The following is a 72,089-nucleotide window of genomic DNA, read 5'->3' on the forward strand; positions in this document are numbered from 1 at the left end:
GCGTAGCCTGCCTAAGAAGGAGCTGGCATGCAGGAGATGCTGCTGCTGCTGCTGCTGCGGAAGGTGATGCATCTACCCAGTGGGCTGTCACAGTCATATAGTCCTTAGTTTGCCCTGATCCACTTGTCCACATGTCTGTAGTTAAGTGTACAGTGGGTACAGCCGCATTTTTCAGGGCACTGAGGACACTTTTTCTGACCTCACTGTACATCGCGGGTATCGCCTGCCTAGTGAAGTGGAATCTAGACGGGATTTGGTACCGGGGACACAATACCTGCATCAACCGTTTAAATCCCACTCCATTGATGGCGGACACCGGACGCACGTCTAACACCAACATAGCTGTCAAGGCCGCAGTTATCCGCTTTGCCATAGGATGACTGCTGTCGTATTTCATCCTCATGGAAAATGACTGTTGGACGGTCAATTGCTTAGTGAAAGACGTAGCGGTCTTACGACTTCCCCTCTGGGATGATGACTGACTTCCCCTCTGGGATGATGACTGACTTCCAGGAGCAGCAGCAGCAGCGGCAGTAGTAGTAGGCGTAGTGCTGCAGGATCCTCCGGAGGAATCTATGGAGTCATTCATGCAGGTGAGATGGACTGCAGGACTCCCCCCTATCCGGATCGAGGAGGAATTTGTCGAGGAGGGAGTTGGTGGTGTGCTTTTCAGGCATTTGGCTCCAAAAGGAGGACCAAGTGATTTAGGTGTCGCTGGACTGCTAGCCGCACTTTCTGGACTAAACACTGAACCATGACGCGTCTTTAGGTGACGTTGAAGGGAGGTTGTCCCTAGGTGGGCAAGATCCTTACCCCTGCTTATTGGAGTTTTACATAAGCTACAAATGGCAATACTTTTGTTGTCCGGATGTGGATAAAAAAAATTCCAGACCGCAGAGGTGGATTTATTGGTCCTTTGTCCAGGCATGACGATGGACTTTTTCATCCCATGGACAACAACTTTTTCCCCCAAAGGTGCCTCATTCCCCCCTGGTGGGTCATTTAAGCAAACCAAGTCTCCATCCTCCTCGACAACTTCCTCCTTAGTGCCAGCTACATCAATATCCTCCTCCTGGTGTACAACATCACCTTCACTGATAAAATCTGGAACTAGACTGTGGGTGATCCTTCCAGCATATGCAGAGGGCGTACTGCAAATGGTGGAAGGAGCCACCTCTTCACGTACAGTGATGGGAAGGTCCGGCATCACAACCACCGCCACCCTCGAACTCTCCGTGGGGATTTGGGATATGTCTTTAGAAGGATGAGTTTTTTCCAGATTTATTTTCTGAATTTTGTTCTGTTTTTTTTTCTTAAATTTTTTCAGACTTTTTTGAGTCGGTGTCAGCCTAACTCTCTTTGATTTCCTATTGGGCGGGGAGAGCGGAGGAGGAGGACTTTCCTTGTCATCTGAAGCTGCACCACTAGTCATGAAGTTAGGCCATGGCCTTAGCCGTTCCTTGCCACTCCGTGTCGTAAATGGCATATTGCCAAGTTTAAGTTTCTCTTCCAACGATTTACATTTCATATTTTTATTCCTTTTACGGAAGTTTGGTTTCAATTGTACATGCCCTCTGCTTTCACACTGGGCATCGGCCGTGGCAGACGACGTTGTTGGCATTTCATCGTCTATGTCATGACTAGTGGCAGCAGCTTCAGAACTATGAGGAAGTGCATCTTCATCTTTCCTTTGTTTGTTAACCTCCATATTTTGGATCTCCATTATTATTGTGGAGTTATGTCACAGAACAGAACCACTGGAGTGCAATTATATATATGTCAGTGAGTATGCACCAGCAGGCAGTTATACAGATACAGCAGTATTAGGCAGTGAGCCACACACCAGACAGGTACGGCAGTATTAGGCAGAGAGCCCCAGACCAGACAGGTAGATAATGGTATACGGCAGTATTTAGGCAGTGAGCCCCAGACCAGAGGGTAGATACGGCAGTATTGGGCAGTGAGCCACACACCAGACAGGTACGGCAGTATTAGGCAGGGAGCCCCAGACCAGACAGGTAGATAATGATATACGGCAGTATTTAGGCAGTGAGCCCCAGACCAGAGGGTAGATACGGCAGTATTGGGCAGTGAGCCACACACCACACAGGTACGGCAGTATTAGGCAGAGAGCCCCAGACCAGACGGTACATACGGCAGTATAGCCAGTGAGCCCCAGACCACAAAGGTAGAGATATACGGCAGTATTTAATTATTTATTAGGCAGGCAGTATTTAATTATTTATTAGCCAGTGAGCCCCAGACCAGACGGTACATACGGCAGTATAGCCAGTGAGCCCCAGACCACAAAGGTAGAGATATACGGCAGTATTTAATTATTTATTAGCCAGTGAGCCCCAGACCAGACGGTACATACGGCAGTATAGCCAGTGAGCCCCAGACCACAAAGGTAGAGATATACGGCAGTATTTAATTATTTATTAGCCAGTGAGCCCCAGACCAGACGGTACATACGGCAGTATAGCCAGTGAGCCCCAGACCACAAAGGTAGAGATATACGGCAGTATTTAATTATTTATTAGCCAGTGAGCCCCAGACCAGACGGTACATACGGCAGTATAGCCAGTGAGCCCCAGACCACAAAGGTAGAGATATACGGCAGTATAATTATTTATTAGCCAGTGAGCCCCAGACCAGACGGTACATACGGCAGTATAGCCAGTGAGCCCCAGACCACAAAGGTAGAGATATACGGCAGTATTTAATTATTTATTAGCCAGTGAGCCCCAGACCAGACGGTACATACGGCAGTATAGCCAGTGAGCCCCAGACCACAAAGGTAAAGATATACGGCAGTATTTAATTATTTATTAGCCAGTGAGCCCCAGACCAGACGGTACATACGGCAGTATAGCCAGTGAGCCCTAGACCACAAAGGTAGAGATATACGGCAGTATTTAATTATTTATTAGGCAGGCAGTATTTAATTATTTATTAGCCAGTGAGCCCCAGACCAGACGGTACATACGGCAGTATAGCCAGTGAGCCCCAGACCACAAAGGTAGAGATATACGGCAGTATTTAATTATTTATTAGGCAGGCAGTATTTAATTATTTATTAGCCAGTGAGCCCCAGACCAGACGGTACATACGGCAGTATAGCCAGTGAGCCCCAGACCACAAAGGTAGAGATATACGGCAGTATTTAATTATTTATTAGCCAGTGAGCCCCAGACCAGACGGTACATACGGCAGTATAGCCAGTGAGCCCCAGACCACAAAGGTAGAGATATACGGCAGTATTTAATTATTTATTAGCCAGTGAGCCCCAGACCAGACGGTACATACGGCAGTATAGCCAGTGAGCCCCAGACCACAAAGGTAGAGATATACGGCAGTATTTAATTATTTATTAGCCAGTGAGCCCCAGACCAGACGGTACATACGGCAGTATAGCCAGTGAGCCCCAGACCACAAAGGTAGAGATATACGGCAGTATTTAATTATTTATTAGCCAGTGAGCCCCAGACCAGACGGTACATACGGCAGTATAGCCAGTGAGCCCCAGACCACAAAGGTAGAGATATACGGCAGTATTTAATTATTTATTAGGCAGGCAGTATTTAATTATTTATTAGCCAGTGAGCCCCAGACCAGACGGTACATACGGCAGTATAGCCAGTGAGCCCCAGACCACAAAGGTAGAGATATACGGCAGTATTTAATTATTTATTAGCCAGTGAGCCCCAGACCAGACGGTACATACGGCAGTATAGCCAGTGAGCCCCAGACCACAAAGGTAGAGATATACGGCAGTATTTAATTATTTATTAGGCAGGCAGTATTTAATTATTTATTAGCCAGTGAGCCCCAGACCAGACGGTACATACGGCAGTATAGCCAGTGAGCCCCAGACCACAAAGGTAGAGATATACGGCAGTATTTAATTATTTATTAGCCAGTGAGCCCCAGACCAGACGGTACATACGGCAGTATAGCCAGTAAGCCCCAGACCACAAAGGTAGAGATATACGGCAGTATTTAATTATTTATTAGCCAGTGAGCCCCAGACCAGACGGTACATACGGCAGTATAGCCAGTGAGCCCCAGACCACAAAGGTAGAGATATACGGCAGTATTTAATTATTTATTAGGCAGGCAGTATTTAATTATTTATTAGCCAGTGAGCCCCAGACCAGACGGTACATACGGCAGTATAGCCAGTGAGCCCCAGACCACAAAGGTAGAGATATACGGCAATATTTAATTATTTATTAGGCAGGCAGTATTTAATTATTTATTAGCCAGTGAGCCCCAGACCCGACGGTACATACGGCAGTATAGCCAGTGAGCCCCAGACCACAAAGGTAGAGATATACGGCAGTATTTAATTATTTATTAGCCAGTGAGCCCCAGACCAGACGGTACATACGGCAGTATAGCCAGTGAGCCCCAGACCACAAAGGTAGATATATACGGCAGTATTTAATTATTTATTAGGCAGGCAGTATTTAATTATTTATTAGCCAGTGAGCCCCAGACCAGACGGTACATACGGCAGTATAGCCAGTGAGCCCCAGACCACAGACCGCCAGACTGGCAGATTCAGTGCAGGCAGCAGTGCAGCACCAGTGGACTATATATATTTATATTTAATATAATTAATAATTATATATATAATAATTTAATGGCACAGCACAGCACCAGATGTATGCCCCAGCACAGAGGTGACAGTAGTACTACAGGCAGGTACACAGTTAGACTGTTCTTCTAAGCAGAGGAGAACATAGTATAGTACACAGCAGCACTGAGGGAGACAGCCCTAGCAAATAAAATAATTAATTACAGCACAGCTCACCAGAGGTAGACCGCACAGAGGAGACAGTAGTACTACAAGTACACAGTTAGACTGTTGTCCTAAGCTGAGAACAGAGTACACAGCAGCACTGAGGGAGACAGCACCAGCAAATAAAATAATCAATTACAGGCAGCACAGCACACCAGAGGTAGACCGCACAGAGGAGACAGTAGTACTACAAGTACACAGTTAGACTACTACACAGCAGCACTGAGAGACAGCACCAGCGATTGCAAAAGCTCAAGGTCAAGCTCAAGTTTAAGCCCCAGCAGCAGCACCAACACACCCTCTCCCAACCCACTACTTGACTGGGGTGAAGATGGCGGGGCGCGGCAGCTGCTTATAAAGCCTCGCGAAATCCGACGCCGGGAGATGACGTTCTAATCACGCGGACGGACCGAGTCAGGCGGGAATCTCCGAGCGCTGCTCGGAATCGGGCTCGGAATGATGACGTCCGTGGGGGCTCGGATCTCTGAAATCCGAGCCCGCACATCTCTACATTTATGTCCTGTACTTTGCTTATTTGTTTATCATTGGGAGCTGCGGATCCCTTGTGGCACCTTAAAAATTAAGGATAATAATAATAATAATAATAATAATAATAATAATAATAATAATAATAATAATAATAATAATAATAAAATTTGTTCACAAATATCTGGTTTTAGAATGTCTATGGGAGGTGGGAGGATTTTTTGGTGTTTTGCACTGGCAGCCAAATTGTCCCTGGATATCTGAGAGTGAGATGTATAAAATCTTGTAAAGAGAACAACTAAGACGTTGCCCATAACAACCAATCAAGATATAAATGTATGATAAATGACAGCTAGAATCTGATTAATTGTTATAGGCAATGTCAGCACCTGTCCTCATTGGAAGGTACTGTACAATACACTTTCTCTTGCCACCTTAAAACCAACCAATATTGGAAGAACTACAGTACCTGAGTGACTGATTTAACCCTTTGAGTGCCACGTGAATTTGTCAAAATTGGTGTGAAAATTGGCAAGCAAACATTTGTATTCACCATAATGACCTGTAATGTTTACCTTATATAGGAAATATAACCTTTTTTGACAAAATATTTTTTATTTGAATTTATATAACAAATGTGAGCGACGCCGGCTTTTTTTTAGCCCATATTTTGCACATCTTTTACAGAGATGTTGGCACTCAAAGGGTTAAGAGGAGCATTCATGTGGGACATACACTGCTGTTCCGATATATTCGACATCAGCGCAGTCGTGACTCTGAATTGCATTAATTTCTAAAAAATAATAAAAAAGCATGAAACTAAATATTATAATAAAGAAAACTGAAGGCTGATTAAGCCATGAGGTAACATAAACTACTGAAGGAATCCGAGATGCCTGCACTTTAAGTTGTTGTTTGCTAGGGGCTATGATGCTGCAGCTATAGCCAATTAGGGAGCAGGGGAGGAGTTCCTACAGTTAGGAATAGCCAGTTAGTCAGGTGATCTGCCTCTCTGGCCAGTTTTCCACAGGAGAAGGTTGGTTTTGAACTCCCCTCCTGCAATACCCCTTTTTCTACTGTTTTCACCACTTTACCTCACTGTCATTTCTCTCTCCTCTACCTGTGTCCTCCGTTCACTCTTTCTTCTGTCTGTGCCTGTCAGCTGTCCCTTCTTGCAGCCAGAGAGCCTGTTGTCCCCTAGTGCTGTACGGCCTAGTCATGCCGCGCCCGCGCAGGATTTCCCAACCCCCTGCCCGCTTCCAGCAGCCCGGTTCCCCCGCTGCTCGGTCCCCGCCTGTGGCTGTAATAGCCGGGCGGGGCGGCAGGACGGCAGGAAGCGCAGGGACGCGGCAGCGGGGCGCGAGGGGAGCCGCGTCACCTACTGATGACACGGCGCCGCGCGGCGCTAGGCCGCGGCAGAGCAGTGCGGCGGGCGGCGACGGGAGTACCGCTGGAGTCTCCCAGGTCGCGCCTGCCGGGTCCAGGGGTTGGTCATCACAGCGGGGCGGTCGGGCGGCTGCCCGTAGCACGCGGGTGCCGCGGCAAGATGGCCGCCGGGCACCCGGAGCGGGCATACCCTCGCGGGGTGCAGCCTCGGCTGTCTCCATAAGCCATCCTCCCACTACTCCCAGCGCAGCTACCAGCCTGGCACAGCAGCAACACGGGCAGGGTGGGGAAGGGGGCTCTTCACTCCCTTCCTCGGGACAGCCCATTATAGGGGCAGATATGACTCCATTAAGGAGAGCACGTAGGAGGTGGCCGAGTAGGGCGCGTTTGTTCCCGCAGCGCGTCAGGCCCTTAGAGGGCGCCCAGGCCCAACCCGCTACAGGAGGGCCTGTTATTCCCTCGGCCCCTGCGCAAGCGGCGGGCTCCAGTATAGACATGGCTGTGGTACAGCAGCTGGTGGCGATGCTGATGCCGCTGGCGGGTCAGTCGTCGCCACAGGCTTCTGGGTCAGGTCCTAGGGACCAGCCTAATATAGTTCCCTCATCTGGGGCTCTGGCTGTCCGGGGTACTTCCTCCCATGTATTGTCGGCCCTGGGCATTACCCCTGCCACATCTGATCCAGCCGCTTCCAGAGTGCGGACAGACCATACAGTCATCGCAGCTGGAGTACCTGTTCCGGTGGCCGTACAGGACGTGGCGGCCGGCCCGTCAAGGGCTTTGGGAGTATCCGCAGCAGGAGCTGCTACAGGTGGGTCTTCAAGTTCACGCAAGAGGCGCAGGCGCAGGTACTCGCGTACTTCTTCCTCTTTGGGGGTCAGATTCTGTGACCTCCGGGGAGGAAGGGGGACATAGATCCAGGCGCAGGCGGTCCAGGAGACATCGCAGGCGACTCGGGTTCCCCACTTTTCCCCCGAGGGGAGGTGGTGCACTGTGAGAATACGGCAGTGCTGAGGGGCCTAAGGCGCAGCGTCAGGGATAGGATACGGGAAGGCAAATATGTCAGCTTTTTCACCATGACAGCGCAGGATGAAAAAGATTACCGCGCTGCGAAGTGTCGGGGAGGCATAGGCGAGGAGGAGTACTGTACATACCAGAGGTGGCAGACGGGGCTGTTTATGTTCGCAGCATGTTACCTGGAAACAAGGCCCCAAGAACATATGAATGTTATACGGTACATCCATATGATGCACGCCATGTATGTCGACGACGGCGAACGCGTCTGGCGGGCTTATGACGAGCAATTCAGACGCAAACAGTCGGGTTGCGATATCATGGCCCTCGGGTGCAAGGACGTCGAGGTATGGATGGGTAAGAAGCCGTCGACTTCGCCTGCCACCACCTCGGCTGCGGTAGCCACGGCAGCCCCGGCCTTTCCGCGCAAGGCTCCTTCGTCCTTTCGCGGTGGAGGTCAGTCTGGGGGCAGATGTTTTGCATACAATGGGGCAGGGAACCGCTGTAAGTTCAAACACCAGTGCTCTAAGTGCTGGGGTGGTCATTCCGTTAAGGACTGCCCACGGTCCAAGGTGGCGGGAGGGGCTCCCAGGCAGAACGCCGGAGCTCCTCCCGTCCCTGCCCCTCCTCAGTAGGGCCCCTTCTCCTGTCAGGGGCGACCGCTTGGCCGGCTGGCTCCAGCGGTATCCCCTTAGAGCGGAGGCTGTTTTTCTGGCCAAAGGTTTCCCCTTAGAGCGGAGGCTGTTTTTCTGGCCAAAGGTTTCTCGCAAGGATTCCTTCTCCCCATACGTGGGGAGGTGGCATCTGGATCACCGAGAAACCTAAAATCCGCAATTGACATGCCCCAAGTAGTCTGGGAAAAAGTAGCGAAGGAGGTTAAGCTTGGCAGGATGGTGGGCCCATTCCCCGAGCCCCCTGTTCCAGATCTGGTCCTGTCCCCGGTGGGGGTGGTGCCAAAGAAGGAACCGGGAAAATTCCGGCTCATACAATATAACTCAGTGTTGGTCAACCTGTGCACAGGGGTAGGGGTTGGGGTTGATGAAAATCCGGGATAGCTATCCGGTACAAGCAATGTTCCCAGTATTTCCTTTAGCGCAAAGTCTCTGAACCTGGGGTCGGTTTAACAGGACTCCTGAGGGGTTACACCTCTCAACAATAGGGAAGGTGTTCCTGAATTTGGCCACAAGATGGCGTTATTTCCTTTCAAAAGGAATTTCCATTGCCACAGGTACTCGGCAGCATGGTACAATCTGGGATAAAGGCAGCAAGCCTGGACAGGGGTTCCTGACTCCTAGTAGGTCACTGGGTTAAAGAAAACAATGTCTCACTACCCCGGGGCGCTGGGGAGCAGTTCTCTAACGCCCTCCTGGGGATAGTCCTCTGGGCTCTGTTAGGGTCACGTGGGGAGTTGGGGGCTGCTGCCCGGGATCAACGGGGCACTATGCTGGCACAAGTAGGTCGAGGGTGACAGGCGGGGGTGACTGTGTGCGGGCCGAGCGGGGAGGCGGTACCTTTTTATCTGGGCAGTGACTACACCGGGCTGGCCTGGGAGGGGGGTACCTGGCTTCAGGATATAGGTGCAGGCTCCCGCCCGTCGCGAACGGCGTCTCGGCTTCCCGCTCTGCAGGGGTCTCTGCTGGGCCTTGTCCTCTTAACCGAGGCACACTAGTGGGGGCGCCGCAGATGCAGCATTGCCCCACTCAGCGGCTCCTCCGGCTCTCTGGTCGCTGGCTGGGGAACGGTGGTAGCGGTCAGTCTGCCTGGTCCCTGCTACGGCTGGCGGTCTTCTGCCCGGCTGCCACGTGGGACGCGTCGCCATCCCTCTCCCATCGCCTGCTCTGTGACGCGGCGGGTCTCCTGTCTGTGCGCCTGTTGGCTCTTTCTCTCCTCCGGCCTGCACGCCGCTCTCTGTCCCCGGTCACTGTCCTGCCGGGCACACAGCGTTTGGTGCCGGCGCGCAGCACTCCTCTCCTCACACGTGAGCCCCTCACTTCACTCGTGCCCCGCACTTCCTTCCTCTCTCCCCAGCCAATCCGCACCTTCCTTCTCAGGCTGTCACTCAGGATTGCTGCTGCGGCAGCAGTCCATTAACCCCGCATGTCCCAGCCTGCTATACGATTGGGGGAAAGTCTTTTAGGGGCTGCCAGGGCACCACATTCACCCCCGCTTTTCCAATGCGTGTCCTCGCGCATGAAGACATAGTGGAGCATTGTCCTTTATCGCACCAATCACATTTACAGTGGCAGCATCTTACAGTTGACAATATATGTATACAATAGACTATAGATTGGTATCTAATCTTGGTACCGCCGTGGAGGTATACCCCGAGTACTCCTTTCGGAGCGCCTTAGCGCAGACTCGGGGGCCACCTCCACGGCCGCGCGAGGCGCGAATAATTCAACTGGCGACCTAGGTCGGGCCTGCTGTGGCATGGTGGACCAGCCCACCGCCATCAATAGCTCGAGAGGGTCAGTGAGCAGCGGAGACAAGAGGACCGCTTCACCATCCGGCTCTTCATTCCAATCATCCTTTGATGCTTCTTCTAGCTTTTGATCCGAATCTGGGCGGACGCTGCCGAGCTTCGAGGTCTGGCTACCCGCCATTGTCAGCATGGGTTCGACTGCGTGCAAGTTCAGCCCCCGCTTGGGGTTCACTTCGTAACGTGACCGCTTCTTCCTCCTCGACTCACTCTGTACTCGAACCGGAGAGCTCCGTTGGCCACATCCGTACACTTTCCCGTTACTCCTTCCTACCCCATCTTCTGTTCCTTCGGGGTACACACCACTCCGTTGGGGTGGATCTTTCGGGGGGTAGTACCGTGGATGACTTCTGCGGCTCGGGAAATTCCCACGGCGCTCTCTTCTTGCGGCATATTGAGTGCCTCTGACTGGAACGCCACCAGGGCCAGTAACGTTGGCTGCCCGGAGGCCCTTTCTTCCCCTGATGACGTTGAATTCCACCGGCTCCCCGGCCCCAAGACTTCTATAAAAATCCCTTGCATTCTTCTTCGGGATAGCTGTAAAATGGACGAAGATATCCTTTTCTGTATCGGCACAATTGATAAAACCGTATCCCCGTCGTACATGGAACCAGACCACCCTTCCCTGGTTCTTTACGCGGGCTGGAGGGTAACGATCCAAGGCGGCAGGTAATTTGCTTGCACCGATATAGCATTGTCTGCCATAGCAAGCCTGCCCATCTTCTGGGGCCGGACCTAAGCTTCCCGTCCTCCCCGAGGTTCGGTCCTTAACCTCGGGGTGTTGGGGTTTAAATCTCCGTCCTTTTTGCCGTCTCTCACTGTGCTTTCGACCTCCTGGCTTCGGTAGTACGTCGGACGTCCCTGCCCATCCAACCGGTCGGGAGGCTGCCGTCCATACTCTCGGGGCGGTTCCAACCTTCTTCGGGCCGGACTTTGTCTTTCGGTTCTCCATCTCAGTTCTGCATAGCTCGGTGTCGGTGCACTTGCCATCCGACGCATTTCTCTCTGCATCTCCGCCATCCCAACGACTAGTTCCTCCATTTGTTACTGGAGAGTCTGCATCACGTTTCTGTCGGGCTGTTGGCCACCTTGTACCGCCAAGTCTTGGGTCCGTTTTGCCCTGTCGGTGCTACTGGCTGTGGCTCCGGTTGAGTTCGCTCCTTCTTTGAAGCCGATCAGTTCTGGATACTCCTCTTTCCTATTTTTAGGGTTACCAATGATAGCGAGGGCAGCCGTCTTAAAGGGATCCGATATGATTTCCCGGCGGTCGGGATCCCGGCGGTCGGAATCCCGACACTGGAATCCCGACCGCCGAAATCCCGACAAGGGGGGGACATGGATCGCCCCCCCTTGCGGGCTCGCTGCGCTCGCCACGCAGCGGGCCCGGTGCCTCGCTACGCTCGGCACGCTATTTTATTCTCCCTCTATGGGTGTCGTGGACACCCACGGAGGGAGAAAGTTTCGGGATTTCGGCGGTCGGGATTCCAGTGTCGGGATTCCGACCGCCGGGATCCCGACCGCCGGGAAATTAACCGCATCCCGTCTTAAAGTCCCGGAAGGTCTTGCCAGGTATCTGCGACCTCAGCAGCCGTAACTGGACCTTGAAATTTTCTTGGGCCACCCCTTCGACAAATTGAACTGCTAAGGCCTCGTCGGCGTTTCGCACCTCCTCCGGGTCCACTGCTTGGATAGCCTTTAACGTCTCCTGTAGGCTCAGGGCGTAGTCCCGTAGGGACTCATTTGGCTGTTGTTTGCGAGCATACAACTTCATCTTCAGCTCAGGGATGGTCTTCGTTTCGAATGTCGTGAAGATTTTCTTTAGCATGTCTGTCGCACTTTTTCTATCTTCCGTTGACCATGAGGCCACTTCTCTGCGCGCTGATCCAGTCAGCTGCCCCATCAGCATTTCCACCTTCTGCTGTTCGCTAGGTTTATACATCCGGAACGTGGATTCTATGTTGTTCCTGAAGTCCGCAAATGGGGTTTTCTGTAGCTGGTCATCGTCTCCGCTATAGGTCAGGAGCCACGGGGCTCCGAAATAGTACGGCAGGGTGATGGCCGCGGCCGGTGTTGTATCCTCTGCGTCCTGTTCTTGATTCTGTGGGTGTGCCGCCCCTCCGCCTTGTTGCTGCTCCATCTTTCACCGCGTTGTTGCTCTCCTGATGCACCCGGATCCTGTTCGGTGTGACGCCAAAAGAGATGTGGTGGCCGGTGCACGGAGGGAACGGGTTCCCCTTACCTTGATACTTCAGGGACGACTCAGCTTCATCCGTGGTTCTGTTCTCCGGTGGACGGGAGAGGAACACTTCAATGAAAGGGGACAACGTTTTGCGGTACAACTCAGGTTTATTATGAAATAAAGGCAACTTGTGCCCACTGACCCTCACGGCACAGCAGTACTTGAGAGTTAAGGCACGCTACTGTACGACAACAATTATGAACGTTCACCCTGACAACTGGTATCTATCCAATGGAACAAAAAGGTACCATAACTTGCCGCTAAGGCGTTTAATTGCCAATAATAGGCGGCCTAACCAGACTACATATGTGCCCACTAGGGCCTACAGACTCCACGTGTTCAAGGTACCGTGACGGTGCTCTGGGCCAAACACCCCCGCTTTAACGTGACTACTGGATCAATGAGTCGACACGGCACCATTAACACTGAAGGCTACCTTTGGCATATGCACACACATCAAACCGTACATGGACATACCACAACAATATATATATAACAGTAAGCAATGATTTGATCAACTAGTGCACCAGTGTATCCTCTTAACCAATAACCTGAGGTGACGTCACCATTAATATAACTCAGTGTTGGTCAACCTGTGCACAGGGGTAGGGGTTGATGAAAATCCAGGATAGCTATCCGGTACAAGCAATGTTCCCAGTATTTCCTTTAGCGCAAAGGCCTGAACCTGGGGTCGGTTTAACAGGACTCCTGAGGGGTTACACCTCTCAACAATAGGGAAGGTGTTCCTGAATTTGGCCACAAGATGGCGTTATTTCCTTTCAAAAGGAATTTCCATTGCCACAGGTACTCGGCAGCATGGTACAATCTGGGATAAAGGCAGCAAGCCTGGACAGGGGTTCCTGACTCCTAGTAGGTCACTGGGTTAAAGAAAACAATGTCTCACTACCCCGGGGCGCTGGGGAGCAGTTCTCTAACGCCCTCCTGGGGATAGTCCTCTGGGCTCTGTTAGGGTCACGTGGGGAGTTGGGGGCTGCTGCCCGGGATCAACGGGGCACTATGCTGACACAAGTAGGTCGAGGGTGACAGGCGGGGGTGACTGTGTGCGGGCCGAGCGGGGAGGCGGTACCTTTTTATCTGGGCAGTGACTACACCGGGCTGGCCTGGGAGGGGGGTACCCGGCTTCAGGATATAGGTGCAGGCTCCCGCCCGTCGCGAACGGCGTCTCGGCTTCCCGCTCTGCAGGGGTCTCTGCTGGGCCTTGTCCTCTTCACCGGGGCACACTAGTGGGGGCGCCGCAGACGCAGCGTTGCCCCACTCAGCGGCTCCTCCGGCTCTCTGGTCGCTGGCTGGGGAGCGGTGGTAGCGGTCAGTCTGCCTGGTTCCTGCTACGGCTGGCGGTCTTCTGCCCGGCTGCCACGTGGGACGCGTCGCCGTCCCTCTCCCGTCGCCTGCTCTGTGACGCGGCGGGTCTCCTGTCTGTGCGCCTGTCGGCTCTTTCTCTCCTCCGGCCTGCACGCCGCTCTCTGTCCCCGGTCACTGTCCTGCCGGGCACACAGCGCTTGGTGCCGGCGCGCAGCACTCCTCTCCTCACACGTGAGCCCCTCACTTCACTCGTGCCCCGCACTTCCTTCCTCTCTCCCCAGCCAATCCGCACCATCCTTCTCAGGCTGTCACTCAGGATTGCTGCTGCGGCAGCAGTCCATTAACCCCGCATGTCCCAGCCTGCTATACGATTGGGGGAAAGTCTTTTAGGGGCTACCAGGGCACCACATAAGTACTCGTCTCACTCTAGCGGGAGTCTTGAGGTGGTCCACTTTCCCCCGGGGGCATGATTCGGCTTAATTCCAATTTGACATGGCGTCCTGGATAGTTTACTCCGGGGGTTTTCTGTGCAGTGTGCCTCAAGGTCTGGTTGGCTACGGTTGTACTTTCTCTTTTCTCCCTCTCCAGTGTGTTTGATCTGACTGAGTGCGGGGAGATATTGAAAGATTATGTTCTAACCTGTTTACATCTTGCAGGGCGCAGAGACGACAAGATGGTGTGGGTGATGGGACACTCGTTTGTCCACTGGGCTTCGAAAGCGAGTGCATGTTTGGATGAGAGCTTGCGTGTGAAAGCGCGAATGGTCAGATGGTTGGGAGTGCGAGGCATGCTTTGGGGAGCGTTGCAGGGCTTGTTACTGAGGTCAGTGCGGGACTTTGGGGTCCCTGAGGTGCTAATTTTGCACCTGGGCGGCAACGATCTTGGCCGTTGCACTGCTTTGGAATTGAGGTCGATTATTATCAGAGACCTACACATTGTAGCCCAGACGCTTCCCAGCTGCCGAATAGTGTGGTCCTCCATGATACCGAGGCAGGTATGGAGGAATGCTAGATCAGGGCCCCGCTTGGATGGCGCACGGAGAAAGGTCAATGCTGCGGTGCAGCGATACCTGTTGGCGAAAAGCGGTGGGGTCATCAGGCATGACTCCATTGTCTATAAGCGGGGTTCCCTGTATAGGCCGGACGGTGTCCATTTAAGTCCTGAAGGAATGGCCATATTCCTGGACGATTTATTTAGAGGTTTTTAGTTTGAGGTTCTGTTGTTTAGTTGGTAGTGCTGAGCGTTAGGGTGGCGGTGCTGCAGCCTAAGGCTTGGCTGTGGCGGTAAAGAACGGTCCTTGTTCAAATGGTCATGTGTGGATAAGAGGGGTGCGCTCTCCCGTCATTCATACGCTACTAGCCCATGCCCCTTGGTCAGGGGATGGACTACACCATCCGCACGGGTGGGTTGCGTGGGCGAGTTTGAACACCTACGAAGTGTGAATGGTGTGATGTCATCTTACCCCTCCTTTTTCTCTATGATGGTTTTTTAGGGCCGCCACCCTCTTTTATAGAAATCAATATAAATAGTTGTCAATTAATAAATTTGACATTCATATTGAAACGCCAGCACTTGTGTCTGTCTCTTTATTTTAGTGTTAAGTTTAGATAAGATTAGATAAGTTTATTAAAGTGTTGGGGCATAAGGATTACCGATGGTAAGTTTAAATGGCTGCACCATTGTAAATGAATGAAGGTGTTTTTTCCCTGCTGAATATACAGTAGAACATCCATCATCATTAGTATGTCCCCGCACTGCTACACTTGAGCTGTAGGTATGGAGAATGGCTTGTTACAGACACAGTATTAGTAGGTATCGGGATTATGCCAGGAAATGCTTCAAGCTGGAATTATTAGATATGTTATGAAGCGAAAAAACCGTATCCAGGTCAGGTGGGGATTAATGAAGAATTTCAGGGTCTATTATTTTGCATTTGTGAACTTAAATAGCACGTTACGTTTTTTTCCATGTACCGTTAGCCTTATTCTCACATGTTTTTCCCTATTAATTTATCATCCGCACACAGTGGCGTAAATTCTTCAGAGTTTCCCGGAGGCAAAATAAATATTGGTGCCCCCCCTCCACACACACACACACAGCACCTTATATAAATATACTGTATGTATGTATGTTATATATATTAGGTTTAAAATAAAGAGTGTGATGTCTATGGAGGGAGAGTCAGCCACGAAAAACATATAGACTGCTTTCAATTAACGGTTTTAAACTTGCAGAAGAGGAGAGGTGTCCCCTTGGGAGCAGGAGCCCGGCGGCAGATGACTCCATTGCCTCCCAAAGTTCTGCCCTCTGTCCGCACATTGACAGCGGCTTAGGGGATACACTATATATTTTCCTGCAAAAGGTGTAGATGGAGTAGTTTTAATTTAAATTTTTATTGCTGTATAGAGATGGTGACCACCGTTTATACATTGAGATAAATGATTATTAAACGAGGAATGCAGTTTAGTATATTGCAAAATTTACAACAGATCAAATACTGTTGGCTCCAACTTGATAAAAAAAATGTGTATAATTTTCTTAGACATAATGAGCCAAATGTAATAGGGCGGGAGAATCGGAAAGGGAGAGATTTGGGGATTTTCCCATTTTTTAAAGCAGCAATCAGTTACATGGCAAAACCAACCTGTTTTTTCAGTGTGAATGATTGCAGCTTTAAAAAAAAGGGAAACCCAATTCACTCTACCAAAACCCCACCGGCCAACTCACCCACTACCCGCCAGCTTGTCCCAGCTCCTTCCTTACTCAGGTAGGTACGGAGGAGGGAGAAGAGGGGGCCAGCAGTGTGCCCTCTCTCTCCTCCTTGGCTCCTGGAGGTAGCAGTCCACCGGTGCCACCCTCCCTACACCCCTGCCACCAAAATGCTGGCTCCTGCTTAGTGACACAAGCTTTGTGCTGCACTGTAACAGTATGTGCAGCACCTGGCTCCTGTCAATGCATCTACCAGGGCCGCCGACAGGGGGTTGCTATGGGTACAGCTGCCCCCGCCTCTGGAAGGGCCCAGGCAGTTCATTTTGCGCACCGCAACCCTCCGCTGTGCTGCCTGTGCTGCGCTTGGGCTTCTTCAATGCAGGATGCAGGCGTCCAATTAAAATGCTGCACCAGCTTTTGAGCCAATAAGAGCTTGTGTACAGTTAGCCAATCAGAGTGGCTGCCGGTACACGAGCTCTGATTGGCTCACCAGACAGTGATGCATTTTAATTGGCCACCAGCATCCTGCATTGAAGAATCCAGGCTGTGCTTCGGGTCCTGCTGAGTCGGGTGGTAATGAAGTGAGGGGGAAGATGAGGGGGGGGGGGTGATGGGGGTCCCCAAGCACCAGCACTACATACTACGAGATACAGTATGTACAAATAAATCTAGCTCCCGCACTGACAGCTCATCCGACGTGGGCAACTCCCCGGTGCCTGGCATGGGGGAGGGGGGGGCAGAAAATTCCTGGTGGCAGCCCTGGCATCTACGGTACTCCAGAGTGACAAATAATGGTAGTTTGGTACACGAGACATGCCCCCTCCATGAAGCCTTGCCTCTTCAGATCACCAGATCGTGGGTTGGCGGAGGAGGGCACACCGGGTGTCGTAAGGGTAAGCGAGGCACCCAGGTCTTATAATATTTCCAACTGGAAATGCCTGTTATACAAATAAATAATATTAATAATAATTTAAAATCTGTAACTTCACAGGTAATACATTTCGCAGAAATCCACGGGATCTGCGTACATTCTCCTGTGCTAGAACAGTTGTACATCTTTCAGACATCTGTCTCTCCGCCCCACAGGAATCTCTTCTTTAACACTTCTGAATTCCCAAAATATCTGACGCATTCTTAACTCAATGCTAGATTGTGAATCAAGGTTCAATGCAGCGGAAGTCATTCATGGTGAACACTTGCTTGGCAGTCCCCATCGTCTTTGTTTTATACCAGCGCACCTTGATATATTGTTCCGTGTTCAGTACATCAAGGTAGAACCCGTTACTCCACTCTCGTAAGATGCTTCTGCAAACTTAGAAGTCTTTCTAGAGGCACAGAGAGGTGGAAATATCTAAGGATGAGCCCTGTGCAGAAGTACAAACGTCATAAGAAATTCCAAACCTCATGCCTCTTTCAGGTTCTAAAATCTATTTTTGTGAAAAGCGTTTTATCCTAAGCAATGTTTTATTTTTACCTTCCCCCCGGTCACAGAAAATAAAAGGTTGTATGATTCAATGCAAAGTGCTTCTCGGTAATAGTTATCAGTATGGGAAGTGTGCCTAGCTATGTTTCTAAGCAGTCACAGCGCCATCTAAAGGACGCTAAGAACCTGGTTACTTCATTATTCATTTTATTCATGAATCACATTCCCCGCTGATCATCTTATGCAGTTTGCAGCACTTGCATTAAAATCATTAACCCAATAAGAAGGATTTTTTTTTATATAAAGTTTTAAACTATTTTTTTTAAATATCTACGAGACCGCCAGCCAAAAATTAGGAGTCTGATTAATTTAGAAACATTTTCAAATGTTGCCTACAGATGCTGAGCCAGATGTATCAAGCTTCAAAAAAGTAATACGATGGAGAGTGATAAACAACCAGCCAATCAGCTCCTACCTGACATCTTTCAAACCCAGCCACTAACATGGCAAGTAGTAACTGATTTGCTGATTGTTTTTCACTCTCCATTTCATCACTTTTTTTAAGCTTAATACATCTGGTTATAAGGGTGGTATTTAATACAGGATTCCGACTGTTGGAATTCCGGGCAGTTTTCGACAGGTATTCGACGGGTGGAATTCAATGTACCGCTTGTCAACTGTTGAAAAGGGGCCGTGTCTGCGAAAAGGGCCGTAGACTGTCATGAATTTGACAATCCATGGGCGTTTTCGACAAAACAGATCCAACTGGTTTAAAGTCGGAACTGTTTTGTCGAATTCTGCCTTCAATGCTGTTGGAAACAGCAGCATTGAATAGGCGACCGGCACAATTTCCCCTGTCGGAAATAGCACCCGGGATTGAATGCCCCCTTGCCACATACAACACCCGGTACAATGGGGCATATGCTATGCATTCACTTTAATGGGGCCCGTTGATTCTTATGGGAGCGGGCAGTGATGCAAACTAGTGCGGTATGCAATGCTGCGCTCACATCACAGTCCTGCTTCTGCTCTATGCAGAAAAGCTGTATCGGGGCACATATCAATACTGTATATTCACAATTGTCAAAGAATACCACCAAGTTTAACTCTACACAAGTTCCTAAAAACCACACTCCCTACTGTGGCTCTGACTCAATGAAAATCACTTCAGCGTACAGTTTGAGAGGCCCTCACTTTAAACTTCTTCAAAAACCAACTTAAGACTTTCCTGTTTACTGAAGCATTTCTGTAATTCACTTAAGTATCTACATTTTGATTATGTATTTATTTATTTATTTACTGACAGTTTCTTATTCAGCAGATTCCGTTGCACTTTACAATTGGTAACAACAGTAATAAAACAAAATGGGTAATAACAGACCGATGTAGAGGTCGGAGGGCCCTGCTCGCAAGCTTACAAACTACAGATGCTCTCTGTAGTTTATGTAAAGCTTTTCTGTACTTCATTGTTCCTGTACTGTATAGGGGCCCCAGAGCAGCCTAAGGCGGGGCAAATAAAAATTAAAACATTACTTATGGCAACCCTGTTAGCTCTGGCCAGCATTGGCTGGCATCCCTCCTCTCCATGTCCTCCACCTCCAGTGATCCCACTGAATGAAGGGTGTGTGGTCATCACAATCAACATTATCAGTGAGGAGCACCAGGAGAGGTGCAACATTGGTAGCGGCAATACTACACTGCTTTGCTCAGCGGCCCATAATGTTGTTAAGATGGTCCTGTCCACCAGGTCCACTTATGAAGGAAAAGTGGGTACAGTGATAATGCAATTCATGCCATACCCCCTCCTGGAAATGTGGCAATGTATAGGGGGAGGGGCCCTTTGGTGAGCTCACATCTCCACATCCTGGACCGCCCCTATTCAGGAATGGAGAGAGCAGCAAGAAAGTCAGCACTTATGCCCTGGGGACCTTTCATGGGAGCTGCCCCTGGAGAGTGCCTTGGAATCAGTGGCCATTCCTAAACAAGTACAGGAGCTGGGTTCTACATTTAATGATGCAGTGCAGCACCAGGCTCCTATCAATGAGGAGGAGCCAGGACTTTGGTGTCACCCCTTGGAAGATGACACCCGGTGGTGGCCCGAACCCACGCAGTGATACCACTGTCAATTTGGAAATGTTGATGAAAGCCAAAACAAATGTGTTATGTTTTTGATAGCCTTGGCCTTTGAAAGATTAACGTGATACAAGATAATATAATGTAAGTCGCACAGTTTGTGATGTCTCTGCAATGCTCATTAGAAACTCGGCTATTTGGGGGATCGAGGAAAATCTCAGCATCTGACTTCTTCTACTATGGCTTTATAGACCATTGATCACTGCAATGTTTGTGGAATAAATGTCACCAGAATCTCAAATGGACAAGGGTTTGAAAACTTAACCATGCTGTTATCCTGTAAAACATTTCACTCCTTAAAAAAAAAATATTATTTAATTTGCTTGTCTCGGATAGTGATTCACTTATTTGTAGTTGTGAGAAACAGAGAGGGAAGAAAACAACAACCATATAAATAAATGAATGCAATCTCAGAGTCAATTTCTTTAACGTATCTAAAAGAATTTATTTTCTTGCAAATGCTCATGAAAACATCAGCGGTTCCTACACTCCACATGAGAATCCTCTCTTCCTCCTAGGTGAGCTCCGTAATTGGAACAAAACTGTTTAAAATCCGAGCTGAAAGATTTGTGGAACCTACCGCAAGTAAATCTTAAAGTAGACAAAAAAAGACGGAAGTAATGATAAATTAGGTAGCTGTGAAAATGACAAATCCTACAGCCACAAACATCCCACTGATTTACATGGAAATCTAAATCAAGTCTTAACATGTCGGATGTAATGAAGTTTCATTGCTAAATGTTGTTTGTTGGCCCTTTTTAAAAAAAACTCCGGTCATATAGAAAGCAACACTGCTAACGTTTGATTAACTGCCTTATTGGAAATATATGCAAATGAGCAATTCATTAATATTCTAGTTTCAATGTGAGGGTTAGGGCCATGAATATGAATAATAAAAAGGGCTTCATTTGGAGCAAATTGTAGTGCACGTCAATTTTTATGGCATAAATATACACATGCCAGTACTGGGCACGCAGACCAACCTACTCTATTAGGTATATTCAATTAATGTCAGATCCATTCTGACATTCGTTTGTCTGAATGGATCTGACACTACTTATTCAATCAGCGTCCAAATGAGACTGTCGGATTTGGCCGCTGCTGCTGCTGCTGCTCACCCGGGTGAGCAATGGGAGGCAGGAGGTGGAGAGGAGGTGGCGGGAGGCGGGATGGGGCTGGGTGAGCTGCTCTCTCCCGGCTTGGTGGGTGGGAGGACACCGGACGGAAGGGCGGCAGACAGGAGGACGGCGCCAGATGAGATGCAGCTGCTCACCCAGCACCGTCCTCCCTGCCTCAATCTAAGTTTTTTAAAGTTAGATTGAGATTGTTGGAAACAGGGCCAAAACCTGTTGGATTTTGCAGGGTTTCTGACAAAAGCAGATGGATCCGTGGCTATTCCACCAATACATCAGGTTTCCGACAGATCGGAGCATTCTGGCCTATTGGAAAAAATACCCCTTATTAAATAGGTTGCAACCCCTCCGACCTATTCAAGTTGGAATTTGCAATCTTTCCGACAAGACGTAGTTCCGACAGCAATTGAATATACCCCTATGGGCGAGATGTATGAGGGTGAGATTTTTTTTGGACAGCTAAAAAAATCACGTGCGATTTTTTTTTTTAGAACAAAATAGAAATCAAGCATTATTGATGCACACGGATATGTAACAAGAGACTTCTAAATATTTATTACATAAAAGTTTGCCTGCAGTGCTAAATTGTAGCCAGTACATTCATAAACAACACAAATAAAATACATTATCCTAAAATAAATATATGCAATTGATATCACCACTCTAATCAGCCCTTTATACAAAGCTATTAAGATATTAGTCTTTGGTCAATGCAGTTAGTATTTTGACATTTTAGCTTTTTTCCAATGTAGTTATTAGTTGAAGTCATTGTGTAATCTCCTATATATTTGGCTACATCTGTCACTCAAAGTGGGTGTCTGTGTCTATAACGCTCTGTTCCTGGCCTTTCCTCTTAATGTGTGATTGCCTTCATCTGTGCTGAACACCTTTCTGAGAAATTAACCTGTTTAAAACAGGTGATGGCAATCATACATTAAGGGGAAGTCTAGAAACAGAGCATTGTGTCCCTCCTGGAGAGGGTCATGTTGGGAGGTATGTGACAGAGAACCAGCCCAGTGAGCCCACAGACAGTGCCAGACACCCACTGCCTTCCCATGTTGCCCAGCACTGCTACTCCACAGCCACCAGGTGAGCGCCCCCCTCCCGTGATTTGCGGCAAAACCTCCCCCCCCGCGCGTCCCCCCCCCTCCCGCGATTCGCGGCAAAAACACCCGCTCCCCCGCGACCCCCCCTACCGCGATTCGCAGCAAAAACACCCCCGCGACCCCCCCCCCCGTGATTCGCGGCAGCTCCAGAATTAAATTGCACATGGAAAACACTGACATGGCTATGGTCGACAATGAAAAAGGTTGACATGAGTTTTTGAAGTTTTTTTGTCATTTTTTGAATATTTTCATATTCATTCTCATGTGTCGACATGGACACCAATGAAGTGCCACACTTATGTCAACATTTACATGTGTTGACCTTTCTGTGTTGATTTTTTTTCTTGTGGCGATTCGCGTCACACCCCCCGCGACCCCCCCCTCCCGCAATTCGCGGCAACCCCCCACCGGAACCCCCATGAACCCCGCTCTCCCGCGATTCGCGGCACCCACCCCCCGCAACCCCCCCCCTCCCGCAAATCGCGGCACCCCCCGCGATTCGCGGCAGCCCCAGGATTAAATGGCACATGCAAAACACTGGCACGGCTATGGTCGACAATGAAAAAGGTTGACATGAGGGGCTTTTTCTGTGCCGGTCTGCGGCGGGTCGGTGCGGTACGTTCCTGTGATGACCCGCTCACGAGCAGCATCATGCTGGTGTGTACCCAGCATAAGTTTGATATTAAGTCTGCACAGACAAAATCAAATACCTTACTAGGTTTTACAAACCCTTCAGGACAACAGCGATCCGTGTCTCCCAGCTGCTGGTGCTCCTAACCTGTTGTGCAGCTTTCTCTCCAATCCACAGGTGAGGAAGGTTGTGCCCATTTAGATAAGGGTCAATCGGCCTGAGACTTGGTGCATTTGTATGGGTCTATAACAAGTTTCCACGCCTTCGGTAAGTGCAAGCGGCTTATCAAAGAGTGCGTATAGGAAGAGTGCTGCTCAAGGGGAACCCAGGCCACGGCTGTCATGTTTTGGCCAGGTAACCTTGTGTCAAAAGTCTCTACAGGTTTTGACATGACACCGCTGGCTGTTTGAGCCCGGTGCTGGTTGCCAAAATACTTGGGACCCCTACTCATTTTGTCCCCCATATTTTGGGAACCAGGACGGAGCCACAAGCCTGTTGCTGGTTATAGAAATACAGGGGGACCCCAGTTACACACACCCCCCCCCCCCTGTATTTCTGCAACCAGGACCGGCTCAATGAGCCCGGGGCTGGTTATTGCCAGGCGGAGGGACCGCACGACATTTTTAAAAATTATTTATTTATCCTATTTTTTACACTAAGAAGCCTGCACGGATCTGACTGATCTGACGGATCTGACTGATCTGTGCAGGCTTCAGCCAAATACATTTGATAAATGAGGAGTATTTTCCAGACGTGTTTCATGCTGAATTATATCATTGTATTCAGCATACGACCTGATAGTACATTTGGATTCACCATTCAACTAAATGGTGAAATATGTACGTTTTCTTGCAAAGGTGTATATATTCTTAATAAAAATACGAATGAATATACCATTCACAAAACAATTACACACAAAAGCTCATTAATGGGCGGAATTTTGAAATGTAATCGCTATGAATACGGCATTCGTAGCCATTCGATCTTAGTAAATTTCCCCCAGAAAGTTACACACAATAAATAGCAATACATGAAAGGTGTAGGAGGAAAAATATTATCTGCAGAAATTAGATGGGACTAAATGAAAATAGATAATACGGGTATGGATCATTAGGTCACCAGCATTATGGTCGAAAGCGTTAGGTCGACACCATTAGGTTGACATGATGTAAGCTTGACATGCAGGAAGGTCGACATGACTTTAAGTCGATAGGGTCATTAGGTCGACATGGGTAAGGTCGACATTGAAAAAGTCGAGTTTTCAACACAGTCAACATAAACACTAAAACGTAGCACCGCGTCCCCTCGCATTTGCTCGCTGCACTCGCCATGCTTCTGGCACGGTGCCTCGCTACCCTCGGCACACTATGTAAGTCTCCCAGCATGCCCTAGTGGATGGTAGGGCATGAAATACCGCTTGTCGGCACATGTCGTGTCGACATGGACACCGATTCGAAGCACCGCGTCCCCTCTCATGGCTCGCTACTCTCAGCACACTGTTTTATTCTCCCACCATGCCCTAGTGGATGGTAGGACATGAAATACCGCCTGTCGACACATGTCGGCTCAAAAAAACAAAACAAAAACATGTCGACCTAATGACCCTGTCACCATTACCCGTGTCGGCCTAATGACCCTGTTGACCTAATGACCCTGTTGACCTAACCCATGTCGACCTTAAGTCATGTCGACCTAAATGCATGTCGACCTAAATGCATGTCGGCCTAATGCTTTTCGACCATCATGCTGGTGACCCACTGACCGTACCCCGATAATACACACTTCACAAATGAGCAGAGTTTCTCGCCAGTACAATAGCTGGATCCTGGTAAGATAAATGAGCATTCTATAAAACATGCAGAATAACTAAAACCAATGATTAAATCTCTATCAGAACTGTAAAACTTTGACGAATAAGCGCTGAATAAATAATCACAGGGGTTTTCTTATTTATGATCCCACATCTGCAGGACTTCCTTGCCTCATGCTTGCTGAAATCATTTATAAGTCATAACATTAGTTTAATTGTCATTCAGCGGAAAGGAGGAATCGTACGGCTGTCTACAATACCGGCCGTCCTCATTAATACTCAGCATCGGAGAGTGCAAAGGGGTCCTAACCTTTTCCAAGCAGAAACCAAATTAAGCCCAGATGGCTTCAATATAGAATACGCTCTCCAACTAGCTGTGTTGGTAATCAAGAAGGTAATTCCGAATCTAGAGATGATGATACCCGGGAGCTCTGAAGGTAAGAGAAACAATTGCTGCATGAGGAGGTTTGTAAAGTTAATGCCACCTACGAGAGTGGCTCATTGTGCTGATGAGGGCCCCGCTGTAGGGTAGATGATCTTATGTTGGTCGCACAGTTACAAAGTTTTGTCAAAATTAATTCTTAAAGTTTTTATATTAAATGTTTAAAAAGTTCTCAAAGTGTGTGTGTATATATGTATATATGTATGTATATGTGCTGTGTATGTATGTAGTGTGTGTGTGTTGTATGTATGTATGTATGTATGTATGCAGTGCATGGTTGGTGTGTGTTTATTTAGTCCAATGTGTTTCTTTGTTGTCATCCCCCCGCAGCCTAAGCTTAAACCTCCTAATAGTGCCTAGCACTTCCTTCCTGCAGCCTAACCCTCCCCTTCCCTCGCAGCCTAACCCTAATTCCTCCCACTGGTGCCTAAACCAAACCCCCCCTTCCCAACCTAGTATATTTACTGAACGGCATCCAGGCAGCTGGGATTCTGCCGCCAGCATCCTAATTGATGCTGGGATTCTGGTGCCAGTCTTGGAATACTGAATTCCGGCACCATGACTGCTTGGATGCTAACCACATCTCCACCGCTCTTTAGTTCCACCACTGGCTCAGGGGTAGGCTGGGAAAGTGTAAGCAGCGATAAGGTGCAGCAGCAGCTAGGACTCAGGCTTATGTCTTAGCGGACAGTCAGTACGAATCCCTGGATATGCCATTATTCTTCATTTTATTTATTTTATTTCTCTGCGGTGTATCATATCTACATGTTGAATAAGGTAAAAATTAGATTAGTCCATGTGCTTTTACTATGAAATTGTAAAATTGTGCAAAACACGCCCACAAGGTAGTGCTAGACTCGCCCAAAATGTGGTGCTAGACACGCCCACAAGGTAGTGCTAGACACGCCCACAAGGTAGTGCTAGACATGCCCAAAATGTGGTGCTAGACATGCCCACAAGGTAGTGCTAGACACGCCCACAAGGTAGTGCTAGACATGCCCACAAGGTGGGGCTAGACATGAATATACATCCACTATTTTGTTTTTTACATCCTATGGGTTTATTGGTCTATCGGAAAAGTACTTCCGGTCAATGAAAGAAACCACTACGTGCTTGAAATAGTCCGCCACTGCACTGGCTTCGTTGTGACTGGCAGTGACTTCCTATTGGAAGTCCGACCTGCCAGTCACCAAGGCAGTCCCATTGGGAGGTGTTCCCTCCCTCCAGGACGCCTTTCTGTAGGCTGCCGGGCAATATCGGCAATTGCGCATGTGCAGTACCTATATCGGTACTGTGCATGCGCTGGTACCGGTGCCTGTAACTTATATTGTACAGGCGCCGGGACCAAGATTCCTTCTATGGGCTGTTGCCGAAGTAGCCCATAAAAGCTGGCCGCATGCGCAGTACATATGTTTGTACTGCGTATGTGCCAGTCCCGGCGCCTGTCATCATAGGACAGGCGCCGGGTACAGGAGAAGAGTGGCGGAGGCGGTGACAGGAGGAGGGGGGTACCTGTGGCCAGAGGCAGCCCCCCTCCCCCATAAAGGTAGGAGCCGCCACTGTTACCATGAGTTGGGTATGCCCACTATCTTCACTGCACTTTTTGATATTACCATATATGATAAGAACAACACTCTTAGAACCTGTTTTACATTTCATTTTTGTATTTTTATGTTTTATACACACAAATAGAGGACCCGTCATCAGAAGACATTTTCCATGAGAAATCTTACCCACTGAAAAGAAGATCACCCCCAAAACGGGAAGTTTGTATGAACTATAACATTTAGGATTCTTATTACGTGCCTTTTGATGTGTCTGTCATCTTTTTTTTACATTGTTATTTTGAGGTGTTGGTGGCGCCTCGGGGAGGTTCATTTCTAGGGCTGCATTGCGCCATCATATACCGTTGTTCTATAAACCCTTTTTCCTGTTGGTGCCAGAGATGCCCATAAGGTAGTGCTAGACATGTCCACAAGGTAGTGCTAGACATGCCCACAAGGTAGTGCTTGACATGTCCACAAGGTAGTGCTAGACATGCCCACAAGGTAGTGCTTGACATGTCCACAAGGTAGTGCTAGACATGCCCACAAGGTAGTGCTAGACATGTCCACAAGGTAGTGCATGACATGTCCACAAGGTAGTGCTAGACATGTCCACAAGGTAGTGCTAGACATGCCCACAAGGTAGTGCTAGACATGTCCACAAGGTAGTGCTAGACATGTCCACAAGGTAGTGCTAGACATGCCCACAAGGTAGTGCTTGACACACCTCTCCAGCAGTGCACACCGTAAGAGCTGGTGTTATGCACAGCAACGAAGCCCAGAATTTAGGTTTAGTACATACAGGCAAATAATTAAATCCTTGAAAACTGTGTTTTACCACATTTTACCTTTAGTATTTTCCACAGGACACTTTGAATTTACTGAGACACCTACCGAGGGCCCTTTTTTGTCAAAGAACTTCCATATATTTCCCTAGATTCTCTTCCCGGTACTCAATTTATACAGAAACATTTAGGTTACAGTTGTTTTTGATCATTTAATATATGAATGATAATTAGCAAAGCATACAGGTCATTTTTCATGTAGGATATTTTGATGTAACATTCAGCAACTTTGGAGTAACAGGGGACATATAGGGGGAAATTTAATAAAGGAAATTTGTAAAAAATAGGTGTATTTGTATCCATAAATACACTTATTTTTTACATTTACTATCCCGAAAATACGGCAATTTGTATACATATTGATAGCACATCAATACGAATAAGAATTGCCGTATTTTTCGGGATAGTAAATGTAAAAAATAAGTGTATTTCTAGATAAAAATACACCTATTTTTTACAAATTTCGTTTAGTAAATTTCCCCCATAATGTTAGATCCTAAATTAGTTACTGTACACGTTGTATGAAAATGCAGCTATCTCAGATCTATAATTACCATTAAACATACAGCTTAGTAATCCTATGTCTACGGTTTCACTTTGCCTATATTGGGATGGCTTTTTATTTTAAATTTACCGCCTTTTTTAAGTTAAAACTTAAGAGATTTGAAGGAGCAAGTGTCCAGGGTGATTTAATAGGATGAGAGATTCAGAAAGTGAGAGATTTGGTAAGAAATCTCCAGTTTTTTTTTAAAGCGGCAATCATTTACACTGCAAAATCAAACTGGTTTTGCTGTGCATACGATTTTCGCTTTAAAAAAAAATGGAGACTTCTTACCAAATCTCTCACTTTCTGAATCTCTCATCCTATTAAATTCCCCCCTCAGAGTTTAAACAGATGACAGCGACATTTATGTCATGTATAATATATGCAGATTGCAGTCAACTCTGTACTTTACTTGTTTTTTTTCTTTTTATACAAAATCATTCTAAAAAAAAAATGCTGATTCATACTGAAATCCAATCAAATCCTTTACTAATGCAAAAAAGTCACTGCACAACCTTGAACTTACACCACAGTATACGGAACAGCGGGATGCTGTGGGCTAATATTCAAATCTTTTTTTGATACTTGTTTCCTAGCACGGCGCCTCCGATTTTCATCTTATGCCATCGTATTGATCGCATGCGATGCAATCAGACCCGATTTTTAAATGCACAGGCACCCTGATGGGTGATTACTATGTTAAATGCACCCCCATTGTTAACGCCACCCCCACTATCAACGCCAACCCGAAGCATGGCGAGCGCAGCTAGCCCTCGAGGGGCGCCGGTACGCGTCCTACGACCTTTTCATACCCCCACTATCCCTGTCGGCGTGGAGTTGATTTTATATAGTGTGGTGAGCGCAGCGAGCCACAAAGCATGAAGCGTGGCGAGCCCCGCGGACTACTTCACATGTATTCCGTGCTCGCCACACTATATAAAGTCAACTCCACGCCGTCATGGATAGTGGGGGTATGAAAAGGTCGGAGGACGCGTACCGCCGCCCCTCGCCACGCTTCGGGTTGGCGTTGATAGTGGGGGTGATGTTATCAATGGGGGTGCATTTAACATACAGATGGAGTACTTGCCAGCCTTGCTTGCGGATCGCCGGAAGTCCCCGCTGGCGATCCGCCAGCAGCCTCGCCATCCATTATACTGAGACGCACGTTCGTCTCACACGCACGCGCGTCTCAGTCTCCGGCGCCGGGGCGAAGGAAACCCTGTACGTCTCCGCCTCAGGGAGACGGACAGGGTAAGGGGGTTACGGGGGGTGCGGGCAGGCGGATGGGACCCCGGGTTACCGCCGACAAGCCGGCGGTGACCCGGGGGAGTGGATGGAAGCGCCGTCGGAAGGGGACGCTCGTGCGCGCGCGTCCCCTTCTCACCATCGATATGGCGCTGGCGGGGTATGGCGGCTGGCGTCGCCAGCGCCATCCCCTGCAAGGATGGCAAGTACTCCATCTGTACTACTCACCCATCAGGGTGCCTGTACAATAAAAAATCGGGTCTGATCGCATCGCATGCCATTGTAATGGCATGCGATGCAATATTAAAATTGTACAGGCCAAGGCAAACTTTGGGTCTCCATGACTTTTTCAAGGCACCTTTAAGCCAAAATAATTGATATGGGTAACTAGGTGGCCTGTGCGAAAAATTTCACATGCAAATAAAATACGATTCATTTTATAGTGAGGTTGGTGGTTTGTAGTAGGATGAAAGAAGAACTGATTAATATCCAGCATGGTGGATATTAACGGGCGATAGCGACGTGCGGGGCACTGCATCGCGATTGCCCCTACACACGTAGCTATGTCCCCACCCTTGCATCTCTCTTATGCTTCCCCTGCACCTCTACATCCCTTTGTCACCACTGCATCTACTGCTCCACTGCACTACACCTCTCCATCCCCAGTTACACCTCACTTTTCCCCATAATATTAAAATATAAAGCATAAAAGAAAATCTACAAACCTGCACATTTTCTATCCTAGGCAGCAGGTGGGCGGCAAGTCAGTGGCCAGAGTGAGCAGCAGTCAATGGGTGGCAGGGCGATGATCAGGTGGGCAGCAGGCGACTCTAGGGCCATGGCCGGGCAGGTGGCTGGGTCCTGCCTCCTTCCTTGCAGCCTGACGCTCCCATATCGCAGAAGCCAGCTGTCACAGCCTGCGCTGGCTCTGCAAAGGGGGCTGCCTCTAGGGACACTGGCACCGCAGCACCTCTGTCACTGCGCTTCGGCACCCCAGGGAGCTGCGGCGCACAGTTTAGGAACCACTGCAATAATCTATTGCAGAGACCTATAAAGCATTTAATGTTATTACACTGATTACTTTTTGGAACTGAGTTAACATATGCGGCTGCTCGGAGGAACTGTAGAGAAGCTATGGGCTCAATGTAGAGGGGCGGAGGGATTCAACTTTGATGGAATTTAGAATGGCGGAGGGATCCAACGGTTTTCTCCCCTCTTTGCAGTTTTGAACCACATGTGTAAAGCTTCATGAACAGGCATAAAGCTACCTGATTGGGCAGCTGCCATCAGGGCCGGTGTAAGGCTTCTCAGCACCCTAGGCAAAACTCCAGCCTACTGCCTCCCCCCCCCCCCCAACTGCCACCAATAACCATTTTGCAACCCATTAATGCATACTTGATTAACATTCTGGAATAGCAGGGAGCCTCCCAAAATTGAGTGGTCCTCCCAGCCCCCCAGGTAGGTGGGCAAGACTGCTTTCTCTGGAGGCCCCCAGCACCCTCCCCTTTACCACCCACAACAGAGTACAGGAAGAGAGGGAAGCAAAATAGGGAAGTATGCCAAGAGAAAGTATGGGGGTGAGGTCGTAGAGGTTCCACAGCAACCACCTGCATTAAGTACAACAAAGATCCTCACAGACATCCTTTATTTTTTGATGGGCAGACTTGGTGGCGCCCCCCTAGATCCTGGCGCCCTAGGCAGCTGCCTAAAGCTGCCTAGTGGTAGAGCCGGCCCTGGCTGCCATAGCCAATCAATGCCTTTAACCATTCTACTGTGTCAGTAGTGGCAGCTGGGCTGCAGCGCTGACTACCTAGTGCAGGAGTGGACCACTTAACACATATAAACATACATGAGAAGATATATGTGCTGGTAGTATATCCCGGATCGGCTGTGGCACTGTATATCACAGCCGCCGTCCAGAACCCAGGACTCATGTGAAACTAGCCAATGAGAGTCACTAAGTAGTCAGCGCTGTGTGTCGGCAATGCCAAAAATCTAAATTATTCAGCAATGTGATTAGGATCATATAACATTTGAAGGATCTGGACATCTGACCCCCTCCAACATTTTTAAAGGGGAGCGTTGTTGCTTAAAGATGTGTTTGAGTTTAAAAATAAATCTATTCATTTATAATCTATTGTTCTCTGTGCCAGAGGGTACTTAGAGATTTTGGTGAGCACAGTGACTTCAAGATCAGTGTATTTTAGTGCATCCATAATTGTCCGGTGATGTCTTCAAGTAAATAGCCAGAGGTTGGACAGGCTACTCTTTGGCTTGTTTGTACACTTCAGGCTGAGCTTTGATCTCATACTGGGGTCTGCTACTTCTCCTCAAAGACAATATATAAAACTCTTGTGGGGTGTGGTGTATATAGTTCCCATTGCTGTGGAAGGATATAACAGATCTTATTTTCTTGTGTGTAAATTGGCGTATGAATATCTGTAATCTATGCAGTTCCTTTCCTGCAGTTTATGAGTAAAAGAAGCATGCTGAACTTCCTGTGTCACAGATAGATAAGTAACATGGGGCTGGGGCTTCTCCTGGGAAGCTTCATTCAATGTACAGTACCAAGATGGCCACTGAGGCTTCTACTGAGCATGTGTAGGGATTATTTTGAGTCTGTTTAAGAGTGCTACACTAGACAATAGTATGTGTTCTGCTTAGCTCTAGTGAGACCTGGCTGTACCTGCTTTATCCCCAATAAAACCCCACCACACGTTAAAATATCTGAGCTGGTCATAGTTGAAGGTTTCAGGTCCTGATGAAGCTCTGTTTGCGAAGTGTACACTGACCTAACCCTCAGTGTGTTATTCCCTCTTCCCCTCCCCACTTATACTGCATTTTGATTGTGTCCAGTTTTATTTTTAGACCTAGTGAACGCCAGTCTCCACTGGGCTCACTAATTGTCTCAGGCTGCAGTGTGAGACGTCTGCGCAGCAGCTTGCTGTTTTACAGAGCTGGTGTTAAGTCGGATGGCGTTATATTTGGCACGCCGCCGCTCATCATAGTCTCTGTTTACTTTTGCCACTACCTTGTATTTATTAGGAGCAGGCTATAAGACGGACAGCGTTGTACTTGACACGCTGCCGCCTGCCTTGCTCGCTGTGTATGAGCTCCCTCCTTACCTTCTAGAGCGGGCAATAACTCGGACGGTGCTGTAATTGACACGCCACCGCATGCCTTAGCTCTTGAAGGGTTAACCACCAGTGTATCATCTCTATACCCCCGGCTAACACGGGGTGCCAGAGGAGTGGCAGTCCTCATTGGCTACCGCAGGCTGGGGAGATCTGCAGTCCCAATTGTATGGTGATTGCTCAGACACTGGTGTGCTTTTTGGAGGGGCCTCTGTAACTCCCTAATTAATACCACACTATCTGGGATTAATTGTTATATTGGTTACACAGTTTCCAAGCCATAGTGCTTAAGGTGATAGGCATTTCCAGATTTCTGCACACAACTCCAATCTGACAGGGCACATATAGTAAAGCATGTTGTACTCCCACAATACTAGTACTCACTGCCTGTCAGCACGGTTCTAATTAAAAAAGAAACACCGTTTGCAAACTCTTAAAGGGGACCACAGGGGAATTGGGCCACACTGAGTGAGGATAAATTCACTTATCCTTTTTAATACACTGTCCGTGTTTTATGTTTCACTGTTTTGTCTATATTTCGCCTCTTTGTCTTTTAATATAAGTTAATAAAAGCTAAATTTTATGCTATTTTTCTCATGAGGTGCACCACACAGAAAGCCATTTCCTTTTCTCCTTTTTGCTTGAAGGTTTCAGGCATCTGCTGATCTGCACAGAAACTCTTCTGCATGCTCAGGCCTGTACACACATATTTCCTGCACTATCTGTTTTAGATTGCTGTTACTGGGATGTGCTCTGAATTGTGTGGTGGTCGTGTGAATGTTCTTTGTCTTGTATAGATGGATTCAGGGCTGCCACTAGATATTGTGGGGCCCGGGGTGGCCCAATTAGACCCCCCCCCCCACCCCACCCCCCAAAAAAAGACAGAAAAATCAAACAATAAAAAAAAAATCCTTGCGCGTGCTCTATATATATATATATATATATATATATATATATATATATATAATTAACGGGTAGTAGGCACTCAGCTCCTTGGATGGTGAGGGCCCCGTGCCATCAGCAGGGTCCAGCGCGCCGGACAAAATACATATAGGTGCGGTCGTCTGCGGCACTGGGAGCTAGGAATAACTCACACAACGGCCAGCTAGGTGGTTGACGTTTCAGCCTTTATCACGGCTTTTTTCAAAACAGCTTACATGAAAAAAAAGCGTGTACACTCACCTTATATGTGCAGCAGATGCACATTGACGTGCAGCAGCAGCGGGCACTTCCGGGCGCACGATCTCGGCGCCTGATAGTGACGTCACTGTAAGTAAGATGGTTACCGTGGCAACGCGATGCTCAGTGTTCTATGTGAAAAAAATAGGACATGTGACTATGGCCCTTATTCTGATCGGTGCATACTTTCCCGAATTCTTACGGAGCGGGCCGCACGCCACGCTGTGCGGACATCGTCCGTAGAAACGCCCACCGAGCCTCCGCATTCGGACGGAGTCACTCTTTAAGAAGAGGACGTGTGTACGGACGACATCCAAACCTTGCGTGTGCGGTGGACACGCACAGATTCTGCACGGTTTTACAGCGTAAGCACGGTCTTACCGCGTTAGAACGGACGGGAACCTGGCCGTACGCACCGATGCGGTGTATTTACGCACAAATCACCACTCTTATCAGAACACCCAAATCTGTACCATGACCCGCTTATGCAATTAGGCTACCTCATTCAAAAAGGATTGTTTTTAATGGACATCTATTATTTATCTAATTGATAATTAAACACTTTAATACCACTTTACATTAACCCTTTCATCATGCTAAGTTCACAACATTCTTTGTATGCATATTACATCATCAATTATTCTTCACCTGCAAACACACACATACAAATCAACACACTATGTACATCTTTACATTACCCTTCACTTTCAACCACTTTTATGCACTAAACCCATCTATATATACTGTATATCCCTTTTGCACCTTACATAAATAAACACCACTATTTATACTTATATACTTATATTTATACTTATACTGTAAAATTATACAATAACACACAGACCACTTATAACTTTAACTGGAAAAATGTATTTACATCTTAGAAAATTTTTTAAACAAGCTCTTCAGACCAGGAGGTCGCAAACATTTTTCACCTCTTCTGCCATGAGCACAAGGTGCTGGTGCAGTCTGAGGAGGGCCCCTCTCAACCCCTCGCCTTCTTGCATCTGGTCATCTGTTAAAGGGGGATCAACATTAATTATGCTAATCAGGTAGACCTTGTACTGTCAATCCTAAGTACCTACAGCATGCGAAATCATACATATAAACAATTACATAGGCAATACTGTTTGTAATGGTAAAACATAAAATTAGCCCACACACACACACTGGCTTACAGTACTGAATATATGACTGATAAAAATCTCCTGCCTTAACAATCACCAATCTACTACAAAGCTACATCCAATACAACATGCCACATTTTGCCATACATATATACCTGCATGTCACTGCTTAATAGCTAAACTGCATGATAGATAGATACATGGATGGATGGATGGATGGATACCACATTTAAAGGCTAGCCTAGTCCCTCTACCCCTTACTTCCGAAATCATTGTCACATTGCCAGATAGGTGAAACTGCTGCACTAATCCGCTTCCTTACAACAAACAATTTCTAAAGTCAATGCATCCTACAAAATAGCTTGACAAAATACATGGCAACAACACGGGCCAACTGGCTAGAGGGGGGCCCAGGGGAACTGGCCACTTGGGACTCCATTATAAATCACGCCTGACCGTACTCCATTGATGTTTTATTTCTGCTAGTATAGAAAGGCCCTCCATAAATAAACACGCATCACCTACCTGAGCCTCCAGATTCCACGTTTGCAGCTTGGGCCTATAACCCCTAAGTGTGTCTGTTGTAACCCACTTTTGTTTATTTATTAATAATAGAGTAAAACACACTAGATTCACCAGTGGTACCTAACAAATAGTACTACCACCAATTATTAATGATGCCTTATGTTTACCTACCAATTACTTCTTCCTCCACCACCTCACATGCCTCCTCCTCTTCCACAACCTCCTCGGCCACCTCCTCGTGGCCCATAAACTCCGAGGCCACCTCCTCATGCATCCCAAAAAATGACATATTACACCCACCCTTATGTCTTCCCAAATCTTTCATTGAGCTGTGTGTGTCAGCTTCCTCTGTCCAATTCCGTGCAGAGGGTACCCACATTTGCCCTAGTTTCGAATGTTATGTTTGGTTCCCCTGTTGCCCTCTTTCAGCTACCATTACTGTCTGCTGTACTTGAAGTGTTGGTGCTATACTTTTGTTGTGAAGCCACCTGATGTGTTCCTAATGATTCTGCTGTGGCTATGTATGTCAAAAATGCATGTATTTATTATATATTTTTTATTTTTAATCCTGGCATGGTACCTTTTATTTTGTTACGGTTTCCATTTTATTTAATAAGTTCTTGTAATAAATGGTTTTTTTTTTTACCCCCAAATGTGTGGCTTAATTGATACATGTAGAAGTGACATGCGTATTTCTATTATTAATATTAAGTTGTGTCCATTATTTGCAGTGTAAAAGTGTGTGAAAACTGCAGCATATATGTGTGTGTTTAGTAATGGTCCATTTAAGCTGCAATGGTTCCAATTGAAGCACTGACAAGCATGTAATTAATGAGTAATGAGTAAAGGAGTGGATTGTATTGTGTTCAGCTGACATTGGTTGTAGTGATTAGGCGTTCCGATTGCCTAGCGCATGACCGAGTGGTGTCCGCAAAGCAATACTTGCTTATGGACACCGCATATTTCTAGGCTTTTTGTTCGCGTGCATTCGGTGTGCTGTCCGAATGCACGCCTACCAAAATAAGTGCACTCCCTCGTGTCGGCCCATGTTTCCGCCCAGTTTAGCCCACTTTGAAAGTACGCCCCTGTGTAGTTCTGAATGACGCCCATAATACGCCCATATTTCACGAGTGATTGCGGTGCACATTTCTGTACGGTATTAGTGAGAACAAGTATGGAGACCATACGTGGCACATGCGCATAGCGTTCCCCACGCATGCGCAGACGGCTAAAAAACGCCATCCGAAAGTATTCGGAAATGTACGCAGAAATGTACCAGAATAAGGCCCTATATCGGAAAACCAGTAAATGTAATGTGTGGTGGTCGAGTGAATGTTCTTTGTCTTGTATAGATGGATTCAGGGCTACCACTAGATATTGTGGGGCCCGGGGTGGCCCATATAGACCCCCCACCCACCCCAAAAAAAAGACAGAAAAATCAAACAATAAAAAAAAAATCCTTGAGTGTACTCTATATATATACACACATATATATATATATATATATATATATATATATATATATATATATATATATATATATATATATATATATATATATATAAAATAGAAGAAAAGAAATGATGGGGCATTGATAGGAGCCAAGAGGGGTCAAAACCTCAAGGATATCCTGATGCGCCCGAACATGCGCCACACAAAAAATATGGGCAGTTGGCTTCAGCACAAGAACGGCTGCTTCAAGTGCTTAAAATGCACCACTTGTAGAGCACTGATCACGGGGAGTACCTTCTGCCATCCACATTCTGGTCTAAAGATACAGATTAAACACCATCTAGTATGCACTATGGACCATGTGGTATTTATCCTCAAATGTCCGTGTGGGCTCATATATGTGGGCAAGACCATACGGACATTCAGGGAGAGGATGAACCAGCACCGGTCTTCCATCTGACTGGCGTATGCAACGTCCGGAACCGATAAACCGGTTGCAGCCCACTTCCTCAGACTTAAGCATCAAATATCGGCTATGTCCTACATGATAATAGACTGGGTACCACCTCTTGAGCAAGGAGCAGACCGCGGCCTCTTGCTTTTAAGAAAAGAAGCAAAATGGATCATGAGGTTGGACACTATCGCCCCAAAGGGCCTCAGTGAGTCCAACACCTTGAGTGTATTTTTGTGAATTTTTTTTGGATTAGTATTAGATTATTGCGCCTGGCAATACTTTCGCACATGACGCTATCTGTGTCTATTGTAATTTATGTATAGATTTATGTATTTTTTATTTTTTTATGGGGGCACTTGTATAATATATGTTCCATAAATGGTCAGTCGAATGGTCCAGATCCAGTGTTTGAGGCAGTTGTAAATTCTAGAGCTATGCCATAGATGACACTGGTGCTCATATATTAATGCACAGATTTACTATTTACTATTAGATTTACTATTTAGTACGGATTCACCTTTATGGCGATATATTTGATAGGTGCTGCATAGGGCTATGCCACAGATGGTGTTATGATCCAATTATTATGATATAAACAGTATGCCGATATATTTTTCAGCAATGCGCTTTTTTCATATACATTAGGGTTAATACCCTGATTATTAGGTGGGTGGAACGTTAATGAATGCTTAAAAATATCCCCTTCCGGTTAATGGAGCGCATCAGAGTAATGTAAACGCTTAAAAGTATCCCCTTCTGGTTAATGGAGCGCACCAGAGTAATGCGCAAGCCCCAATAGACTTCCTGATACTGGGGGCTGTTACTGATAGGTGAGTGCCCCATCATTTCTTCTACTTTGTATACTGAAGATACCTGGACCACAGGGACTCTTTTTGGGCTGGCACCCTGGTTGATGTTCCATATTTGGAGAGTGCTGTCCATACGGACTGGATTTTATATATATATATATATATATATATATATAGGTAGGGAGATGGCTGTGAGTGCCGTCCACCTTCCCCTACCTATATATATATATATATATATATATATATATATATATATATATATATATATATATATATATAGCACAGCTGGGAATAGCAGGCACTCCCTCACCTCACCTGTGTTGCTGGCTCCCCTGTCAGGCGGCGCCGCGTGTCCCGGGTCTTTGATATAGGGGCGGGTGTCCTCGGCTGGCTGGTGTCCTCCTGCTCCTCGAGCGGCGTGACGTCATCACGTCATGTTGCAATTGGGGGGGCTTCCTGTGGGGGCTCCTGGCTGTCCTGCTGCCCACTGCACTGCTTGCTTTAACATCTGAGGCAGGCAGCGGGTGGCAGGCGCGGCCAGGGGGGCTGATGTGCTGTGTGGCGGGCTGCAGATAAAGCGCGGCCCGCCGATGGGGATTGGAAGCCGCCTGCCAGAGGGTAGGTCCTGGCTGCGGCCATCGGCTGTTTAGTGAGGAGGCAGGGGGTGCTGCAGGCCCTCTCCTCTTGTCAGAACGGCTGGGCCCAGGACACTTGTCCCCGTAGACCCCCCTGTCGGCAGCCCTGGATGGATTCTTTCTCCTGTTTTGAAGTCATGTGGTGGCGCCAGATGCGCTTTAACACAGGATGGAGTCCCTGTGCAGACCGTAGACTCTGGCATTGTGACAGAGTTTGCTGCTCATGCGCAAGTCTCCAAAACATGGCATCCATCATGTTCCAGAGGCTAAAATCTGGTCTACGCATGCGCTGTGGTCATTATGGCTGAGATTTTAGCCGCGAATGCAGTGGCTGGTGCGGGACTCTGGAGAGGTAAGTATTAGTAGTAGTAGTAGTAGTAGTACGTTTATTTATAAGGCGCCGCAAAGTGTCCGCAGCGCCATACATAGCAAACAAAAAAAAAAAATTACAAGGTAACGTACAGGGTGCGTTGAAAGACACAAGCACAGGTGAGGTAATGAGGTAGGGTGAGTACGTGAGGAAGGAGGGCCCTGCTCATAAGAGTTAACATACTAAAAATAGGGGGGTGGACGAATGAAATACAATAGTTTAAGTAGGAACGGAGGGGAACGGAGGCAGGATAGAAGAATCAAAAGAGGTTAGGAGGAGGGATAGGCTAGTCGAAAAAAGTGGGTTTTGAGGGAGCGCTTGAAGGAGGTAAGGGAATCAGATAGCCTGATGGGTGGCGGGAGGTTGTTCCAGTGCAGGGGGCAGCGCGAGAGAAATCTTGGACACGGGAGTGGGAGGAGGTGATTAGGTGAGAGGTCAGTCGGCGGTCAGCGATGGAGCGAAGAGGACGGGAGGGAGTGTGGATAGAGATCAGTGAAGAGAGGTAGGGAGCTGTGGAGGAGGAGAGAGCCTTGTAGGTGGTGGTGAGGAGTTTAAAGAGAACTCGGAAAGGAATGGGGAGCCAGTGAAGAGATAGACAGAGGGGGGAGGCGGAGGTAGAGCGGCGGGAGAGGAAGATGAGCCTTGCAGCAGCGTTAAGAATGGATTGGAGAGGTGCGAGGCGGGTGAGAGGTAGCCCAGAGAGAAGGATGTTGCAGTAGTCAAGGCGGGAGATGACAAGAGAGTGAATGAGAATTTTGGTCGCGTCAGTGGAGAGGAATGGTCTGATGCGTGAGATGTTGCGTAGGTGAAAGCGGCAAGACTGTGAGAGAGCACGAATGTGGGGGGAAAAAGAGAGGGAGGAGTCAATGATGACACCGAGGCAGCGCGTTTGGTCAGTGGACGTGATTTCGGTTTCACCAATGCTGATGGAGATAGTGGGAGAAGAGGGGATGTTCGGGGGATGGAAGATTAGAAGTTCAATTTTAGCCATGTTTAGTTTCAGGAGGCGTTGGGTCATCCAGGCTGAGATGGCCGTGAGGCATTCGGAGACCTTGGACAGGAGTGATGGGGATAAGTCGGGGGAGGAGAGATAGATTAGGGTATCATCAGCATAAAGGTGGTAATGAAAACCAAAGGAGCTGATGAGGGTGCCCAGAGAGGTGGTGTAGAGGGAGAAGAGGAGAGGGCCAAGGAATGACCCTTGGGGAACACTGACTGGCTATGGGGTAGTAGAAGAGGAGGAGCTCGGAGTGGAGACGGAGAAGGAGCGATCGGAGAGGTATGAGGTGAACCAGGAGAAGACCGTGCCAGTGATGCCAAAGGAGCGGAGGGTGTTGAGCAGGAGAGGGTGGTCAACAGTGTCAAAGGCAGCCGACAGATCAAGCTGGATGAGGATAGAGAAGAGGCCTTTGGATTTAGCCGATAGTAGATCGTTAGTGACTTTGGTCAGGGCAGTTTCAGTGGAATGTAAAGGGCGGAACCCGGATTGGAGGGGGTCTAGAATGGAGTTAGCAGTAAGGTGGCGATTAGGAGACGATTATAGGTCAGACGTTTTAGGAGTTTGGAGGCAAAAGGGAGGAGGGAGATGGGCCTGTAGTTGGATGGAGAGTTGGGGTCCAGATTTGTTTTTTTGAGAATTGGGGAGACAAGAGCGTGTTTGAAGGAGGAAGGGAAGATCCCAGAGGATAGGGAAAGATTAAAGAGGTGAGCCAGGTGAGAGCAGACTGATGGACTGAGACGACGGATAATATTGGAGGGGATAGGATCGAGCGGGCAGGTGGAGGGAGAAGCGGATTGAAGGATAGAGTGGACTTCAGCAGCAGTGGTGGGGTAAAATGAGGACAGGGGTTGGAAGGAGGGGAGTGGAGATGTAGGAGGGGAGGAGGGAGAGGGTGAGGTCATGGCATCAGTGATGGCAGTCCTGAGAGAGGAGATTTTGGTTGAAAAGTAGGTAGCAAAATCAGCGGCTACGATGGAGGACGGAAGAGCTGGAGGAGGGGGGGAGAGCAAGGAGTTGAAGGTGGCGAAGAGCCTGCGGGGATTGGATGATTGAGAAAGGATGAGGGACTTAAAGTAGGATTCCTTGGCCAGAGCAAACATGAGGCTACTTTCAGAATTATTTCCAGGTCCCGTTTCAATTCCAAATCCGCCACAACCATTGCTGGCATTGTTCTTTGAGATTATTTTTACACATTAGGAATATTCCTTACAAGCTTTACAAAGTCAGATGAGGTTAATGCCACATTGCCGTATCTCAAAAGAGTGGAACAGACAGTGTGAGACAATGTGACGCATTGGAAGATACATTATCTGATAATATGCTTCCTTTGGATAATATAATCACAACAAGATAAGATAAGAAGGGACATTAGAAGCATGAGATAACAAATAGGAACACAATTACATTACAGACACGACATTGTGCAACAGAATCATGGTACGAAACTCCATCGAGTATAAACTCTATGGAGTGAAGATATTGTTCATCGGAACCAGCTATGATAAGACGGTAGATACTAATTTGGATATCTGCAGGCAGACAAGCTGTGACTCACTAAATATGGTCGTTGAAAGTTGCAAAGAATCTTGGAGAAACATGCCCTAGACGTATTGAATTAAATTCCTAATATTTCCCATAACCAGGCAATTCTTATATGCAATGTGAAAAGAATACGATAAATAGTTTAATGCACCAGGATATTATAAGTGAAAATAATTATAATGGACTTATGAATGTGTAACAAGAAGCAGTTCCTAAATGATGTTGTCTTTCAATGTCACCTTTATATGCTTAGGAAAGAGATACTGTTGCAGAACAAAGTTTGGTAGGATAAGGTTTGACCTATAGTATAGGGGAGGGTTAGGGTTTACAGGAAGCATTGTTGTACAGTCATTGGTTATCTGATGCATATTCACTGAGGATACCCCAGATAGAATTTGGTCAGCATCCCAGTGGTCTGGATGATTGCATTCAATATACTGATACCAACATCCCGACTGCCGTCGGAAAACTAGCACCAGAACCACGGAAAGGACTAGGATGGCAATTTCAGAATGCCAACATTCGGCGTCTAAATCGGTGTTATTTTTTGGCACTAGAGGAGGTAATTTAAGGTTAGGCTGTGGGGGTGGGGGGTTAGGGTTAAGCTGCAGGGAGGGGGTTAGGCACTTACAAAGGGGTTAGGGTTAGGCTGCGGGACTGGGGCGTTAGGAAAAAGTGGCAGGGTACAGTGGTTAGGTTTAGGAACTAGCGGGGCAGGGTAGGGTCAGGCTGCAGGGGGGGATTAGGGTTAGACTGCTGCAAGGGAGGTTAGTAGGGTAGTGGGAGAGGGTTAGATTATTACCGGAGCTCCTGTTGGGATTTTCTACATTGGGATGCCAGGGATGTTTTTTTGACCACAGTGATATAGTATGTATTCCCTACGGTGAGTGGTCAACAAGCCAGTGAAGAAGGCACAAACTTTGAAGTCATTTCCTGGTTTACCGATAGGTGCTCACCCCTTCCTTCTTGCACAACGACCTCTATTCTCCAGATCTTCAGAGTTGCCAAACGCCAACCTTTTCCTTATACTTTTATTAGGGAGTATTATACAGGAAAGTAAATTTTTCAGACTACTGAGGATTAAATATGGTTATAAGTGACAAAACTAGCAAAGATATAACCTCTGACATAATGTGTGTGGATTCATTTGTTACACTGCATAGCCTAATTCACAAAGAGGCGTATCCGGCACTGACTAAAATAGAAAATTAAACCTTTATGTCATTTAAAGCACAAATAGGGATATAGGATTGCAACCAATTATAGGATGGTGAAATTCCTCCTCCTCTACAATGAGCTATAAATTACAGAATATTTATCCGGTAAATGAATAACATGGGTCAATAATTGTAATAAATGTACAGGTTTGAATCCCCAAATATATAGATGATACAATTATATAGCTGTCTTGTACATTAAAATCTCTATTAATACAGAGGCTTAACTCTGGGAGGCAATGGAGTCATCTGCAGCTGGGCTCCTGCTCCCAAGGGGGCACCTCTCGTCCCCTCTGAGTTTGAATCAGTAAATTGAAAGCTGTCGATATCGCTTCTGTGGCTGACATCATTTTAGCAAGAGTCACACCTTGTATTAGAACCCATGACCTGTCTTACTGACACCTTACTTTGAGCTATTAAGGGGGCCCCAATATTTATCTTGCCTTGGGGCAACTGGTATGAACTTACGCCACTGCATTAATAGATACTGTAGTGTAAAATGAGTACTAGAATAATACAGTAAGTATCCCAGTATTCATTTAAAAAATATCAGGCATAACAAGAAAAATACAAATATGTTTTTTTAAACAAAACTAAAGCAAAATGATTGTAATCTAACTGTAGTGCAACATTGAGGTGCTCCTCAGTTAACCACTTAACTGGCAATTTTGTTTTCAAAATGCACTCAAAAATATTTATTTTTTTATGATTGAATATGATTATATTTAACATGTATTTAAAAAATAGCCAAAAGTAGATAGTAGGAAGAGGCCGGCTCCATCTGTATGTATATATATATATATATATATATATACACAGGTATATAGATATATATATCTATATATATATATATATATATATATATATATATATATATACATACAGTATATGTCTGAATATTTGCAACTAGGGTGGCCAATCAGGATTGGCGGGTTTCCGGGATTTGGCCCAAAAAATGCCAGGATTTGAATCCTGGGATTGGACCTTCCAATCCCAGGGTTCCAGGATTAATTGCACATGTGCATATCTAATGATGGGCAGCGTCTGAGCTCCGCTTCCACTCAGACGTTGCTCAAGAGTTCCCAATCCCTGGCCTGCAGTCCAGAGCGGGTATGGGTAGTGCAGCCTGTGCAGCGTGACCTCTGACCGTCACGCCGCGCAGGCTGAACTGCCCATATCCACTCCAGAGTGACCGCACACCTCTGAGTCCTGTGCAGTTTTAGCCGCCAGCCCCCTGGCTCTGCTGCTGGTGCCACCACCGACACCACACGCCTGCTCCCAGAGGCACCGCTGCTGTCTGACCTGCTCCAGGCCGCCAGACCATGTAAGAAAATGTGCAGGGCGGGCAGAGTGGGGGCACGGTGCTTGTTTTTTTGCCCTTGCTCACTGTGTGTGCCTCTTAGAGATGTTAATCTCGGGATCCCGGGAATCCCAGGATTGTGCATTTTTCAATCCAGATTCCCGGGATTGAAAAAAATGCCCCGGTACTGGCATCCCTATAGGTATGTCCAAAAATATAAGGCCAATGTTCAGCAATATGTTTATACGGATTGCTTTATCGCTTGAATATTTAAAATGTACAATATAGTAAGTGCTTCCAAAAATTGCAGTAACCCTTTTTTGGCAGAATTAGAGGTTTTGTAGACTACGGACCCCAAATGCCATAATCAAAGGCAAATCTACTCTCCCAAACTGTAAACCAATCAGGCGTAATGATCATCTGCAGGACTCTTCTGCAAAAATAGACTCCAATCCCCATTGAAACTGAAGAAAAAATGTAAATTAAAACATAAACATTTATACATCTACCAAGCTCACGTACCATAAAACAGCCACCTGTAAAACGAATGATCCCTCCAAGGCTTCAACATTCATAATTCATCAAACTCAAAATGGGATTCAGGAGTGTTAATGCGCTGAGGGGCTTATTTAAAGCTGAATATGGTTAGCAGCTTGGAATTCTACAGCTTTTTAAATGAGAGATGCTTTGAGCAGCAACCTTGGAGGATTAACCCTTCTTTCTCTGGCAAACCTGAGTCAAGTTTAAATCAATATGATTAAGAGAATACAGATACATCCCTGTTGGAAAATGTTATTGATTCATGATGATGGAACTAGGGTTGGGGGGGTCATGTTGTCTCATGTTGCCGCCGCAAATATAGGTTCCCTGTCCTACCCAGTGCCAACTTCCCGTGACATCTTCAACAAGATGGTACTGTGCGGAATGGTGCCAGAGACTTTACTACAGTATCTTGTGCACATGGATCATCTTCTTGAAGATCACTGGGAAGATGGTGCCAGGGAAGACGAGGGACCTGTTTGCCAGAGCAGATAGGATGTGGAGGGTCATTGCAGTGGTCCAGGTGTGTTGATACAAATACATGTATGATATGAAGGAATGACAATCTGATAGTGGCTGATACATGATGTTTAAGTGTCAAGCCACCATCCGGGACAATGCCAATATTCTACACATGATCAGTGTTTTGTAAATGGATGCCTGTGCAGGTTTAGTAGGAACTGCAGAATGTTGTGGGCTCAGTGAAATAATAAAGATGAATGTGTACAACTACAATGGGTTTATATAACAAAGTAATTATTAACTGCATGTAATGAGAGTAAGAGATCGAAAAGTTTTTTTTATTTTCAATTCTGTGTGATCTGGAAATTATAGAGGGTTCATGAACAGAGTCTAATTTATCTTAATTATATCGGTACTTGTGTAATAGCACGGCGCCCGTAACGTAGTTAGCGTAGCATCCCTGTCCGAATCAGCGTAGTGTTCCCGCGGCCAGCATATAGTCAGCATCCCTGTAAGATTCAGCGTAGTGTTCCTGCGGCCAGCATATAGTCAGCATCCCTGTAAGATTCAGCGTAGTGTTCCTGCGGCCAGCATATAGTCAGCATCCCTGTTAGATTCAGCGTAGTGTTCCCGCGGCCAGCATATAGTCAGCATCCCTGTAAGATTCAGCGTAGTGTTCCCGCGGCCAGCATATAGTCAGCATCCCTGTCAGAATCAGCGTAGTGTTCCTGCGGCCAGCATATAGTCAGCATCCCTGTAAGATTCAGCGTAGTGTTCCTGCGGCCAGCATATAGTCAACGTCCCTGTCAGATTCATTATGCAGTTACTGTAGTTAGTCAGAGGTGAAGGTGAAGTGACTGCAGCTGTATTATTTCTGAAGCTCCTTGTTAATTTGGATAAGCTCCTTGTTAATTTGGAATGGCTGCTGAACCACTGACGATGTTTAACCTGCCGCAGACAGAGGAGGAGTTGGTGGCATTTTTTCAACAGCACCATTTGCTGCCACTCACACAAACCTGTCTTAATGGCCACCCAATGCGCTTGAGTATAAAGGAGTGTATGCATGCCAAAAGAAGGTCAGTCTACGTGCGGCACATTGGTTTCAGGTCATATTACAAGCATTTCTTTTTGTGAGCGAAAACTAAAGTTGTCGAACAAAACCACTGTGTTGTATAATAATTTGATATGTGAGGCCTGCACCCTGGATTTAATGTCATAGCCCCAATGCTGGATTGGCAGTCCATGCAAAATAGTGGAGGTGGACGAAAGTCTCTTTGTCCAGCGAAAAAATCATATCAGACGCGTCCTGCCTCAGCAGTGGCTGTTTGAAGGCATATCCAGAGACACAGGTGAATGTTTTGTAACGCCTGTGGCCAGATGTGACCCCAGCACCCTGATGTCCGCCATCAACAAGTATATAGAACCAGTTACTACTATATATTCTGATTGCTGGCTTGCAAACAACACTGAACAGCTTGAGCAGGCAGGGTACCAGCATGCACGTGTAAACCACCGGTATAATTTTGTGGACCCGGAGACTGGGGTTCATACTCAAAACATCAAACGGCTGTGGGGATCTTTCAAGTGGCGGAACAAAAGGCAAAGGGGCACTGAGTGCCAATATCTGGACTCATACCTTCAGGAGTTTATTTGGCGCAAAACTCTCGGCGCATTTGCCGTGAATGCAGAAACTGAAGAATAACTGTTTTATTATTTTCTTTGTCTTGTTATTTGATATTATTGTACTTTGTTAGGTGTTTTTTTTTCTTCTTTATTATTCACTAAAATCCAGTTACCAGTTAACACCTGTCGTCATTACTGTCTCAGATGTATGATATGGCAGGTGTGAATGTTTTCTTTAATGTTTTACTTTACATGTATTCCGCGTCCCCTTGCAGGGCTTGCTGCGCTCGCCACACTTTATACAATCAACTCCACGTGGATAGTGGGGGTATGAACAGGTCGGGGGGATGCGTAACGCGTCCGCTCGCCACGCTTTGGGCTGGTGTGAATAGTGGGGGTTTGAATAAGAGGCATTTGCCAGTATGTAACATGGAGCACTGGCAAATGGGATGCACTGGGATGCACCCGCATCCTCCCTTTGTGCAGGAGACGCACGCGCTACCGAAACCCCTAACCCCGTCTCCCTGAAGCGGACACGGTCAGATTTGCCGTACCCTGCCACAATAATTACTGAGACGCCGGAGCATCTGAGACGCTCCTGCGTCTCAGACAGATGGAGCGCCTCTCCGCCAGCGCCAGCATGATCCCCTCTCCGCCAGTGCAGGGGATCTGGCGGTTACCGGCGCTGTGTGAGAGGCGCTCACTAGGCCTGCCAGGGACAGAGCTGCAGCTCCCGGGGACAGTACGGTGACTAGCTGCCTGACGGGACACTACGCTGACTACGCAGGGCTGACAAGCTGACTAGGCAGGGCTGCCACGGAGTCACTATGTAGACTATGCTAGGCAGCCATTGTGCTACAATGACAATGTAGCTTAAAACGTAGCGTAGTCGGGCGCTGTGCTATTACACGAGTACCGTTATTTCTATATCCAGCTGTTTCTTTGTTAGGATTAGGTCTATTTTAAACAACAATTTTCTAAAATTTCGGTGAGATTTGACATTAGATTTTGACTGTATGGTCAAAATCGCATGCAGATCGCACAGGGTTTTTTACCTTGCGATCCCGTTGCGCGCTCCCGTGGCAGCACAAATCGAAACCCAGATAGACAGGGCAGCAATGACTGTATAGTGCAAATCGAATGCAGATTGTATGAATTGTATGTAATAGCACAGAGCAAGCAAAGATTGTATGACACTCGAATCTTAAGTCGAAAAGCAAAGGAATCTCACCGTGTGTACACACCATAACTTTTTATTTCTGGTGCTGATTTAAGGTAATGTTTACCTTATATAGGAAATATAAACTTTTTTGCACAACATTTTTTTAATTTGAATTTATATAACAAATTTGAGCATTTTAATGAATCTTTTGAACATCTCTCACAGAGATTTTGGCACTCAAAGAGTTAAACTGCATAATGTGGTGGCAGCACTAGCAATCATGCATATCATTGCTATTATAGTCATAGTTTCGGCTGCTGGATGAGGAGAGGGGGTTTCTGGGCAATCAGAAACCCTTCCCGCATATACCTATGGTTCTCTTTAGAATGGTTTGATAAATCTATCCCAAAATATTCTCAATTTCTTCATATTCTGCAAACAGTAAAAAAAAAAACTATTTTTATTAAGTTGTTACAAAGAAACAGATACATAAATGACCGTGGTGTTTGAATTCAGTTTAATAGTCAAATTTAAAAAAAATAACTACAAGAGCAGGTCAAAACAAAAAAAGACCAAAAACAATGATTGTAATAAAACAAAAGGGTAAATAAAGATAAAGGTGTGTGTAGAGTTCCTATCTGGTGACAAGTCTGTAAGCAGGGGTGAGACACTAATAAAGTGTACAACATAACACATCAGAAACTTTAGGAACTTGTCCTGACCGATCCACTGCTACAAAAACTTCAAATCTCTGCCTAAATAATTACATCTAAGCTGCCTGGGAAAGGACCTTATTTACTATAAAACTTCATTATTCCTTTCTCTACATCAAGCACCAATGTTACGGAAAAGTTTTCTAAAAGATCTCATTAGACAACTGTTACCAAGGGGGTGAAGAACCTATCCATTCAATTAAATGAGCTTGAACGATTTTATACTAGGATATCTCTTGATGCTTGAAATAGTCTCTAACAAGCACGTTTAGGCCTGAGAAATTCACTGCTGATGCCATTGGACATAATAGCTGACTTTTTTTTATATAAACACCTGTAACCATGGAAACAGCTATTATTGTCCACAGATTGTTTTTCCAGTAAATCTCCAAATAGGGGGAATCCAATGTCATTAAAGTTTTGGTAGTGTCTAAGCGCACAGAAATATACGGTATGCATACAGTACTTTTTCATTTTTGTTCACAGTTAGATACACGCTCATATTTGTCTATTTTATGGCTGCTCAATTCGGTAACAGCCAGGCTACACTACAGAGGGGAGGGGGCCCATAATATGGTGGCTTGGAGGTGTGCTCACATCATCGCAGCCCCACCTCTTACTTTAAATGGGGGGTGGGGCTATGAAGATGCTATAATGATCATCACCCCGCCCTCTGCCTCCGTGAGCGTGGAAGACTTGGCCACTTTTTTGGGTGGCTGGGCATTCACCCAATTTTGGTGTTCATGAGGGGACACTGGTAAAGAAGCCGCTGGTGTTCAAACAAATGCACATCTAATATAACTATATGTCCCAAGTTCTTCAAAGAGTACTCGGATATTCCCCCCACTTCTGACAAAACATTGTGTAAACAGGGCCAGTTCTAAAATTAGGCAGCTGCCTAGGGTGCTGGAATCTGGGGAGGAAGCGCCGCTGAGTGTGCCAACCACAAGACTTGTACTGAATACAGGTGGTGGCTGGGAACCTTCCAGGACGCCACCTTCACACTTTCACTTGAGGGACTGGAAAATGGGTATCAGTGGCACGGCAGGGTTGGAGGGGGGGGGGACTTGAAGTTTTGCCTAGACACGTAGTAATATTACACTAAAGGAATCAAACACAATAAACGAAGACAAATACAAGCCCAGCACTTGGAAGAATGTAAGACAGGACCCACGATTTTCAAAGTAATGAGTTGTATAAAAAAAAAAAACGACTGAAAGGGCAGGAGACAGCTCCTATCAATCCATGGTTACAGTATAGTGGTTCGACCACTAGAGGTCAATAATGAACTAGGTCGACACCTGAAAATGGTCAACATACCAAAAATTTGATACAAGCTTAAGGTCGACATTGGGATGAGCATACACTCAAAAGTTTTTGGTGTATATGTCAGCATATATCGACATGGACACCGTATGTGATATGTTGACCATTTCCAAGTGTCGACTTAGTCACTGTCAACCGCTGGTGGTCAACCAAGTGAATGTCGACATAGACATTGTCGACCCAGGGACGGCATACCAAAAGCCCAACTCTCATACAGTCAACTTTCAGTGCAATATCATTATTTCGAAATACCGAATTCCCACTTATTATAAAGTTCATTTTAGGTGAATTTTCAGATATTAAATTCATATTTTATGTTCACCAGAGCTCAAAGTGCACTGAACAGAGACGGTTGTTTACAAAATATTGGCTAATAACGTCTTCCGGAATAAATCTGAGACACATTTATTAATTTATGCTCATGAACTCTAATACATAATAACTTTATTTCCTTCCGCAAATTAAAGGCCAAACAGCCGATGCAAGAAAATTGAAGAAATCCTTGCTTTAATATAAAATTGTTGGTTAATAACTTGCCCTCTTCTAGCATAATAAGGATTTACAAAGATTTGAGACTGTTTTTTATTTTCCAATTTTGTTTTCTAGAAAATTGCTATATGAATTTTTTATTCTGTAATTTCGTACTAATATGCTTTCACCCTTAAGGCGCTAGAATGTAATTAACTATGTTTTACTTACTCTAATAGTTTAGTGTATATTATCATATATATTAAATTTTCTGAGCCCACAACTTGACTCCTTTTCTTATTGCACCCTTCTCTGACGGTCTGAAATTCATTAAAATGTTTTTTCTTGTAGTCACAATAAGCAAGTAATTGCAATTATATTGCTTTGTAAGCTTAATCATGGGCATCCTAGAGCAAATCTACAGATCAGGGTAACTCTGTGGCCCTTATTCAGATCTGATCGCAGTACAAATTTGTTCGGAAAATGGGCAAAACCATGTGCACTGCAGGTGGGGCAGATGTAACATGTGCAGAGTGAGCGTTAAATTTGGGTGGGGTGTGTTGAAACTGAACCTTAGGAAGCCGAATATCATTTAGATGTTACAGCATCTGTGCACAAGAAGCACAACATAAAAGTATACCAATTCAAAGATAACGGGTGAAATTTACTAAGATGTGAAATACACTTCACAGGTCGTGTTGCTATGGGCAACCAATCAGAATCTACTTCTTATTTATTTACCACCCTCTAGAGATAGTAGACAGGATGTGATTGGTTGCCCATAGCAATATGACCTGGGAAGTGTATTCTACATCTTAGCAAATTTCACCCAAAATGTCAGTAATTAACTTTATTTAACAAATGTGTATGTTCCCCTGTAAACATTTTTATTAGTACACTATTCCACTTTCGCAGTGTTGGTGTTCAGTTTCCATGGAACTCATTCTACTACGGTACAGTATGTATCTTAAAATTGCGTCTTTAAATCTTTAAAACTGAAAAACTGAAGAAAATCCTCTAAAATCAGCATTTTGTTAAAGCACGTTAATCCGGCTTTTACACCAAAATCTTGAATCAGACCCGGGAATCTGGTCCCGGGTCATTCCCGGACACATTTTCACTGCAGTTTGACCAAGGATATTGCTGTGGCAGCCCCATTCACTCTGAACCCGGGTATGGCCTGCTTCTTCCTATGGATGTCATTTAGAAATGTCCCTTTTTAATGGCTGACTAAATGAGGTCACAAAAGAGGGGGTGGGGACTGTTGGGAACATCACTGCCTCCAGCATTGCAGCAATTATGGCAGACAGAATTGTAGGCTGAATAGCAGATACACGCATCAGACGGGTCAATACTGTTTACACTGCCACAGGGACCCCGTTGCCCATCCGCCGCTGGGAACCTGTTGCCTTCACAGTGCTAAACGGACCCCGCTGCGGCACTGCATGGATCCCCGCTGCCCGCATCCCCACTATCTAGATTTCCGCTGAGGGGTGGGCTGGCAATTTTGTTGCCATGGGCCCCCACAGACCTTAATCCGGCCCTTCTTCCCTTGCATAGCAACATGGTTTGTTCCAGACAAAATTACTTCTATTTTTTTCTTTTTTACCCTGCACAGAAACAGTATAAATGTATTTGCTTCCCTTCAGGGCTGGATTAAGCATGGGGCGACAGGGGCGGTTACTCCGGGGCCCCCACCTTGGCAGTGTTGCGGCACTGGCAGGTGGGTGGCAGGCAGCTGAGTCGGGCAGTGCGGGGCTAGCAGGGGGTCCCTGGAGCAGCTGGGCACTGCAGTCAGCGATGGGGTCCCTGCGGCAGATGGGAAATCAGTGGCGGGGTTCCTGTGGCAGATGGGAACTAGTAGCACTACTAATTCCCATCCGCCAAGGGACCCCACCGCTGACTGCCCATCTGCCGCAGGGAATCCGCTGCCTCCCCAGCGCTAAATGGACCCCGCTGCGGCACTGCAAAGATCCCCGCTGCCCGGATCTCCACTGGGGGGAGAGGGGGCCTGGCAATTTTATTGTCCAGGACCCCCACAGACCTTGACCCAGCCCTGCTTCCCTTGCATAGCAACATGGTTTGTTCCAGACAAATTTACTTCTATTTTTGCTTAACTGAATCTGGCCCATGATGCTGTAACTCGCAATGACCTTTTCCACCTACTGTATAGTGCCTTTTCTTTCTACCCCTATTTAATAAATATCCATGTGCGTCTGAGTTATGTGAATGGGAACAATTGGGAGCATTGCAAGAAATCAGTAGCTGTGCAGAATGAAAGCAGAACGCACTACAGAATTACCTCTGGCATATGGTCAGCCTGAACAGCATGGGGCTAATGTCTCTTTGAGTAGACATATAAGACATACAAGAAGTCTTCCTCCTAGAGACTACCAGCTTTATGCTAAAAACTGTGGGCGCTCTTCCTGGCCAGTACCCCTGACCTGTGGGTACAATGTTGTGAGAAACAAATCAGGGCTTCAGTGTAGTAACTTAGGCCCTCCAGTGGTTCCAGTATAATGAGTACAAGGTCCTTGTCTCCTCTATATAATCCCAATCTCATACAAATAAGTTAATAATACACAAACACAAGAACTGACCATAATACTTACAGACAAGCCATTCTAACTCACCCAGGGCCAGATGCACTGAGCTTCAAAAAGTGATAAAACGAAGAGTGATAAACAGCCAGCCAATCAGCTCCTACCTGCCATGTTACAGGCTGTGTTTACAAAATGTCAGGCAGGAGCTGATTGGCTGGTTGTTTATCACTCTCCATTTTATCACTTTTGAAAGCTTAATGCATCTGGCCCCCACTTACAAGCAGTTTCCCGCTGGACTACGATTCTGGAAAGAAGCGCATAGTCTTTTATAGGGTAACACCAGCAAAAGCTGCAGTTAACCTCGGCACCGAAGCCCCAGCATCCAAGGTTCGGGGCCCGATTCAGACGATCACTGGGCTGCAAATCTTCAGAGCCCAGTGACCAGGTGAATGCTCCCCCACCCCACACACACCCCGCCAATGTCTCACCCTGCCCCTGTGCATGGCTGCAAAAGCAATCGTAGCCATGTGCACAGGAGGAAATCCATCCGGAAACACTCACGATCGATCGGAATTTCCTCCCCATGTGCAGCCGCTGAGTACGTCTAGACGATGGTGGTGGAGCAATCGAGGCCACAGATGACGCTGCCTTTGTTTTCCTATGCACTCCCAGAAATTGCCAGGGTGCCGCCTGCAAATACCAACCGCCTGTCAATCCACTTGCGAACGGCCAGCGCACATGTGCGGTTGTTTCATACTCGTCAGGGCTTCAAATTATTCAGTCTTTTATGGGAAGCACGGAGAAAGCCCCAAAAAATGATCTTCTGGACACATTATCCCTCTAGTACGTCCTGCGTGGGGACTTCTATTTCAATATTAAAATGTAACTCTTCCATATTATCTACTTATTAATTCTTTATTTGTATAATGGGGGTGATTTTCATCATACTGGGAGCAATGAAGTGACAAAGATCTCACTTCACAGGTCCCAGTAAGAGGTGAAGTAAGAGTCCGCCAAGTGGCCAGGAGTGGTACTACATTCCAAATAATTTTATAAATTTGTGCTTAAAAAGTGTGGTAACACCAGGTAGAAAACTAACTCATAAATAGCAAGTTGATTTTGTTCAATTATGATTTTACCAATAAGAAGCAATCAGGTGTGGCAGCAGAGATGTCACAAGGGAAAGTCACTGACATTGAACATTTTGCTTAGCCAATTGCTAATCATATATATAATGCTAATAATAATAATAATGCTAATGGTCCATTGATGACCTGCCACAAAGCCATTTATGAGTAACAGGTGGAAGAGCACTGTCAACAGGGATATCAACTGCATCATTGCCATATGCAATAAAAATAAAATCAAGTGTAAGCTTGTTACATTTTTGTATTGTTTAAAAATTTTGGGTACTTATGTAGTATCTGGGCGCCCGATTTAGAAATCGGGTCGGATCGGGCGCATCGCATGCGACCATCGGATGCGATGCGATGGACCCGATTTTTCCATAGGATTCAATGTTAAAATGGTCTGAGTCCATTTTAACATGGAATTCAATGGGAAAAAGGGGTTCTTTTCATACCCCTACTATCCAAGTGGGCATGGAGTTGGATATAAACCTGTGGCGAGCGTAGCGAGCCACCGAGCCCGAAGCGCGGCGAGCGTAGCGAGCCCCGCGAGGGGACACAGAATACCGGCCCCTCACGGAGCTCGCTTCGCTCGCCACGCTTCGGGCTCGGTGGCTCGCTACGCTCGCCACAGGTTTATATCCAACTCAATGCCCACTTGGATAGTAGGGGTATGAAAAGGACCCCTTTTTCCCATTGAATTCCATGTTAAAATGGACTCAGTCCATTTTAACACTGATTCCTATGGAAAAATCGGGTCATCGCATCGCATGCGATATGGTCGTATGCGATGCGATATCGCATCGCATCTGATTGTATGCCTTAACTTAAGGCATACAATCAAAAAATCGGGCGCCCAGATACTACATAAGTACCAAATTTTGAATAAACGATTCTGTAAAGAAAAAAAAACAGATCTAAAGCATTGACCTGTGTATTGTTGATTCACATATTACAGACACTTTATAGAACATTCACACTAGATGAGAAAACTCTTTTCTGAGTATCAGAAAGAAAGACTGATAGATAATTGTTTGGCGGGTTTGAAGTTCTAGCTAAATAGTCTGCAAGTTAGGCTTTTCTTCAGTGTATCTACACTATCGTTTCTTTTACAAAATAATAATAATAATTTTATATATAGCGCTCTTTCTCCAATAGAACTCAAGGTACTTAACAGATATAATAAATGTAATAAATAAATGTACAGGAACAATGAAGTACAGAAAAGCTTTTCATAAACGATACTTAAGGGAATTACGGAAATGCTTGAGTAAACAGGGAAGTCTTGAGTCTATTTTGAAGGATTCTAGAGTGGGTGCCTCTCAGACTGTGCGGGGAAGTGAGTTCCATAGATTTAGAGCCACATGACTAAATGCTCGACCCCCGGATGAATAATGGGAGAGTCTAGGTACTGCTAAAAGTCCTTCATCTACAGACTGCATTACTCAGCTGAGACAGTGTGGAATCAGAAGCTGCTTCAGGTACCTTGGGCCTTGGTTATGTAGGGCTTTGAAACTCAGTAAGTTGAATAAATTATTATTTTATATCACCGATTCATTGCAAAGAAAATAATTGTGGGCCAGCTTTGAGCAGTTACCTTATCACCAGATTATTTAGGATAGTTAGTCTATACCTTTCATAACAAGCCTCTTTTTGGTAATTACGCATTTCACCAAATTAATAGAACCGAGCCAGAAAAGGCCAGTGCGTAGTGTGGTTTAAGTGGGACTTGGGACACTTCCAAGAAAATTCCTTCAGCCAAGCCATCAACATTTTTCTGTCTAATGCAGAAGTAGGCAATTATTTTGCAGAAGTGTATCCCAAATTTCAGACTAAAAAAAATAAGAGTAAAAAATATACAATGTCAAAAAAAACCTAGATCATGATCTCAATAATCTCTGCAAATGTTCTACCCATTTTGCAAAAAAAAAAAGTCCCAAATGTTTAACTTTTATCTTACCTGTACATTAAATCCTTTCAAAGTTACATTACACCCTTACGAATGTAATTGGTAATTACAGCACCTCCGTTTTGAAATAGCAACAGCATAAGGAAAGAAAATTTAATAGCTGTTTCAGGCTGGTGCTAAAATGTCATCTTTTATAAAAATCCTTTCACTCAGCTCCAATTTGCCAAGACATTTTGCTGACAGTATCACCGGAATGCATTACTACGGGATTCAAAAGTAATTGCTGGCATTCTAAAATAAGTCTGATTTCCGTAAGATGGCAAGGCAACGATATAAATACATCTTGGCTGGACCATCTGCTTATAGTGTTACATTTAACCTGACACTACACATTGCATCATAGGAAGATTGATGCATTAATCAGAACATTTTAACAGGTTACAGAAACTACAACTTTTAATTTGCAGATGGATAAAGTTCAGCAAACACCAATTAAATGGGTCCCAGTGTCGTCATCTTGGAAATAAGACTTTGTTGATGATCGCTACTGCTGACGGAAAATAAAAATAAACCAACTAACCTACAAAAACTGTTGATACGATTTTAAACAAGTATTTGGAAACATTCATAAATATAAAGAATATATAAAAGCTACAGTTATAGAAGGTCATAAAGGAAAAAAGAGCCATCAGTTTTTCAGTATATTCTATACAGTGGCATACCTTTATTTCTAAGACTCAGCGGTAAAAAAAAAAAATATATATATAGTACATGTTACTTTGACAGGGTAGGGGGCCCCTCTCAGCTCTGGGCCCCATAGCATCTGCACTGCCTGCACCTATGGTAGTTACGCCCTTGATTCTATACATAGAAAAAAGCATAAGGCCATGTATAAGATCTACTGGGTTATGGGTTGTTAGGTGGACAGTGTCAAGCTCAACAGATAAAAGGTCGTCCACTATTGGTTAACAGCCAAAAGGTTGACCACTATTGGTCAACACTCAAAAGGTCAACCAGTATTGGTCAACTGTCAAAAAGTTGACCGCTATTGGTCAACAGTCAAAAGTTCAACACGTGAAAAAGGTTAAGGTGCATTAGGTCGACAAAAGCAAAAACTGGTGAGTTTATCAATATCAAACCTTAATGTAGACATCTGCTGTACAACAGAAAATAGACAATTCTTATACTGAAATTTTTGAAGACTTAAATTAGATTAATACAAACATATAGAGAGGTCCGTGGAGACCTTACTGCTGAGATGCATAGTTAATAACAGATCATGGTCAACTCAGAACAAAGACTTCTCAACCTGAACTGCTGTGAACTTTACAAAGTTTTATTAAAGTCTTATATTAAAATAAAGCCCTAACTACTAATTCAGATTCTTCTGTACAGCTGAAAAGTAAAAAAAAAAATAGTAAAATTTAGTTTTGAAAGATTTGTAGTAGCAACTGTAATAGTTTATTAATAACGGGAATAATAGTTAAAGACAGAAAATGAAATCTGCACCTGGTTTATTGGGATTCAGCGGCAGATTGGTGGAGACAATAAATATGTTGCCTCAAAGTCCAATCATATTAGTAAATGACAGTAAGTTGGAGGACCAGGAGAAGATCATTTTGTACCCGATGGAAGGAATTGAAGAAACATTTCAAAGTTTGGCACAGACACAAAAATAAAAGGCCAACCATAACACTGCCAAGGAGGATTAACCATATGACAATGTGGCAGTTTAGTTACTTATTATGAACACTGAAATTAACAGCAGATAAATCTATTTATCTGTCAATATGGGTGGACAATAAGCTTCTCTCCAGCTGCTGAAAAACTACACATCCCAGCATGCAGTTTTGCTATTACGTTATGCTAAAACTGCTGCAGGGCATGCTTGGATGTTTAGTTCAACAGCTACTGTAGGTACACTTATTGTGCACCCCTGATTTACAGACTGAGACCTGGGACCTATCCTCTTCATGTTTCCATAGACTTTGGCATTTTGTCAGGGTCTATTGCGCATGAGCAAGTCTCCGGAAACATGACACCCGCCATGTTCCAGGAGACTAATTTCAGTACAGTGCATAGCAGGCATATTGGCTACAATTTTTGATGCAGATGCAGCGCCCAACATGGGACTCGGGAAAGGTGAGTATCCAAATATGGGTGCAGTGTGTGCAATGTTGACCCACCTGGAATCAGGGACCCATGTGCACCGCACACATCCCAACCATTATAGACACACCTATGGACCTAGTAGATACTTAGCAGAATCATACAAAACTGGTGGTGACTATATAAAAGGTGTCAAAATGAAGTTGAATCCATAATGGAGTGATATGATGGAGCTAAGGAAATTAGAAAGAAATTAACAGAAGCACTTTGAGTAATTGTTGTCTGATACGGCCTTGGACATTTCTGCGGAACTGCAACGCAAAGTGTCCACTGTGTTTGATTCTTAAGATTTATTTTAAGCATGGTCCACCATGTTTCTAGATTGCAATTGTTGTGACAAGCATGGCTACATAGAACATTTATACCAGTCAGTAAAAGCACATAGCTCCTAAAACTAATAACCATTGAATCAAAATGTCTATGGTCCATGCTGAGGTTGAAAATGCTGAATCTGGGAGTCCTGTCTTGCCTAAAGCTTCATAACAGCGAAGCAAGTGTGCTTGGCCTCACCAGACATGGCATGAATTAAATTGAAAATGGAATTGGTCTGGGTCTGCTTTATTTGTCATCAATTTTACAGATTACATATTTCATTAGAAACAACTTTCGTTGAGCTGAGTACTGTTGTACATTGTTCTTTCACTGAGAAAAATAAAAGTTAATTTTGAAATACAAAAGGGACGAAAACAGAATACCAGTGAACCCACTTTGAGATTTTAGGAGTAATTCTGAGACAGAGTCATGTAAAGCCGACATTTTACTTCCATGAATGCATCTAAGACGAACTGCACATGTTTTCTGAAACACAAATCTAAATTGCATGGAAATCCATACAATTTTAATGGCCGTTTCTGGGTGGGGAATTGAATCATGGTTAGCAGTTGTCAGAGCCAGTGCAAGGTTTCTTGGCACCTTTGAAAAAACTTCAGCTTACTGCTCCCACCACCACCCAGACACCAATACCAACTTTTCAGAACCTCAGGAGAAGTGTGGTGGTGGCATCTTAGAAGTTCAACACTTGCTGTTTGCATTATGTTCAACAAGGATCTGAATCACCCTTAATGTTTTGATAGTCAGACTCAGGAGCACCCCCAGATTCAGGAGCCACTAGTCAGCTGCATAAATTTGTCTAATGGTAGAGCCATCCCTGACAGTTGTAAATACACAATGACACTGGTGGCCATGTTCATTCGGGCATTCTACATCTGCAGGAGCAATGTCTAATAGTGTGCCTGATGGCTGCATGTGTGCGCATGCCATAGGTACTGTATGCATGCGGCTATGGCTAGTCGCAGTCTTGCGTATTAAGTTGAACCGATGGCATGGCTCAGCACGTTTACCTGTAAGGACATGCCACGTTGATACATTTGCATATAGATTTCTTAGACATAGACAGATATATAGATAGAGAGAAATAGATAGATAGATAGATATTGTTATTTTAAATCCATTTTTAAATATTATATCAACGATAGCTGATGTATGGATGTGACAGTACTGCATAAGTCATGTACCCGTCAGCTGGAGTCTCTTTTCATTAATTGTAAACTTTTTTTTATTCTCTGCGGGAGTTTATACTGGTTGGGGTATATCTTCCCCCGCAGGTTTGTGTATCTGAAGCAAAAAAGAATCTGACTACTTATAAAACTGATACAGAGAAAAAGCACCCAGATTCTCTGCTTATGGCATAGGTAGACCTTACTAAATATAATCTTATCATGGAAATTGAGAGGTATAGGCAGCATATGACGTGTCCAAGGAGGGTGTGTGATACTAGTGTGTTGGATCACTGTTATACTGTCCAAAACAATGCCTATCATGCTGTTCCATTGGGCATTTCAGATCTCAGTTTGGGTAAGTTGCTTCCAACTTATAAACAGAAATAAATGTCTGTAAAGCCTGCGGTCAGGTCTGTGAAGAGATGGACTCAAATGAGGTAAAATTGGAAATTCAGGTTTGTTTTGATTGCACTGATTGGAGTGTTTTTGAGGCTGCAGTCGTTGATTTTAATTATTTTGCTGATACCATCGTATATCGGGTTTTGTGAGGCTATATTTGTGTCAACAAAAACTTTTTGAACTTTTTAATAATGATAAAACTTTGGTTTAAAGCAAATCTCCGATGGCTTTGCTGTGTCAAGGAAGAGGCTGGAGTGGGGATAGAATCCTGTACAATCAGCCAGGACCACAAATTAACCCTTGTCAGTGTTGAGAGGTCTGCCAACTGTCACCAAAAATAGAGGCGGATGCCAACCAACTATTCTGAGCCAGGATCTGTCGATGAGCTAAATATTTATTATAGATTTTAAAAGTTTGATTCCACCTTGTTTACCGATTCAGACAACACTGTTCGATGAACAGACCCTCCTGTACTCTCCCCACCTTGTTTTGCAGGAATTTCACACTAAGGGTGGGGGCTAAATTGTTCAGAGAGCTGAGCTCCTGGATATTACCTGGACCATACACGGTATCGTCATAAAGCTTAACGATCTGTGCTGAAGAGCTGGCCCCCATTTTTGCGAAGAGCTTTCTTGTGTAGTTCATTATTGTCTAACGTGTTCTGCGATTCTCCTAGTGCTAAAAAATATCCTCTATTATGGGTTTAAATGATTACAGACCGATCGCATGAACTTCTGTGATCATGAAAACGTTTGGAGGATTGATGCTGACACATCTGAAGGACACTGTTGGGTCCCTTCTGGACCTCCTGCCATTTTCTTATCATGAAACAGATTGGCGAATGATGCAGTCAATATGGGGCCGCATTACATCCTTCAACATCTTGACTTTCCAGGTACAAATGTGAGCGTCCTGTTCGTGGACTATAGTTCCACGTTCAATGCACTTGTTACATGTTTTTTGTACTCTAAATTAGTTTGTTTAGGGCAGGGGTGGGGAATCTCAGGTCCGGGGTTCTCACAAGAGGTCAGTAGTGCTCGCGAGATTCGTCTTAATCAACAGCAACTGGAGACTGTCAGCCCTAGTCAGCGGCAGCCGCCGGAGTGTGGGACGGCTGCAGCAGGACAATTTGTAAGAGAAATTTTTACATATGGCCCCCTAAGGATTTTTTTCCCCATACAAACGGCCCTTGGCACAAAAAAGGTTCCCCACCCCTGGTGTAGGGGTTCTGGTAGTGCTTTGCTGCTGGATTGTGAGGGATAGGAGGGATAGGAGGTTTACATCTAGTGTTCTGCCAAAAAATATACAGTCTCCACAAGGATGTGTTCTTGCCTCTTTTTTTTTTCTCTATATACTAATTATTGTACCTTGAGTGATTCATCTGTAAAGCTCCTGATATTTGCGGGTGATACCATAGTCATCGTTCTCATCAGGGATGGTGAGGAGTCCACTTATAGAAGGGAGTATGAACAGTTGGCCTTGCGGTGCACTAACTTATTATTTAAAATAACTTATTAAATCATTTAATAATGGGGGAAATCACATTGGCACCTCCAATCAATAGTAATGATTATGCTTTATCTGTGCTAGATAATTTCAAGTTTCTGGGGGTCTGTGATCTCCATGGACACAGATAGGATTTGAGATAACTCAGCAGAGTGGAGTATTTTCTATTGTGGCTAACACAATATGATACTTTTCTTGATGGGGGTAACAGAGTATGATAGAGTGGAGAGAGATAGAGTATGCTCGTACAAATGGACCTGCGCCTATAATGAAATGCCACAATAAGAAGGAGTTGAGAGTGATACAGTGTGGTGGGCACACCTGAACCTAAACCTGTAGGTGTCTGTGGCTAGCACAGTTTGATAAGGGTAGAGAGAGCTAAAGTCTCTTCGTACACACAACCTGTGCCTGTTAGGATTGACAAAAGGGCCTTATTCTAGTTCACTCTTTCTGACAAAATCCTTATTAGATGGACAAAACCATGTGCACTGCAGGTGGGGCAGATGTTACTTGTGCAGAGTTAGATTTGGGTGGGGTTTTACTTCAACGTGAGATCTATATTGCAGTGTAAAAATAAAGCAGCCAGTATTTACCCTGCACAGAAACAAAATAACTCACCCAAATCTAACTCTCTCTGCACAATTTACATCTGCCCTCCTGCAGTGCACATGGTTTTGTCCATCTAAGAAGGATTTTGTCAGAAAGAGTAAACTAGAATAAGGCCCAATGTGATGTGGAAGAAAACTATACAGTGTGGTAGGTGGGATTTCTATGCCTGTTACTGATGGTCCTATATATGTCTACATCAAAATGGAGAGAGAGAAGAGTATGTAACACCGACATTTATTTGTGCACACCTAATTAACTTGTTATTACGATTGGGTGCATACACATGTGTACATAGTCGTAATGCGCTGTTTGGTGGGGGGTCGTGCAGGGATGTGAGGCCACCCTGAGGTGACCTCAAGTTCAGGGTTTGAGGTGAAGGAAAGGGGGGGGGGGGGTTAGTGGGGTTCAGTCACGTTGGTGGTGACTGTGGTGAACCTGATGCCGCAGGCAAAAGTCACGGGCTGAAGGGAAAAGACACAGGTTGGCGGTGCGGGGGGCTGTCTTCCCATCCCCTCCGCAGTACACCTCTAAGCTGTGTGGGTGGTGATGTCCCTCCGGTCCTTGGTGCGGTGGTTCAGGTCCTGTCTGTTTCCAGCCGGGACTTGGTCGATGTGGCGGCTGAACACAAGCCCGGCTCCAGAGTGCTGGTGGTGCGCGACTTCCAGGTATCCAAAATCGCGAGACCCTGTCGCCTGGCATCACGCCCTCTGCTCGCTCTGTAGGCTTGACTCCCGGCCGGGAGAAGACTTGTCTGAATACATGATGTGTGCTGTGGGGTGACTGAACCCCACTAACCCTCCCAATCACACACACACACTTTTCCTTCACCTCAAACCATGAACTTGAGGTCACCTCAGGGTGGCCCCACATCCCTGCATGACCCCCCACCAAACAGCGCATTACGACTATGTACACATGTGTATGCACCCAATCGTAATAACAAGTTAATTAGGTGTGCAAAAATAAATGTCGGAGGTGTTACATACTCTTCTCTCTCTCCATTTTGATGTAGACATATATAGGACCATCAGTAACAGGCATAGAAATCCCACCTACCACACTGTATAGTTTTCTTCCACATCACATTGTGTCAATAACAACAGGCACAGGTTGTGTGCATGAAGAGACTTTAGCTCTCTCCACCCTCATCAAATTGTGCTAGCCACAGAACACCTACAGGTTTAGGTTCAGGTGTGCCTACCACACTGTATCGCTCCCTACTCCTTCTTATTGTGGCCTTTCATTATAGGCGCGGGTCTATTCATATGAGCATACTCTATCTCTCTCCACTCTATCATACGGTGTTACCCACATCAAGAAAATTATCATATTGTGTTAGCCACAATAGAAAATACTCCACTTTGCACGAGTGCTCAATTCACTCTTGCGATAATGTGATTGACAACCTGGTCCGTGGACCAGTGCCAGATTAAGCCTTCAGGGGCCCGGGGCACTTTAGACAGAGGGGCCCCCTTGCACTTGTCATTACAGGCCGCAAACTGCACGGGAGAATATTACACTGTCAAAACACAGAGTAAAGACAGTATAAACTTGGTCAATGGGTAACTGCAGGGGATATATATATATATATATATATATATATATAATCAAAGTGGTTTTGCAGGATGGCACTCAACAAGTGGTTAACAGTCCTTCGGTGCCAGGAACTTAAACTGATAATAAAGAGCACTTACCCCCTTCCTTTGCAGGTGAGGATTGAACCGGCACACGATTGTAGAGGTGAAAAAAAAGACGTTTAATGTACAAGCATAATTTGCACAGACAGTCAGCTTTAACCTAACAGCTGTTTCAACCACTTCCTAGTGGTTTTCATCAGAGGTAAAGTCACATTACAGTAAGCCGTTTATATAGCAGAAAATTGAGCCCAAAATCGCATCAGAAAGAGGCCAGTCAGACCTCCTGTGACGTCAGCAAGCGTCACTGACAGTGAGTGACAGCGGGGCTGGAAGCTGGGGGTGCGGCTATCTGGTGAGTCATCAGGGTTCTCCCGGCGCGTCAGCGCTAGGCTGGCTCTGGGGGTTCCCTGTGTAATGCTACAAACTTCGCGGCAGGAGACTGCGGGGTACAGCAGCGAGGCTGTTACAGTCCGGCACACGAAGCGGAGATGTGTGCCAGAATACGTGCTGGTAAAGGCGGCTAGCTGGGTATCACAGTAAACAAGACGGGCTGAGGGGTGAGGACGTGACAGGGGGAGTGTGCACATAGAGGTCTGATTGACCTAGTAAACTAACACCAATAAAAGAGTATGAACACAATAAGTAAGCACAGAAGTATACAGAGGATACAATAGAAAACATCAGCATACATGCGCTGTCGACCTGTGCCATGGGTATAGTGCAGGATACAGTAGAATACATCAGCATACATCAGAGTACATTCGCAGTGAACATGTCAACTGTATGCGCTGTCGACCTGCGCCATGGGTATGGTGCAGGAAATATGACAGTAATACGTATATTCAAGTGCTAGACGTAAAGGTCCTACAATGTGTGTCCAACTGGTTGGCAGATGTCTGATCAAAGGTATATAGTAAGCAACCTTGGTATATCAACAGTCCACCCGGTCGACATAGGGACATGTCGATCCCGGGATAAAGGACAATACTGGCTATTATACATTGTGATGCAGTTGGCAGCATGGCCATAACTGTAAAGCAAAAGGGGACACGTGTAGGGAAATCTAAAGTGCCTACCAGTCGACACCAGGACGTGTCAATTCAGACCTGGGTCCACTCTACGTATAAGGTTGTCTATATAGCAATTGCACACGGCGGTGTGGTACAGACATAGGGTTGACTATACAACAATTACACACGGCGGTGTAGTACAGGCATGGTAACCAGTAAATATAGGACACAGATAACGCTCGGCGGCGTGCAGTGCGAGTAGGGATCCCTGGACACACGGAGGTGTCAGGGGTACACACTAGATAGCCCAAATCAAGGGCATAGCAGGTATCTCACAAGAAGACACCCATTTTAAAATCCTCATTCAGGCCCTGTGGGGCCAGACTTTTGAGCCTGAAAATCCAAGAGAGTTCTCTTTGTAAGAGGAGCCTCTCCCTGTCGCCCCCGTATTTCATTTGAATGTGCCTTTTTTACACTTGAGCCATGTTTGTCTTGATCCAATTGAAGAGTTAGGCCTGGTTTTGACCAGAAGGTCCCTAAGATTGGGGCCCCTACGGTATGCAAACCTGGGGGGTACTTTGATCTCTTTGGAGAGTACCGGGTCGCTGGTGAGCAGATGCCAGTGCTCATTTACCTTGTTTCTAATATGTTTAGAAGCAACGGTGTATGTGCTGACAAAATTAAGCCTGTTGTCGCTGTTGTCGCTGGCGATCATTTTGGGTTGGAGGAGGTCATCCCTTTTAAGTCCCAACGCTCTTTGGACTGCCTTCTCCACTTCATGTTTATCATATCCTCTATCAAGGAATTTGTCCTTCATAGTAGTAATAGCCGTCTTGGTGGCTTCGGGGTCTGACGTTATTCTGATTACTCTCAATAATTGAGAATACGGCAGCCTGCATTTTAGAGGCTCTGGATGAAAGCTGGTAGCCGCAAGCAGAGTGTTTTTATCAGACTCTTTGGTGTAGATTTTAGTGGTAAGTTGCCCATTTTCTACCATTACCGTGACATCAAGTTAATTGATGAGCTTCTCACTAAAGTTAATGGTGAACCTGATGGTTCCTGGTATGGAATTGAGTTCATTGAAGAATTCTAGTAGCCTCTCCTCACCTCCTGTCCAAATAAGGAATAGGTCGTCGATATAGCGGACGTATAAAGCGATATCAGCACAGTAGGCGGCATTTCCACAGATGTGTGTCTCCTCATATGCTGCCATAGTCAGGTTGGCATACGCCGGTGCCATGTTAGAACCCATGGCGGTCCCCTGGCGCTGCAAGAAGAACCTGCCTTCGAAGAGAAAATAATTCTTCGTGAGGATCGTTTCCATGAGAGACAACACAAATTCAACAGGAGGTCCCTCATAGACATCACTCTTAAGCAGGGCTTCACGGCATGCTGCTAGCCCTACTGAGTGTGGAATATTGGTGTAGAGGCTTGTGACATCAAGTGTCACAAGCATGGCCCCACTCAAGTTCTGTTGGTAGGCTTGAATCTTCCTTAGGAAGTCGCTTGTGTCCGCTATGAAGCTCTTGGTTTTCCTCACAACTGGTTGGAGGTAAAAGTCCACCAGCTGTGACAATGGTTGGCAGAGGGATCCACGCGCCGAGATGATCGGCCTTCCCGGTGGGGTCACCAATGACTTGTGGACCTTGGGAAGCGAGTATAGACACAGTGTCTTAGGGTGAGGTTGTGTGAGGAACTTAGCCGTTTCTTCACTGATAAAGTTGTTGGTTAGACCCAGCTGGATGGTTCTGTCGATAATTTGCTTATATCTCCATGTGGGGTCCATGTCCAGTTGCTCATAGCATGTTGTATCTGATAGTTGTGCCATAGCTTCAGCTATGTAATATGCTATTATACGGAAAGCACCTGGTTCATGTGCTTGTTTGCTCAATTATACTAGCCTGCAGTGAGAGTGCCTCCTCAAGGAAGGATATATATATATATATATATATATATATATATATATATATATATATATATATATATTCCAAAGTCCTGATTATTAAACCAGAGAGGGCTGCTGTTTGACTGCTATTTGTGTGATATTTGTACAGACTGCCATGGTGCACCCATCAGTACCTGGCCTAGCCAGATAGGCATAGATTGTCCCAATATATAATTTTGACCCCTCTTCCCCCATCCATATACGTGAATTGATGCAACCCCTCCTGTGCCAACTTTTTTAGTGTTATGTAAGTGACTGAGTTATTGGTCCAAGGGAAAGAGACATTCATCCCTGGATATATATATGTTATATGTTGTTCGTTTTTATTTTTCAAGTGTGTCTTTAGTTGGATTTTGATTTGATGACGATTGGCTTTCGGCAGCCTTTACTGACCACACAGTATGGACGTGGTGATTCAACATAACAGCTGAACACAAGCTGAACTTTGACTTAATATTGCCGATTTATATATGTTATATGTTGTACGTTTTTCCGTTATAAGTATGTCCCCTTTTGAAACGATAATAAACATATTGGCACTAGTGACACGCAAGCGACAGGCGAATGGACCGCAAGCGCTAACTCCGGATGTATGGAGATCACGTGCCTTTACCCAGCTGACCCTACTACCCAATCCGCCGCTCGGGACACGTGGAATGCAGCTGACACGCAAGCTTCCGGGTCCGGGTGCCGTGTGTGATAGCGTGCGGCCCTGGACACTGATGATGCTGCGACAGCGTCTTCTCCACACGATCCCGGCGGTAACGGTAGTGTATATTTCCAGCTTACCTCTCTTGTGTTTTATTATATGCTTGTTGAGTGTTTGTGTTTATTATCTTACGGCTAGACGGTGGTTGGTTGCCGATTCACGTTATAGGCGCAGACTAATGACTGTGACCTATCAGAGTTGCTCACTGCACCTGATCATTAATGAATTAGTGGGTGTTTTCTCCCTTGATTGGCTATGGTATATATGTGGCACCCTGGCAGGCTCAGTATATGCTTGGACCTACCTGGGAGACACACTGTAAAGCATACCTTGTCTTGACAAAGACCCTTCGGGGGTCGAAACGTCGACCATGAACCTTGACCTCTATTAAAGCATCTATTTTATCTGCAAATTGGTGAGTGCCCTCTCTGGTTTAATAATCAGGACTTTGGAATATTTATGGAACTTATCTTCCCTGGGGAGCACCCCACAGTTGACCTATTAGGACCTGGATGTGTGTGCGGATTCCTGGACTATATATATATATATATATATATATATATATATATATATATATATATATATATATATATATATATATATATATATATATATATATATATATAGTCCAGAGCATCCACACTGTGTGTGGAAGCAGAGCACTCTCCAAAATCACAAATCAGCCTTGTGATCAAACAAAAGGGTATTTTAATCCAATTGGTGCAACAAGGCAATATACATATGTTGTATATATATATATATATATATATATATATATGCCCTGAGCAGGACGATACCACCCCCTTTGTCCGCTGGTCTGATAATCAAGTCCACATCACCAGAGAGTGTGTCAATTGCTTGCTTCTCATCTTTGGAAATATTATGAAAAGATATTCTTTGTTTCTCAATGAAGGAGTTTGTATCCCTCTTCAGGACCCGGCTGAAGGTGCTGATGGAGGGGTTCATAGAGGGTGGATCAAAAGTGCTTTTGCATCTTAGTGGAGGTTTATACGATGTTACTTGGTTGTCATCTCCCCTGGCAACGGGGTGCCTAATGAAGTGGTCCCGTAGGCGGAGTTGTCTGCCAAGGCGAAACATGTCAATTTGCCAATTGAATAAGTTCTGTGTCAGGGTCGGCACAAAGGAGAGTCCACGATTGAGTAGTGTTGATTCTGCACTTGTATATGATTGGAGAGGTTAAACACAACTGTTCCATTCTTTATTTCTGGGGCTTTCTTCTTCCTCTTTCTCCCACCCCGGCGGGTGGGTAGTAGAGGTTTTTTGGCGGACGTCGGTTCCTGTCTCCTCGTGCAAGATAATTCGGTGGTTGATGGTCAGATGTGGCATTCTCAGAGTCGCTTGCCGAAGTCTGTGACTGGGTCTCAATGTCGGTATATTGGGTTGGGGGTCTGCGCCCACCTCCCCTCCTTTGTTGCTGTCGGAACCTTCTGGGCTCTATCCTGGAAAACCAAGGATAAACACGGCTTTCTTTATAGTCTTGTTTCACTTGCTTATATTTCTGTTTTTTGAACTTTAGGAGACCGGTCTTAAATGCTTCTAGTTCCTTGTCCAACTTGGTCAGCAAGCTGCACTCCGGTGCTTCCAGTTCTTTGTACGGTGTAGTACTTTGTAGTTCAGAAATCTCCGTTTTAATTGTCTCCAGATCCGAGCCAGTCTGTTCAATCACTAACAGCATCAATTACCTTGATGTCACGGTAATGGTAGAAAATGGGCAACTTACCACTAAAATCTACACCAAAGAGTCTGATAAAAACACTCTGCTTGCGGCTACCAGCTTTCATCCAGAGCCTCTAAAACGCGGGCTGCCGTATTCTCAATTATTGAGAGTAATCAGAATAACGTCAGACCCCGAAGCCACCAAGACGGCTATTACTACTATGAAGGACAAATTCCTTGATAGAGGATATGATAAACATGAAGTGGAGAAGGCAGTCCAAAGAGCGTTGGGACTTAAAAGGGATGACCTCCTCCAACCCAAAATGATCCCCAGCGACAACAGCGACAACAGGCTTAATTTTGTCAGCACATACACCGTTGCTTCTAAACATATTAGAAACAAGGTAAATGAGCACTGGCATCTGCTCACTAGCGACCCGGTACTCTCCAAAGAGATCAAAGTACCCCCCAGGTTTGCATACCGTAGGGGCCCCAATCTTAGGGACCTTCTGGTCAAAACCAGGCCTAACCCTTCAATTGGATCAAGACAAACATGGCTCAAGTGTAAAAAAGGCACATTCAAATGTGGAGGCTGTGTGAACTGCCAATACCTTCTAATTGGCCCTGTATTTATCAACCCGCTTAATGATGAGAGGTTCAACATAAAATATCACCTCGACTGCAACAGTAGATTCATTATATATGCTCTACAATGCCCTTGCCACAAAGTCTATGTTGGAAAGATGACATGCACCTTCAAGGAAAGATTTAATCAGCATAGATCCTCTATCAAAAAAAGCATCAACCCCATGACTACCCAAAGTGACCTCAAGAACTTGCCTGTCGCGAGACATTTTTTGAAACAGAAACACAAAATGATTGATCTAAAGTGTACTATCTTGGACCATGTTCCACCTCTGAAATACGGGGGCGACAGGGAGAGGCTCCTCTTACAAAGAGAACTCTCTTGGATTTTCAGGCTCAAAAGTCTGGCCCCACAGGGCCTGAATGAGGATTTTAAAATGGGTGTCTTCTTGTGAGATACCTGCTATGCCCTTGATTTGGGCTATCTAGTGTGTACCCCTGACACCTCCGTGTGTCCAGGGATCCCTACTCACACTGCACGCCGCCGAGCGTTATCTGTGTCCTATATTTACTAGTTACCATGCCTGTACTACACCGCCGTGTGTAATTGTTGTATAGTCAACCCTATGTCTGTACCACACCGCCGTGTGCAATTGCTATATAGACAACCTTATACGTAGAGTGGACCCAGGTCTGAATTGACACGTCCTGGTGTCGACTGGTAGGCACTTTAGATTTCCCTACATGTGTCCCCTTTTGCTTTACAGTTATGGCCATGCTGCCAACTGCATCACAATGTATAATAGCCAGTATTGTCCTTTATCCCGGGATCGACATGTCCCTATGTGGACCGGGTGGACTGTTGATATACCAAGGTTGCTTACTATATACCTTTGATCAGACATCTGCCAACCAGTTGGACACACATTGTAGGACCTTTACGTCTAGCACTTGAATATACGTATTACTGTCATATTTCCTGCACCATACCCATGGCGCAGGTCGACAGCGCATACAGTTGACATGTTCACTGCGAATGTACTCTGATGTATGCTGATGTATTCTACTGTATCCTGCACTATACCCATGGCACAGGTCGACAGCGCATACAGTTTACATGTTCTCTGCTAATGTACTCGGATGTATGCTGATGTTTTCTATTGTATCCTCTGTATACTTCTGTGCTTACTTATTGTGTTCATACTCTTTTATTGGTGTTAGTTTACTAGGTCAATCAGACCTCTATGTGCACACTCCCCCTGTCACGTCCTCACCCCTCAGCCCGTCTTGTTTACTGTGATACCCAGCTAGCCGCCATTACCAGCACGTATTCTGGCACACATCTCCGCTCCGTGTGCCGGACTGTAACAGCCTCGCTGCTGTACCCCGCAGTCTCCTGCCGCAAAGTTTGTAGCATTACACAGGGAACCCCCGGAGCCAGCCTAGCGCTGACGCGCCGGGAGAACCCTGATGACTCACCAGATAGCCGCACCTCCAGCTTCCAGCCCCGCTGTCACTCACTGTCAGTGACGCTTGCTGACGTCACAGGAGGTCTGACTGGCCTCTTTCTGATGCGATTTTGGGCGCAATTTTCTGCTATATAAACGGCTTACTGTAATGTGACTTCACCTCTGATGAAAACCACTAGGAAGTGGTTGAAACAGCTGTTAGGTTACAGCTGACTGTCTGTGCAAATTATGCTTGTACATTAAACGTCTTTTTTTTCACCTCTACAATCGTGTGCCGGTTCAATCCTCACCTGCAAAGGAAGGGGGTAAGTGCTCTATATATATATATATATATATATATATATATATATATATATATATATATATATATATATATATATATATATATACACACATAAATACATACCACATGAAAAGCCTGTGTTTGTCCCTCTGCACCTTACTCTGTAGGAGACCTCACAGTCCCAGTGCTGCCTCTGATTAAAAATCCTCCCATGACTAGGCTGCTGCTGACGTTCTCCATGGGCCTGAGAAGCATGTAATGAGCTCAACCAATCAGAGCTCTGCACAAACGTCTCAGCCTCTGCCCTCTGGTGCAAAGTGTCATGGGACTTAGTCAACTCCCAGTAATGCACTCGTGCAGTCAGCGTGTCTTGGCTCCTGATGCTCAGAACCATTAATCATTGTCACATTGGCAGATAGGTGAAGCTGCAGCACTGCCCCCACTCCCATGCACAAAACCTCTAGCTAATTATATATATATATATATATATATATATATATATATATATATATATATATATATATATACAGTATATATATATATATATATATATATATAGGAGAAAATAAATGGCGGCACTCGTAGGCTGACTGTGAAAAAAGTTTGCTTTATCAAATCATCACAAATGTGCAAAAGATGTCCGACGTTTCGGGGATGTCCCCCGTTTTCAAGGTGCAGA

The sequence above is a fragment of the Crinia signifera genome, chromosome 12 (genome assembly GCF_055691185.1).
Source record: "Crinia signifera chromosome 12, ASM5569118v1, whole genome shotgun sequence".
Classification (NCBI taxonomy): Eukaryota; Metazoa; Chordata; class Amphibia; order Anura; family Myobatrachidae; genus Crinia; species Crinia signifera.